This window comes from Papaver somniferum, chromosome 9 (assembly GCF_003573695.1).
Source record: "Papaver somniferum cultivar HN1 chromosome 9, ASM357369v1, whole genome shotgun sequence".
Classification (NCBI taxonomy): Eukaryota; Viridiplantae; Streptophyta; class Magnoliopsida; order Ranunculales; family Papaveraceae; genus Papaver; species Papaver somniferum.
Window position 1 is genome coordinate 147968917 of NC_039366.1, and position 72089 is coordinate 148041005.

The window sequence follows — 72089 nt, forward strand, 5'->3', positions numbered from 1 at the left end:
TGACCTAATTTGCTCAATTGCTCATATTGGGTCCAAACTCTTTTCAACCAACTTGGAGTTTGCTCAAACGACCACCAGCTGGTTCCACGACCACCAAGGGCCGGTCTCATGCCCTCTTGGTCGGTCTCTCACTCTTCCATAATTAGGTTTTATCACCTAATGCTCAATCGAGCACTATTTCAATAAATGATGAAACCGACACTTTATCATCATTCTTTCACCAACTGATCAACTCAGGACCCTAGTGCACGCTCACTTGAGCACTTGGACACCACATGGACGTCCATCATTCTGTGTGGTCGGTCTCTCCTATTTTCATCAATTCATCAATTAACGAACGATTGATCAAACATTATGGTTTCGAACAAACGCTTCACGGATTCATCATTTTGAGCAAGTTCAAACACTAATAAATTTATGTTGATCCAGCAATCAACATCTAGATTAATTATATAATATTCGGTAGTCTACCAATATTTTAATTAATATTTTATTGGGTCACGTCACCAATAAATAATTCGTCGAGTTGAGCAATACTTGCTCAGTTGCTCGAATATTGATCCAACTATCAATATTCAGTAATTTATCAGTAATTCGTCGAATTGATCAATAGTTGCTCAGTTGCTCGAATATTGATCCAACTATCAATATTCAGTAATTTATCAGTAATTCGTCGAATTGAGCAATACTTGCTCATTTGCTCGAATATTGATCCAACTATCAATATTCAGTAATTTATCAGTAATTCGTCGAATTGATCAATACTTGCTCAGTTGCTCGAATATTGATCCAACTATCAATATTCAATAATTTATCAGTAACTCGTCGAATTGAGCAATACTTGCTCAGTTGCTCGAATATTGATCCAACTATCAATATTCAGTAATTTATCAGTAATTCGTCGAATTGAGCAATACTTTCTCAGTTGCTCGAATATTGATCCAACTATCAATATTCAGTAATTTATCAGTAACTCGTCGAATTGAGCAACACTTGCTCAGTTGCTCGAATATTGATCCAACTATCAATATTCAATAATTCGTCGAATCAATGAATCCCTGAGCATTCTTCACTCATGCTCAATTCAACAAAACCTAGACTTATTGTCTAAACAGTCAACAACTGACTAATAAAATACACGTTTGTCTTTCAAACTTCACGATTCGTGAGACACTAATCACATCACATGGGGGGATATCACTTAGGATTTTGGTCTGGCGGCCTACGGCACGTGGATACATCCACAATGAGAAGTGTGAGTAAGTCGTGCAAACGGTTGAAGGAGTTAGCAAAGTAGTGGGTGGATGGTTAACCAAGTCTCCGCACGACCTGGAACTGGTTTTCACCACGATTCCCACTTTCTCACTCTTTCACTCAAGAAACCGTCACATTTACAGGGGATCAAGATGTTTTACTATTCTGATAGTATAAATAAGTCTTTGAATCCATGATTGAAGGACAATGAACATTCGTCTACACAGAATTTCTCGAGCAATTACTCTCAAGAATTCATCAATCTACCAGAACTTATTCGAACTCATCAGTTCACTGAAATTGCAGAAACCTTCAACACATCCACAATCCTTGATCATCATTGATCCCACACAATTCTCAGCTTCCCTCCTACAGATCAACCTATCTCCCTCTTTGTAACCGAATTGACTCTGGAACGGCCATTGACTTGGTTTAGGCTGGAGTCCTATAGATTGATCTCTCGAATCTAAGCACTCCCTTTGCCGTGCATCTGTGTGAGGTTGAACAGTTTGCTCGGTTAAGGAGTTTCGTCCGCACGCTCGACTCTCCACTTTCCTAAAAAACCAGCAAATCGTTTTCCCCCAACTACACACTGTTTTACGTTTCTGAAGTACTGGTCAACACTCGTTTGACTGTGGTCAAAAAGTCTTTACGATAAACTAAAAATTATAGAAAATTTATGACCGGAATTATACTCAGTTAGGATTTATACTTTAGAATCAGGATAATTTTTGGATTTGAAATGTGTTCAGTAAAATTCTTGAAGTGAACTGATGTCTGTTTCTGTTTTACGCTTGTTCCTTAAAATGCGACTCTTTTGGATTGAATCGGTAACTTTTAACGGTGGAATTATTTTTTTCTACTAAACTAGAGTTTTCTAGGTTTCATACGGACTAAAAATCACGTAAAAGTAACGGTTAGATCTTCCTAAAAGAATTCTCATGTATCCGCTGCGACAGAATTTCAAAATTGAACATAAATTATTTGTCTAAATAAATTATTTAATGAGCTTGGGCTTAGTAGCCGGACTTTGACTATGGTATCGAAGTAGCACTTCGAGTTTTCGGGCATGGGATCCGGGAACGAAAAATCGGGGTGTTACAGTTTGGTATCAGAGCAACAATTAGATCCCTTCGGAGCTAGTTGTTGCGCAAACAATAGTAAATGTTAATTGTGTTCCGATAAAATTGGTTGTGTGTTTTTCTTTTTAGATTGAAATTTTCTGGTCATTGTGTTACTTTAAATTTAGGGACTAAATTTCTTGAAGTGTGTGAGGTTGTAATATCCGACCTAATTTCAAGGGCATTTTCGTCTTTTACCAAATAGGTATTTTTGTAATTTGATGAAAAGGGTATTTTTGTAATTCTAGTCATAAGGGTAAATTCATTTTATGAAAAGAAACGCCTAAATATCGTGACAAGTAAAGTTCATGCTCCCTAAGTAACAAATAGATTACATTTTGCTTAGTTACTGTAGAAAAGAAAATATATTTCAATTGTTAGACATTGGCACATGTCGGTTCACCATTGATGCCTAGACTTAGAATATATGATGTCAAGGATAATAGTCCCACACTTTTAATATCCCTTTAATAACTTAAAATATAATATGGAAGGACCACTCCATTTATTATCAATTGGTTTTGAGTTGGATGCCTGCAGATTTTAATTTGGTATCAGAACTAGGCCCGTGTGTGAGTAGACCCAACGGTCACCACACAACGTAGGTCCACGTGTTTAGACCCAACGAGACTATATGTGGGGGGTGTGTGAAGGATAATAATCCCACACTGTTAATATCCCTTTAATAACTTAAAATATAATATGGAAGGACCACTCCACTCATTGCTAATTGGCTTTGAATTGGATGCGGACGTACTTTAATTTATGAAGTCACTGAAGTATCTTAAGAATAGGAAGAAAAGGTGGGAGAAGTTTTGCTCCAGGTGGTTAAGGTGATCGAGTAACACCGTGGGATTTTGTAAAGAGAAACGTGTCTAGAATTTCTTTTTAGTTATGGTCTCGCTACATGTCACGCTAGGATTGGATTTTGGCTAATTAGTTAGGAATTTAGAGAGATTGGGTAGATAACTTTAGCATCCTATTCTAGCTCGGTTGAAAATCTTCTGCCCACCGGTGTACGCTAGGATTGGCTTGTTTTATCGTTTTAGGTTTTGAGTATTTAGGGTTGGTTCTTTCTCAGCTGCACAAAGAAAACAAAAATATACAGGAAACCTCTATAATACTTGCGACCAGTGGGAATAATTATCGAAGTTGGAAATCTAAGATTCCTTATCCAGGGGACTTCATTCTTTGTAGTTATTGTTCTGTGTGGATTATTTGGCTAGCATTTGGCGTAGACGCAACACTAATTAAATCTTATTTTTATTTGAGTTAAAAAAATTTAATTCATATTTATTGGTTTTAATTATTATGGAGATATGCGATTGGTTGTATTTTATTTAATGATTTCATGATGATATTGAAGTTGTGTGATGTATGTATATGTTTGATAAATTTTGGTCCTTGGGAATTGATGATTGCTTCACAAAAGACTTACCTTTTTGACAGGATACGAGATATCCTTAGGAGTTGAAGGTTGCCTCCCGAAAACAACATGGGGCACATTAGGAGTTGATGGTTGCCTCCTATTTGATTGCTAAACCCATGGGCTCCCTGGGGGAGCGGATTGATTGATTTGATTGTTTTTTATGGATGTGGTGTTTCCATGTGCTTGCGACATTGTTAATCATGTTTGTTATTTATTTTAAGGAATTGGAAAGAATATTGCATAAAAATGTTTTGTTGCTTCTTTTCCTACTGGGTGTCACAACTCACGTCGTTTCGCGACAAAAATTCCAGATTTTATGGCAACACAAGGAGCTAATGGCGGAAAGCATAGAGATTGGATTGTGTGCTATAATTAGCATTTTGCATAGGAATTATGATTGAAAATTTGTAATAAAATATCATCAAATTTTTTTAGATGATTTAAGGAATATTTATTGATTATTAATACACTAGAGATTATTGCGTTAATGCATAACCAATGGAACAATGTTTTATTAAGAAAATTCTATTTGATTAGACCATGAAAATTTCTGGGTCATGTTAGTTTGACTGTTGATGATAATTATTCTATAATACTATTTTGTTTCATATTTTTTTGATATATGTAAAAAAAAATCAAGATATACTGATAAAAATTTCGGAATTTTCTGAGTTCCAGAAGTATTTTAAAACAATTGTTTCTTACTGTACGAAACTCATACGTTTTTCTAACAGATTCAACTATATTGAAGTTTTCCTGTTTTAAAACTATTCTACAACATATTTTAGGCTTTGGTGTATTCAGTAAACTTAAATATCTTTCTTTTTACTTTTCAAAATGGTAAACCAGAACTCATTTAAAGTTGTGAGTGAATTGATATGCTTTTTACAAAATGAACTATCACTGTTTTACGTTTCTGAAGTACTGGTCAACAACTCGCTTGATTGTGGTCAAAAAGTCTTTACGATAAACTAAAAATTATAGAAAATTTATGACCGGAATTATACTCAGTTAGGATTTATACTTTAGAATCAGAATAATTTTTGGATTTGAAATGTGTTCAGTAAAATTCTTGAAGTGAACTGATGTATGTTTTTGTTTTACGTTTGTTTCTTAAAAATGCGACTCTTTTGGATTGAATCGGGAACTTTTAACGGTGGAATTAATTTTTTATACTAAATTAGAGTTTTCTAGGTTTCATACGGATTAAAAATCACGTAAAAGTAACGGTTAGATCTTCCTAAAAGAATTCTTATGTATCCGCTGCAACAGAATTTCAAAATTGAACATAAATTAATTAAGTCTAAATAAATTATTTAATGAGCTTGGGCTTAGTAGCCGGACTTTGTCTATGGTATCGAAGTAGCGCTTCGGGTTCTCAGGCATGGGATCCGGGAACGAAAAATCGGGGTGTTACAACATCTTTTGCAAGGAGACTACACAAGGGTCTTGAAATTTTACTGAAGTCTTTGATGAATCGCCGATAAAAACCGGCATGGCCTAAGAATGACCTTATCTCCCTCACAGAGCGAGGTTGAGGCAAGCGTTGAATGAGATCAACTTTGGCTTATCTACTTCTATGCCTTTTTCAGAAATGATATGCCCTAAAATGATGCCTGAGTTAACCATGAAATGACATTTTTCCCAGTTCAAAACCAAATTATTTTCTTTACATCGAATCATAACAAGAGTAAGATGATGCAAACATTCATCGAAAGACGACCCAAAGACATAAAAATCATCCATGAAGATTTCAAGAAACTTATCTACCATGTCAGAAAAAATGTTCATCATGCAACGTTGAAAAGTAGCAGGTGCATTACACAACCCAAAAGGCATGCGGCGATAAGAAAATGTACCATAAGGGAAGGTAAAAGTGGTCTTTGGTTGGTCCTCGGGTGCTATGTGAATCTGGTTGTAACCTGATAGCCATCTAAAAAGCAATAGTGACTGTATCTTGATAACCTTTCTAATACTTGGTCAATGAAAGGAAGAGGAAGAGGAAAGTGATCTTTACTATGTTCAACTTCGTATAGTCAATGCAGACTCGCCACCCCGTGGTTACACGAGTGGGTACTAGCTTATTCAGTTCATTTTGAACTACAATAATGCCATACTTTTTGGGTACAACTTGAATAGGACTGACCCATTTTCTGTCTGATATTCGGTAGATGATACCCTCATCAAGCAGTTTCAGAATCTCGTCTTTCACAACATCTCTCATATTAGGATTAAGTCTCCTTTGCATCTCCCTAGATGGTTTAGTATTCTCTTCAAGATTTATATGATGCATGCAAATTGTGGGACTTATACCTTTAAGGTATGAGATGGTCCAACCTAAGGCCTCTTTATGTTCCTTAAGCACTTCTAAAAGTTTGCTTTCCTGTTCCGTGTCTAAACATGATGCAATAATAACAGGAAAAGTATCAGAAGAACCTAAGAATGCATATTTCAAAGTATCAGGCTATGGCTTCAAATCAAGCTTAGGTGGTTCGACAGATTTGGAATCAGAGAGTGGAAGTGGTTCCACTGCAGTCTGCCATTTAGCAATGTCCATGGGTGGTACATATTCAAGCAAAGAGTGCACTTGACCAATATACTCAGAATTAAAAAGATCCAAGTCAAAGTTATCTAGACATGCTTGCAAAGGGTCTACAGATAAGATGTCAGGCAAAGAGTCTTGGATCAGACTCTCAATCATGTTAATTTCATGCAATTCATTATCATCAAAGTATACGGGTTGTTGATTCACATTAAAAACATTCAATTCCACAGTCATGTTACCAAAAGATAATTTCAGCACACCATTACGACAGTTGATGATAGCATTGGACGTTGCCAAGAATGGACGTCCTAAAATAACAGAGTATGATTGTTTTGGTTTTGCACATTTTGAGTATCCAATACAATTAAATCCACAGGGAAGTAAAATTTATCAACCTGGATTAACACTTCTTCAACAATACCTCGAGGGATGTTTACAGATCTGTTCGCTAATTGCAGCGTGACAGGAGTGGGTTTCAGCTTCCCAAGACCTAATTCCACATACACGGAATATGGAAATAGATTCACACTTTCTCCTAAGTATAACAAAGCTTTTTCGACCTTATGGTCGCCTATGATGCACGAGATTGTTGGACAACCTGGGTCTCTAAACTTAGTTGGAATCTTGTTTTGAATTATGGAGCTTACCTGCTCGGTAAGAAATGCACACTTATGCACATAGAGCTTTCGCTTCTGTGTGCATACATCTTTCAAGAATTTAGCATAAGCAGGTATTTGCTTGATTTCCTCGAGAAATAGAATGTTTATATTAACTCGTTTAAACATTTCCAATATCTCGTTGTATTGGTTTCCCATTTTATTTTCTTGTACCAACCTTTGTGGGAATGGAGCAACAGGCACATGACATGGCAAAGAAATATTCATATAAGCATCACTCTTAGATTTATCAACATGCTCAGATTCATTTTCTACAACAGGTGTTCTCTGTGGAGTAGTGTGCAAAGGTGAGTCTGACTCAGACTCGCTCGACTGTGGTATACCTACATTATTATCGACAACTTTACCACTACGCAGAGTAGTGACAGCATTCACTTGATCATGTGAGGGCTCATTGCAAGCTGACGTACTTGCCTGAAATGCACTTTTCTGAATTTGTGGAGGTTGACTTGGGAGTTTACCATTTTCTCTCTCATTTAGTGCATCACATACTTGGCCCATTTTCAGGTCTAGACTTGTGAGACATTGCTCTGTGGTCTTTTGAAGTTGTAAAAGATTTTGGGTCAACAGACCGACACTGTCTTCAAAGCTAGGCTTTTTCTCTACAAGGTATTGTGTGTGTGATTGCACTTGGGGGTTCCTAGGATATGAATATCCTTGGTTATTTCCTACCAAACCCCCTTGTACAGGTCCTTTGGACCAAGAAAAATTAGGGTGATTTCTCCACCCTGGGTTGTAGGTCTGAGAATAAGGATTGTTATATTTCTTATGATACACAACATTGGCATGTTCAAGTCTAGACTCATGAAAACCTAGTAGGTCTGGAAAACTATCCACCAGGTGGTCTGAACTGTGGCATGCAGCACAAGTGGTTGTCTCAATTTGGTCACGGAGAGTATGTACTATAGTTTTCACATTCTTCTCCATCTCTAACGCTTCTACTCTCCTAGCCAAGGATGCAATCTTTGCATTTCCCTCAAAATCAGACTCAATTCTATGGACATTAGCTACATGGGCAGTCATTTTAGGTTCACAGATGGACTCCCACTGCCGAGTCTTTTCACCGACTTCAATCAAGAAAGTCCAAGACTCATCAACACTTTTGTCAATAAATGCACCATTGCACATTGACTCAACTGTGGTTCGGGTACTGACATCTAGGCCTTTATACAAAATTTGCATAAGTCTTCATTTTTCAAAACCATGGTGAGGGCATTGGAGCAATAATTCATTGAACCTTTCCAAATACTTGTCTAAAGTTTCACCCTCTAATTGCACAAAACTATTCAGATTTTGACGAATTGTCGCAGTCTTATGGTTTGGGAAGAACTTTTTGAAGAACTCTTTCGTAAGAGCATCCCAGGTTGCAATGGACTGTGGTTGTAGGGCATACAACCAAGACTTGGCATTTTCTTTCAAAGAGAAAGGAAATAGTCTCAGTTTGAGGGACTCTTACGGCATTTGGTTGAAACGCAGAGTCCCACAAATTTCCTCAAATTCTCTTACATGGTGGTAAGGGTTTTCAGCATCGACCCTTCTAAGCACAGGCAACATATGAATTGTACTATATTTTAGCTCAAATTGACCAGCATCGGCTGGTAAGACAATGCATGAGGGCTGGCTTGCCCTTGTTGGGTACATGTAAATCCTTGAAACTACGGGGTTGGTTTATTTCTTCACCCATTGTCTCAGATTGGTCTGGTCTCTCTACCATAGAAACGGGTATTTCAATAATACCTTCTTGACGAATTCTAACTAAGCGATTTGTTTGGTCTCTAAAAGACACAATCATAACCTAGAAAACACATCAATCATGTTATAGCAATCAGATAACCAAGCAATTTGTAATAACACGAGACAGTGGTAACAATTCAACAGATGAATGTACACAGATAGAGGTTTTGCCGAGATTAAGAAGTTCTCAGTGAAATAACAAATTCAACACGTAGATATACTGTTCAGATTTCACAGAATCATGCTCATGGATACCAAAAGTTGCGGGTGTGGAATAATACTCAGTAAGGCAGCTACTGTATCAGGCTATCATGGTTTACCATTCATACAGATATAAAGTATAATGAGGTTCGAGAATGACACCAACCGGGTTTAGCCACAATAACAACTGTGGTATGCTCATTCTTCTCATTTTCTTTGATTCGCGCAACAGTATTACATGTACCTGGCTACTCAAGATAGGATGTCAGTACTCAGGGACATGTGCAGTTTAACGCAATATTGATGCTCAAATAAACAACTGAGAGTAATTGACTGCATGACAATGAGTTATCCTACTTGGTTGTTAAGGAAGTTTGAATGCGAGTAACTAATTAAAAGTTATAAAATACAGAAATGTGATATTTTACAGGGGGAATGAATATATATTATGCTTATATAGACTGACAGGGGATGACACAATATGCATCTATGGACAAAGTATAATTACTTACTTTAATGCTTAAACTACGGATGCAATTTTCATAAAAACACTTCAAAAGCTAATTACAACTAAATACTTACAACTACTGGAACAATCTAAGTAGAATGGAAATTCTAAAGACCCAAAATGTGACATAAACCAAATGACAGCTATAGATTTTAATCTATCATAAACTGAGAAATTTAAAAATAATGGAAAACCTACAATTATGCAAACTAAACTACAGAATGCAACTGGATGACTTAACTTGCCTAGATTCACAGAAATGGTGTATGATACAGGACAAATGAGAAAACTGAGAGAAAAATATGTTACAGAGAATGGACTAACTGAAAATGAAAAGTTACAGCTAATACTAACTCTAAAATGCAGATTATAATTACAAATGGATGTTGTATGCTTATCTTACTGATACAGGAAAATGGTGTAAAGTTTCCTAACTTAACAAAAAGACTAAAAAAATGCAGGTATGTGACTGAAAGAAACTTAACTAGATGCAGTTTTGAGAATGGATTGACAAAAAAATTAAGAACTACAGATATGATGTTAGAGACATAAGCTACAGCTACAGACTGCAATGACAAACGACTTTAAGATATATAACACATGGACTACACTAAGTTACACTATAATAGCAGAAAAACTACGAAATTGTAACACATATATACAAAACTAAACAAAAACTAGTAAGGTGAAACTACAGATCAATTACACCGCTACCGAGTCCCTAACAGCGGAGCCAAAAACTTGGTAGGTCTGTAAACAAGCCTACAATTACTAATTGCAAGTGCACAATGTCCTAATGCAACACAGGGCAAGCACAATTCGATCCTCAGGGACAATGTAACGGACCGGGAAATTACGCCTTTGGCGCGTTTCCCCGCAGACCGTAACTTCCCCGATGCTCCATGATGAAGCTACGATTCGGGCCTTAGATCTTGGAAAATGCACGTCCATCTGCCCTTGCAAGCATGCTCAGGGAGCATGATGCAGCTAACTTAGCTTCCACACCGTTCCAAACTTACCCTTGTACGTTAAAGGGTATAAGACCATAAGGCCAAGGACAATGCATATTACATGCATCACTGTATTTGCATCAACGTAGGAAATTCATTACTGAGTTTCCTATCTAGATGAGCAACCGTCATACTGTCGAGTCTTGTCCAGGTATAAGCCATATGCCTTGGACTTAGGCATAGGTCGCCCCAATCCTATTGACATTTCCCTACTGCGTTTACCAACGATGTGTAACTTGATAGGAAGTAAGAGCATCCAGTAAATGGAATGCAACTTTCCTCATCAAGTTTGGCCACAATCATCTCTTGCATCGCCACACCGAGCCAGATGATATGAGAGGCCAGTATGTTGCAATCATCTCGTATTTAGATGATATGAGCGACAAAGTGCTAGACCGGCAATGCTGCAACTCATTGCGGCTGCCTACTGATGAGTGCTAAAAAGTGCATATTTCTATATCTTTTTGTTGGCAATTAACTCATCTTTTGTGCTCTAATTCTCCATTTTATCCCATATTCCGTATTTTCATTGTTTTCAAGAATAAATACTTTTCTTAATTAATTTTGTATTTTTAGGTTCTAAATAAAGTTTGGATGGAATTAAGGATCGAAAAGAGAAAAAAAGTGGTGGAAGCCGATATGAATCACGCAAGGAAGCCGCGAGGAATGTTGTGCACAAGACCAAAAGGCTAGAAATGGGCTTAACAAGGAAGAATTGTTCTTAAAGAAGATATGGGCTTGGCATACCCAAGGCCCAAAACCCTTACCCAAACCCATTTCCAATATCCATACCCGTCTCCTTCGTCAGTCGTCAGATTGGATCACATCTGAATCCAATGGTCGCATCATCGCCAGTACATCAAATTCTGAAGCTCCTGTCTAACACTACAGCACCTAACTCCATCTTGAGCCGTCAGTTTCTTTGTATCAGGCATCCGGCGGTGGATACCAGCCTCTTCACTTGTAGCCTTTAGATCAATCTATCATTTCCGCATCCCACGTCTCAGCTTTGCGAATCATCGAGACTTGATGCAACCGCTCAACACCCAAACACCTAACACCTATACCCGCAGAACCGAACACACCCCTATCCCTAATTCCATCGACTCCACCACCATCTTCTCCACTCCGTCTGCAACAGCCTCACCTTCACCACCAACTCCGCCAACTCCACTGCCTCAACCACCACAATCAACCACCAAAAGCCATCATGGCTATCCCTCACCGAAACCCATCATTCCCCTAAACTTCTAGCCATCTATTCTCTCGATTTCTTCTCTGATTTCTCTCTGAAACCCTAGGTAAGAAATCAATAGAATAGGTCGAGTTAGAAACGCAATTGGAAGGCATGGAGAGGAGCAAGAGATTCAGAGAAGAAACGGGTCGACCTTCTTGAGTGATTTTTCACGTCAAATTAGGTAAAGTCGAACCCTAATTTCAACTGTGTAATTTGTGGATTTTCTCTGTAAACCCTAATTGATTAATTTGGGTATAAATATGGGTTGTGGGTGTTGTGTTGAAGATATGCCTGGGCTAGCCAATGCTTCACCCAAGAGGACTGGAATAGCCAGTGCCTCAAGGGTTAGTTCTTAATTTAAATTATTTTGTAAATTTCAATTGTATTTGTTCACCATGTCTAGTATGTTCTAATTTACTTGCTAGGGCTTAGATGAAACTCTTGATTGCATGCTAGGATAGTTAGTATACATGTTATTGTTCTTGTGATGTTTAAACTGAAGTAGGACTGATAATTAGCCATTTGAGCTAATTCACCTGTGATCAGCTGTGCTGTAAGAAGACAGCTGATGCTAGGGGTGAAGTTGTGACTGTGGTTAAGAAATCAGTCCATTTGAAGGACTGTATTGAATTTCCTTAGGAATGATAGTTAACTAGTTGAGCCAAAATACCTGTGATCAGCTGTGCTGTAAGAAGACAGCTGATGCTAGGGGTAAGTTAGCAAGGTTAGTTAGTAAATCACTCATTGTAGTCTTCCCTGAAAGAACAAGACATAGCTTGCATAAGAACTTCCTTAGTTTAGGATCAAGATGTGGAATCAAATGCCTTAGTATCCTCCTAGTCTACCATCTGTAGCTGTAATCATCTTCACTTCCTTTGGCTCACTGCCACTGTCACTCTTTGCTTCATTAGTTCACTGCTTAGATAATTAGCTTAGGAAACTTCAACTCACACCCTAGTCCCTGTGGATTTGACCCGTATTTGCACAAGCTACAATCGACACCGTGCACTTGCGGTTAACAAGTAGGCTTCTTCTTATTCTCTTATTTTACACACATTCCCAATCCTACCACCTACGTACCCTTCCCTACTCTAAAGGGATCAATCACAGACCGTAGTTCATCCACGAAGGGACAAAAGATTAACCCATCGTTTGCAAGGTTGTGGTCTAGCAATAATTCCGTATAGGCCGTTCCATCACGATGCATAATGATTATGCATTATCGGGTCTGCGACATGGCATAGTGATGCCTAAGCATCAAATGCCCTCTTCGCAAGGCTATGCAGCTATAAATGAGGCTTACACATCATTTATACTCTTTCGGCTAAGATATGAAGATTACTTGGTGCATGGTCCGCATATGCACCTTCAACCAAGTACCCCTCCCTACATATGTCTTATTGACATATCTACAAGTTTGGAAAAGGAAACAGATTGACATGCCTGCTTCACTATTCATGAGCAATGATTGCGCGACACGCGCTCTGGCTATTCCATAATGATTATGCAATATTCTCTCGGCCGTCCCTCTCTGGTCTGATGCAAAATGATTGTGCGATATTGTCCTAAGGTAATAGCCTTCATAATGCGCAATGATTACGCTGCAAACTCGAGGCCATCTACCTAACTGGCCTAATGCATCATGATGATGCAACATCGGCCCTTGGACAATGTGCCTACGCGATGTGCCTTCCTTAGCACCAAATATGAACCCTGGCCAAATGCATCTTACTATGCAAAGGAATCTTTGGATGAAGCTTCTGCTCAGGCCATGGCGCATCCTTTAGCATGCGCCATGCTAAAAACATGGGGTGTTACAAACAAGGTGGGTGTTACTAGTTGCATAACTAGAGTCGATTCTCCTTTAACCTTAGGTTTCTTCTCGAGACCTGTAGGTTAACGACTTGAAGACTTCATTGTGATTGTGAAGCCAGACCCAACTGTTATCTTTGTAGTTGCGTGATCTGATCTTGATGTTTCTATCACGTTGAGTGAAATTGAAATAATTGGCTCGATATTTTATATCTCCGATAGGCAAGATAGAAAAGTAATCACAAACATCTTCGTCTCATCGTTTGTGATTCCACAATAACTTGTTTTGCTAGTCGATTAAGTTTATTGTGAGGTGATTGATAATTCTAGGTTGTTCTTCGAGAATATAAGTCTGGGTTATCAATTGGTTCCTGTTCACCTTGATTTATCAAAATAAAGAACAAAAACTCTTGGGTCTTTCTGTGGGAGACAGATTTATTCAATCATATAGACTTTTCTGTGTAAGACATATTTGTCTATCAAGCCTTCGACTTTGGGTCGTAGCAACTTTGGTTGTGGGTGAGATCAGCTAAGGGAATCAAGTGCGTAGTATCCTGCTGGGATCAGAGACGTAAGGAGCGCAACTGTACCTTGAATCAGTGTGAAATTGATTAGGGTTCAACTACAGTCCAGTCCGAAGTTAATTGGTAGTAGGATAATGTTTATAGCGGCTTAATACAGTGTGGTGTTCAATCTGGACTAGGTCCCAGGGTTTTTCTGCATTTGCGGTTTCCTCGTTAACAAAATTCTGGTGTCTGTGTTATTTCTTTTCCGCATTATATTTTGTTATATAATTGAAATATCACAGGTTGTGCGTTAAGATCAATCAATTAGAATATCCAACCTTGTGTTGTTGATTTACATTGATTGACACTTAAACATTGGTCTTTGGTACCGTTCAAGTTACTCCTCTTATATTCAATCGGGCTCGCAGATTTCTTTGTGTTGATTGCGGATTGAATTAAGAGTTAGAGATACTAAACTCTTTGATATACTTTACTCTAGATTGAGTCTGACTGTCTAGTTGATTCTCTAGAAAGTATATTGGAGTAAGTCCTCTCAGATTGCCAAACGAATTGTTGGGTGTGGTTGTTAGACCCCCGCATTTTCAGTTACATTCAAAATCAGTTATGTCACACATTTTCCATAAATAAACATCACTGTAAAAATTAAGTAATTAACTATAGTTTTTTTTTTTGAATTCAGATGTAATTTACGCGATGATTTGGGCTATATATAAGAATTGTGTATGTGGTTATGTAGAATAACTATGAAGATATGTTTGATTAGTTTAATAACTTATTTTGTATGGGAAATATATAATAAATGCATGGGAGAAATTTAAGAACCCTCCCTAGTTTGAGGCTTACCAATTTCTTACCCGGACCTACAGAAGAGGATATGGGGTGTCTAAAATGTGCTAAAATGCAAAATTACCCTTTACACTAAACTTAATAATTCTAATTATCTAAAACAAATAAAAAAACCTAAATCATTCTATTAACAATCTTTAATCAAAAACCTAATTTTCTTCCAATTTCCATGATACTCAAAAACTAAAACATAATCCTAAACAAGAATTTGATTTTTTTTTTTTTTTGGTTTTTCAAACAATTTTTTTGGCGACAAATTCAAGTGATTGAGTTAAGTCCCTTTTATTCGTTCCTTTTAAATGGGATTCATAATGATTTAACTATGAAACTCCGAAATTTCATCATCAAGTTTTTCTGAAACTCAACCAGAATCGGTTGATAAAAGCATTAACGTATATCGATTGTTGTTGATCTTCATCAAACACAAAGAACAACACCCAAAATTAGTGCATAGGGTGCACACACATCAACTGATTCCGGGTTAATGTTTTTCGTGTTTGATGAAATCAACATCAATCGATATACGTTAATGCTTGCATAACCGATTATGGTTAAGTGTTTGAGTATAAATTTTATAGTCGAACTGAAAACAATTTTATACTTCAAAATGAGTATAAGTATGATTTTATACTCGAATCAAAAATGGGTATGATTTTACACCCGAATTGAAAAGGAGTATGATTTATACTCAAAGTGAAAATGAGTACGAATTTGTACATATTCTTTGAGTATGATTCATAATCGATTTTAACTCAAGTATATATGAAGTATGAATTTAAATGGTGTTTGATATTTTTCAACATCATTACATAATCGGTATATGTGATGTCTCACATTGACCGATCTGGGTAAAAACAAATCTTAATTTTTTTATGTATGTTTATGAAGTTATAATCGGAATATACGAATGTCAATATAAACCGATTCAAATGTGTAATTTTTTAAAATAGGTTGATATATGCATCCAAAATCCACTGATTCTTAGTGTTCTTGGCTGATGAAGAACACCATCCCAGAATCAATATACAGTGCTATCTTGTCCACCGATTCTAGGTTGGTGTTCTTAAAAAAAATTCAAAATTTTTAATTTGTTTTCCATGTTTTGATGATTTATTAACATAAGTTAATTTCACATTTAGCACAATATTTTTACTAACAATCGACTAAATTAACTCTAATTAATCAGGGGCATATCACTAGATATATAAGGGATTTTATTGGAATTACTTCATAATGACCTACTTATGTTCGAAATACCAATTAGTCCTAATAATAATATATCAAAGTGAGTTTGGTCCAGTTGACCTGACCTAGTCAACTGTCTGTTTGGTCCTTTCTAAAAATATATATTATTGATTGGTCCTAGAAATCATGGTTTGGTCCTAGGGTGATGTCATGAATGATGTAATTGTCAGTTTGTAGTGATAGAAATACCCTTTTGGGACCACATATATACAAAAAATCAGTAGAAAATATTTCATTCTCAGATTTACTTTCTCTCTCCTCTCTATTTTCAGATCTAGTTTCTCTCCTCTCCATTTTTTTCTTTTTCTGTTGCTGCAAATAAACGATGAAGATTTGTGTTTTTCTTCTAGGGTTTTGATTTTCAGAGATGACGAAGACGATTTGGAGATGATGAAGACGATGAATCATATAAAAATGATAAAAACGACGAAGATGAAGATGATGTTGAAGACGACGAACTCTGTTTGAAGATGTTGTTGTTGTTTTGATGATGAAGACAATGGTGTTTTGGATATACTGTTGTTGGTTATGAAGATTCTGTTGTTGTTTATGAAGATTCTGTTGTTGTGTATGACGAAGAAAACTAATATAATCTTGAATATTCATCTCAGATCTTTGTTCTTGATTTTTTTTTGTCATCTTCATCGTTTTGATGCTTGTTGCTCGTATTGAAGATGAAGAGGATGATCTTAGTTTGCTGCTCGTATTGAAGATCTTGATTTTTTGATGTTTTTCGTGTTGATGATGATCTTTGTTTGTTGCCCGTGTTTAAAGATGAAGTTCTGCTGCTGTTGACGATGAAGACGATGAAGTTCATCGAACATAATGAACTCAAATTTGCTGCTTAGTTTTTGATAGGTGTTCACTTTGATGAATGAACTCTGATTTCATATAGGTTTTTATCAGGAGTTCATCTGAAAGAATGAACTCGGTTTTCGTATAGGTTTTTGCCAGGAGTTCATCAGAAAGAATGAACTCTGTTTTCATATAGGTTTTTATCAGGAGTTCATCTGAAAGAATGAACTCTGCTTTCATATAGGTTTTTATCAGGAGTTCAATCGAAAGAATGAACTCTGTTATCATATAGGTCTCTATCAGAAGTTCATTCGAAAGAATGAACTCTGTTTTCATATAGGTTTTTATCAGGAGTTCATCTGAAAGAATGAACTATTGTTTTTGGTGTGTGTTCATTTGAAAGAATGAACTCTGTTTTCATATAGGTTTTATTAGGTGTTCATTCGAAAGAATGAACTATGTTTTTATATAGGTTTTTATCATGAGTTCATTTGAAAGAATGAACTCCGACTTTTTGATCTTAATAACAAAAATTTTGTAGAATTTAATGAAGTGTAATGAAGTTCATAGAATATAATGAAGTGTACAGTTTTCATGAAACAGAATGAACTTAAATCTATAAAAAGCCTGATAGTTCATCAGACAAAATGAACTGCTACTAAAAATAAATAGGAATTAACACGGAGGGTATTTTGGTCCATTTAATATTTTTAAATAATTATGGACCAAACAGGAAGCGCGTTTTCCCGCTGAACCGAACTGTTGTGGTACCAGACGATTATTTCGCCTTTTATTTTTTAGTGATAAGCCTCAAACTAGGAAGGTTAAGAAAAGCTTAAATCAGTTAGTAGCAAAAAAAATTAAAAAAAAAATGCTGTTAAACATAACGACATTGATCCAAAGCAATGCAGGTTCTGTTAAATAAATAGAATCGTCAAATGTTTGATCTATACACCGATAGAATATGATTATTATATTAGATAATGCCAAACTAAATCATTAACAAAACTTAATTAGGTGAATCAATGTCTTGTTATTTAATTCATTTTGCCTATAGCTTTTTCTTATAATCTTATCTTGGTTTGGCTGTTCGTCAAACATCCGTTGATTTAACTTTTTGTGGTAATAATATTTAAACAACAAGTGGAACTTCAATTATTGGTGTGAGTCTAAACCAGCTAGGGTGTATACAACAAATCCAGACTTGATATCATCAAAAACACTGCATGGAAAGGAGCCCTAGCATTTCGACGGCAGCGGTGCCTCCATCTTCCGTTATCTCCCACTCAAAATTGAATTTGTCAAGAGTACATTACATTATCATATTGCTTGCATTATCGACAATTTCCGTAATAGTTTATAATGTAGTATTTTCAATATGCTGTCCGCGTCGATCCATGGATCACATCAGGAGGAGAGCCGAACTAATGATGATGAGGATTAGAGGTAGCGGTGCAAGCCCTAGTTGGCATTCAATTCCGGGTATTACATACAAGAAAGATGAGCATGATATTCAAGATCCATGTTCAGTTTGTTTGTTAAATTTTGAAGACGGGGAAGATATTCGTCAATTACCATTATGTAAGCATTATTTTCATAGCCCCTGTATAGATATGTGGTTATACTCACACTCTAATTGTCCACTTTGTCGACAAAAATTGGTCGCCCAAGAAGAAGAAGGAGGAGGTAGTCCTGGTGTTCAAATCTCTGCGAGGGAAGAACGGAATTCACCACAATGAAGTTTGCCGAGCACATGCAGTTTGGTATAATTATCCATCTCATATGTAAATCATTTTTCATTTCTTAGTTCTGTAATTTGACTGTAAGTCAAAGAGATTTGATGGAATATACTTGAGGTTCGATCTCAAATTTGGTAAAGCCGATATATTGTTCATTATGGAAGTATTTGATCTTCACTCCATACTAGTAAGGTAAATTGTTGTTGTTGTGACTGATCATGGAATTTAACATTAAAAATTAACAACTCATTTCATCCCGTTTAGATCATTCTTATATACCAATAGTCCTACTTACCTATTGGCGTTAACAAAAGCCAATAACATTTGTATTAAAGTCTGCGGGCATCCAACTCAAAATTATTTGGCAATGAGTGGAGAAGCCCTAATAGATTATAAATTTGCAGGATTTTAAATAATCCAACCATGTGGGACTAATAATCTCAACACGTCCCCTTCCGTGTAGCCTCGACGGGTTTTACAAACACGTGGACAATTTAATCGGGTGACGCGGAGTAAAGATGCGGTCAACTGACTCGACACAAATAGCCTGCTCTGATACCATATTAAAGTCTGCGAACATCCAACTCTAAACCAATTAGCAATAAATGGTCCTAATAAATTATAAACCTACCTGCAGGATTTTAAATAACTCAACCATGTGTGGACTATTAATCTCAACAATTTGCTTTGATGGAAAATGTTTGGCTTGACAAAGGACTACCTGGTTTCCCCAAACAACCTTATCACCATGAACACATACCCTCCTCACCATGAACACATACCCGGACATGCTCGTCAAGTCTAGAACTAAACTTTTTTGTTGCTTAAAAATTAAAATTAAAAAGCAGTCTTCCAAAGTCAAACTATTTATTTGCTGATTTATTTACAACCCACCGGCACCGGCTAAAGAGAGAGATGAAACATCACGAGTCAGCTCAAGACTAACCCTTTTACACTACCAAAAGAAAAAAAACTAAGCGTCAACAGAGCATACAAAACTCAGAATGAAACGTCTTACCTCCCTGTTCGTCGCTGATTAATTAAGAAGCTTCAGATACCAAAAATGCTATTTGGACACCAAATAAAACACGAAGTACCGAAGTATAAACAAGCCCTGAATTCCTAATTACTTCTTAGGTGTGAGGCAGGCCAATATAGGTTGGAGACACATTCAACAGTTAATTAAGATCCAGTAGTGGTTCTATTTTGGGGTCAAAATATCATCTTAGATTACTTATCAGTAGCTGCAGCGCGGATGATGATGATGGTCAGCGAAGAAATCAAAGAATGGTTGATGTAGACCAAGTGAAGTAGTAGTACCTTCTTCGGTACAACTCTGATCAGACGATGAGTTGATTGAAGAGGATGTATTATTCTCTCCGGTATTGTTAGAAAAGGAATTTCCAGATGATGATGATGATGTTGATGAGTAGTTGAATTTTTCATCTAAAATTCCAGTTGGATGCATTGGAAATAAATCCAATGTTGTATGATCACCAAGAACTTCCTTCCAACTCTTGTTAACAATATCGCCACCTACTGCATGCAACATGGTTGTTCCGTCCAATCGGTACTGAACAGGTTTGTTGTACCCTGCAGTACTGCCGCTACTTAAATCTGCTTGTACGTGCCTCCTCATGGAAACTTCTCCTGGGGGCACCACCACCACCTTAGTGTTTGGGTACTGATAATATGCACCATTAACAGGAGTACTAAATGTCTGTTGTGGTGGTGGAATTGGTAATGGTGGTATAAAAAACGCACTGGCTAGACCTGCGCATATCAACACCATAAAATCATATATCTCTTGATAAACTTGAATAAATGAAATGAAACTATATGTTAGCATGCAAGGAGTATTTACATATATAAAAATATACTAACCGTTGCTATTGCAAGGTGGAGGAGCAAAAAGCGGTGGCGATAGTGGCGGTGGAGATTTATGATGGAGAAGAAATTGATTGTAATAGAAGATGTTGTTGTTGAGATCTTGTTCTTGTTTCTGTTTCTGTCTCTGCCTTGCTTTATGATTTTGAAACCAATAGAAGACATTTTTACCTTCAATATGGCCGTACACTTTCAACTTAGATGTTATCTCTTGTATCTGCTCAGCACTAGGAGTTCTGATTCCTTGACTGTACAAACCCTCTAGTAAACTTAATTGTTCTTTTGTCGGATTCCACCTACAACCACCAGTACCACCACCACCTGTAACCGTCCCATCAAAAACACTACTACTAATAATACTCTTATCATCTTCCATGGAATTCACTTATTTCGAAAACTACATAACACTTACAAAATGGGTTTTGCTAGTTCTTGAAGAGAGCTTAGAAGAGGAAGAGAAGTTTGAAGGTTCACTACTCTTTGTGCATGGTTTTTAACCCTTCTTTATAATTAGCTTTTATTGGGATTAGGGGGATGTCAATATCTAGAGAGAGAGATAGAGAGTCATTTTCAAAAAAGAATAAAAATAGAGATAGAGAGTCAAAACTACATGCATAAAGGAGTTAGAGATCGACATGCGTACTGTTTCTGATGCTAAATTTGTCTCTGAAAACATGGAGAACGGCTGTAAGTGTAGGTTGGTCAGATTCATTTTGTTTTAGTTAATTTAAGGACTTCAAAGTTTAGAACCTAGCTATATAGCTCACTGAACCAGCTATGGTGTAAGTACAAAAATGGCCTCAATTTGTATCTAGTAAGAATGAGTCCAGGGGGTTGTAGAGCATTGGGAATGACATTTCTTAAAAAGGTAATGAGGTTAGGATTGGTCAATTGATAGATATTATAGTGGGAAATTTGTCATTATAGAGAACTGAATGGCACTAAAGATTAGGCGGTTGGGTTTTAGCTAGATAGTAACAGTCTAGGCTTATAGAACCCTACTAGGGGCAATAGGCCTTTCAGAAAGAGGCTAAAGGTGGGCTTTGGAAATTGATGTTTTCTTTTGTGAAAACTACATGGAGATCCATTCTCCCAGACTTTTCTACTATAAAATTCACGTTCAGAAAAACACAGGCGCGCACCCATTTTCTGGAAGAAAATTATTCTCAAACCCATAATTTCTGAAATTATGTTTCGGTCTTTTTTTTCTTCTTCTTCTTCTTCTTCTTCTTCTCAGATTCGTATCTCCCTACAACTTTCTTTCCTATCTATCGACGGAGTCCAAAATCTCGATTGAGATTAGAAATTGCAGCAACCAAGTTGGGTCCGTTTATCAACTGGATTGGGTGTATTCAAGGGTTCGTTTGTGATTCGAATCATCTACAGTTGAGGTAATGTTTGAGAGGAAGAAGTTAGGGTCTGATCTGTTGATGTAATTGATTATGAATGAAGTTTTAGAAGATCAGATAAGGAATTTGGTGAAGTTGCAAAACTGAAATCAACAAAGAAAAGGGGATCTGGGACTGATTGATTAAATGGGTTTTGGTGGTTGTGTTCGAAGAATCGGGATCTCGAGATGATGTAGAAGTTTGTGTTGTATTTTAACTCAAGAGAGCCAGGAAAGAAGAATTTCTTACATCCCCTCTTTTCTCTGTCCAAGAGATGTTGTTGTTGTGGTTGATTGTGACAGTAAATGATGATGAATGAGTCTAGTTTATAATTCCTGGAAGAAGTGGAGTTATTGGGCTGTGTTGAATGTGAAATTGCAGGAATTGGAGAGCTGAAGGAGATGGTTTCTCAACATACAACAACACCATCAGGTAGCGTATATCAACTGTTCGACAGAAAAGCTGAACCACCATCTTATTACCACCTAGTTCGCAGCTGTTATAATGGTTGCTGCTATGGGCATTATTGATTATCTGGGTCGTGTAAGAAGAGGAGAAGAAACAAATGCTGCTGCAGATGTTTGTGTGGGTGCTGTGTGTTGTTGCCGTGGGTTTGAAACCAACAAGATATCGAAGGATACATGTTGTCTATGGTGAGGGTTTGGTACAGTTCTGGCAGCGAGAAAAGAAGGAAGAAAAGGGTGCAGAGTGATTCTCAAATTTGGTTAGTGTTGTGGAAGATTTGGTCAAGGCTAAACAACAAGAACATAACCAGCTGCAGCTGCTTGACCGCACCGTTTCCTTGCTAGTTTGCTGTGCGTTTGTGGGATGAGTACAAGGGTTGTTTGCAGCGGATGTGGCGTTAATTAGAAGCCAGTAGGGTGAGCTAACTTGGGTACCAATTTATTTCAGCATCAGATAGAGTTTGGGTCCTTGAAAATAACTAAGAAAGAGTGTAGCTGCCGTCAGTTTTATGAGATGAATGGCTGCAGATTGGTGGTGTTTAGTGTTTGTATCGAACAAGGATTGTTGGAGGAGGTTTATGGTGCGACATTACAGGGTTTAGCACATCAGGTTTTGACAGAAGAAGCATTATCAACGGCAGTTTGGTTTGCTGCCAGGATTTGACTTGAATCTATGATGTTTTATTCTACGTCTGCAACAATGGATATGAGGGTGTGCTTGTTGTCCGAGATTGAAGAGTCTGATTTTTGTCGAGATATAGATGGGGATCTGTGAAGTTGGTGGCTAGTTATGCATGACACGTTGTTATGACTGCATAACATGTCAAGATCAGATTTGGTTTTTAGTATGTTGGGTGTTGTTTTAAGTTGTTATGAAGCTATGAAAATGGATGCATAACCTGTTATGCATCTACAAAATTTGTTGCATAACTTGTTATGCAGTCCAGAAAACGGTTGCATAGCACGTTATGCATCAACTTTTTCGTCACTATTGAAACCAACAAAAACAAAGACTGCACAACTTGTCATGCACCTACAATAATATCTGCATAACATGTTATGCAGTCGTGAAAATTGATGCATAACCTGTTATGCATCCGAAAATATGGCTGCATAATGCATTATGCATCGAGAAATTTGTTGCACAATCTTTTATGCATCGATAAAATAGATGCATAACCTGTTATGCATCCGAAAATATGTTTGTATAATGCATTATGCATCAATTTTTTATGTACGCACTAAAATCAACCAAAACAATGGCTGCATAACTTGTTATAGATGCATAACTTTGTTATGCAGATGCATAATTTGTTATGCAGTCGAGAAAATGATTGCATAATTCGTTATGCGTCTGCAGAATGTGCTATGCATCTTTTTTGGTGGCTGCATAATGGTTATCTAGTCAGTTTTCGAAATTTTGCCTAAAATGATGATCACCTCCGATTTTTCCGTGAAAAACAAAAATTTAATATTGTTGTTTGTACTCGTTGCGTAGCTCTCTTAAAAAAATTTCCAACGATATAAAATTTGTAAAATTCCAAGGCGCGGATTTTTAGATATGTTATATCCAAGTTACGTTGCCAATTATACCCCTGATGCATAACCCGTCATGCATACATTTTTAATAATTTCATATAATTATGGGTGTCACGATACCTAAAATTAATTGTGGGTCTGAGAATGAGAATTTTTTTTTTGGTCTCCCCCTAATTTCCCCTTTTCTTTTCTATTTATAGTGGGCTAAGGTGTGCGGTGTTTGTTTGACTGTGGCTGGCTAGTGGCTGGTGGTGCAGGTTAGCACATTGGGAAACCATATTTGCTTTTTCAAGAACCCTAATTTGGGGCATAAACATAATTTGGAGGCATACATAATAAGACAAAAAGGGATTGGAAATAGTATTTCTAGGCTATCCCTTATCCAATCTATTTTCATATATGCCAAAATACCCTTATGAGATTAGTGTTAAATTAGTGTTAATCTGATTAATTAGTGTTAATCTGATTAGTTAGTTTAGTGTTAATTTAGGATCATAATTTTTTTTTTAAAGATTAGTGAGTTATTTTTTTAGAAAAAGAAGAAGGAGGAAAGAAGAAGGAGAGGAGGAAATTTTTTTTCTTTCTTTGTGATCTTTGTGATTATTGAGAGATGTGTGATACAAATTCGAGTAAGGAAGATGAATCTTCATCACGTAAAGATATGAAAATACATATCAATTACGATGGAGATCCAGACATGGCTTATTTTTTGGATTTTGAAAATGATTTTACCCAAACTCAACCGTTTTCTCAAGCTCAAGATGATTCGTTTATGGAGCCAAACCCCGAAGATGAGTACATGGATGAGGAACCCAATGCTAATAATACACAGGTATGGTTATAGAAGTTGTTTAATTTCCGTTTTGTAGCTTTATTTCACCAAAATTTATGATTTTTGCAACTAGTTCGGCGCAACAGAGTAAGGTTCGGCAGATAATGTGTATGCCGAACCATAAAAAATAAGAACAGTTCGGTTTCTACGATTGAGAAATATATACGCCGAACTTTCATTCAATTATTTTCGCGCCAAATAATTTTCATGGTTCGGCTCTAATGCGATGTGATAATATAAGCCGAACCGTATACAAAAAATTATACGAGTTACAGTATAATGTTCGGCTTACACGTTATCCAGCCGACCATAATTTTTGATTTTATAAATTTCAAGTGCTATGGTTTGGATTATAATATTAGTGCCCAATAGGCCGAATCCATGTTTGATAATAGGTTCAGCTTTGGAAATCGAACACGAACTAGCCAAATCGGGAGATCGGCTTTCATAGAGTACTGCGTGTTAGCCGAACCTGACCCAAAACCTGTGCGATATTGTTGTAGATTGTTCCTGATATGGAAACTATGGAGGATCAACCACCGCCTGTTGATGTCATTCATGAAGATACTAAAGATCACTTCCAAACTGACTTGGTAGGTAACGTATTTTATGTTTTTATTAATTTTCAAGTTTGTTGTATGCAAAATCATTAATAAAACTTAAGTTTTGTACTTGTGTATATGTAGACGTGGAAAACCAAAGAAGAAGCTGTTAAATGGGTTGAGGAACATGCTTGGAAAATCAATTGTGTCCTAGGTAAAGATAGACAAGGAAAAAAGGAGCGGGTTGAGATGGTTTGTGAGAGGGGTGGGAAGAAAGTAAGCAAGAAGAAAAAAGGTAAGCCATATGTTGGGAAGACCGGGAAAAAATATAAGACTAAAACAAGGAAGATAAATTGTCCTTTCAAGATCGTCTTAAAGTGGAACATAAATGAAAAAGTTTTCAAAATGAATGAAGATATGGATTGTCGTCATAACCACCCACGTCCAAAGATCTTCATGGAAATTATAGAGCCGGAAGACTAAAAGCTCATGAATATGTGGAGGTAGATTAAATGACACGAGCACGTATGGCACCCTCTAAAATTCTTAGCAAGTTGAAGGCGGATGATAAGAATAACAAGACTATGTTGCAACAAATCTATAACGCGAGAAGTACTTTGAGAAGAAAGGATTTACAAGGTAGGTTGGTGATGCAACAATTATTGTGGTTCGCGCAAAAGAAGAACTATGCTTGGAAAAAGAAATTGGATGAATTTGGCCATGTGACACACCTTTTTATTGCCCATCCGGAATGCGTAAAGTTGGCGTTATGCTTCCCACAAGTTCTCATATTGGATTGCACTTACAAGACCAGTAAGTATGAGATGCCCTTGATGAACGTTGTTGGTCATACGTCAACCAAGTTACCTTTCACCGTTGCTTTTTGTTTTTGCATGATGCGTTGAAAGAAAACTATGTATGGGCATTGGAACAAGTGAAGTTAATCTTCCGGGAGGATGCTCTACCAAAAGTCATGGTAACCGACCAAGAGGCGGCATTGATGTTTTTTATAAGGAAGGTATTTCCGAACGCGCAAAACTTTCTTTGTACCTTTCATATATGGAATAATGTTAGGAAGAAATGCCAAGGGATAATCCAACCGCTCAAGTTGAAAGAGCTAGAGAAGATTGCTACATTACCGGATGAAGAACGAGAAGTGAAGAAGAAAGAATTCAGGAAAGCATATGAGGCTAATGAAAGGATGTGGGAATGTTTCCACAATGATTGGGAAGCTTTGACTTGGTCCATCACCGAAGAAGCGTATGAAGAAAATGTTGCAAAGCTCATTGCGAATTGGGGCGTCAAATACCCGGAAATCATTATATATTTACGCAAGCAATTCTTGGATACAAACGCACATAGATTTGTTAGTGCATTTAAAAACCGCCACAAGCACTTCGACAACCAAGCTACAAGTATGGTAGAGTCGGATCACTATCGTTTGAATAGGAATCTATTTGGGTGCGTGGACATGTTCGTCACGGTGTTTGACGCAATGGAAGACTATTTCATGTGTGATGTTATAAGAATTCGAACATTATTCGGTAAAAGTCTAATGATGAAGCATGATGAATTCCCGGATGATAAGTGGCTCCGGGGACTAACCCACAGTGTCTCTCATTTGTGCATTGAACTTATAATGAAGGAAGTGGATTTGATGGAGAAAATGGATGCTAACTCCCAAGAAGAGTGTGTTTGTAAATTGAGGGAAAGCATAGGACTTCCGTGTCGGCATGAACTACTTCGGTACAAGGATTGTCTTATACCTTTTGAGGATATTGATCCTCATTGGAAACTATTGAGTAATGATCCTATGCCCGACGAGGACGATGATGTAGAGATTTGGGACACACCTTATGACAAAAGGTTAGCCGAAATGTATCGTGGGATGTTGCGACCTCAAAAACAAATCTTATGGGACAATATGATGCCAATCCTCTATCCTCACACCCAACAAGGTATATTAGAACCGGAAAAGGGGCCACAAAAAGGTAGGCCACCCACGAAAGAAAACCGAAAAGAGCAGAGAGCAAGATCCTATGCTCTTACTACCAAAAAACCCACACCTACCACAAGGGATCCATGCGGGGTCGAGTACCATGATGCAAAGTGTAACATTTCAGCCGAACACTACCCTGAAACTAACAAAAACCGAGAAGAATCATGGATTACATGTCATAAATCAACGAAATACGCAAAAATAAACAATGGGTTTGTGGGAAATACCTTTCTATGTGCAATCTAAAAGAATCAACCTCTATTTCTCCCTCTTCAACACAAATCGATCCACTATCCACTTCATCTCCATCTTTTCCAAAAACCCTAGATTGACATGCTACAGAAGCAACACCAGGATTCGGCACCGTATTTCTAGGGCATCGCTTAACACGAGGTGTCATGTATGTGTTTAACAGAGAAGTTAATCGAACAAATTTTCAGAAATTTTCAGAAATTTTTGAGAAGAAGATGAGAAGAAGAGGGAGAGAGAAGGGTTTTTGGTTTTTAAAACTTTAAATATATTTTTTTTGTTTAAGTAACCTTTTTAGTATTAATGAGTGAGTTAATTAGTGGGTAACGGTTAATTAGTGGGAGGGTAGTTAATTAGGGGGATGAGTTCATTAGTGGGAAAATTTTAGGATTAGAATTTAATTAAGTGGAAGGGTAGTAATGTAATTTGAACTATATGAGGGTATTACAGTAACTTTAGCATCACTAGGACAGCCCTTAGCAGTTTGAATTGGATGGCATCATAAGTCTGTATGCCCCAAAATTATCCTGTATGCCCCTGATTAGGTTTCTTTTTCAATTGATTCTCTACCTCTAGTAGCATGATAATCAACTCGGTCCGTTAATGAGGATTGGCATTTGGTTTGGCGAGCCCCACTTATGAAAATGTAAAATGTGAGGCATTGGAAGTTTTCCAGTATGGTCCGGATTGCTCTGGTTTCTGCCTCATCGTCATTCACATCTTATCCACATACTATATAATGTATGGCGGATCTTGGGATTTTTAGGACCGATAGGTAAATGCCACTTTGAGAGACAAATATTGCATTCAGTCCTTCCAATTTTATTAATGTATTTAGATCAATGTATTCGTCATATTATAATCTAAGTTACCTAATTTTATTTGAAGTATATCATTAAGAATCTTAATTTATAAATGATATATTATGAAAACAATTTGAGATATCAAGATAAACAAATAATTATGTCCCATAAAATTGTTCGGGACTTCGAGTAGATGAGATATCCTGTTACTTTTACTTGTGTAATGGTGGTGGTGAGAAAAGGGTTAATAGAAAAAGGAATGATCTTTGTTTATATCCAAACCTTTTTATTAATTATTTATTTGTCCATGAAATTTACATAGTAGGCAAGCGAGCAACAAACTGTGTAATTAGCAACCAAATACAACAAGATTAATTCAAGGAACATAAGGATTAAAACACTACATAAAATATAAATTTTAAATTCAACACATTTATGAGTAACGTTAACACTTAATAAAAATTAATTTTGTATTCTATTGCCTTCCCCATAATCAAAATTTACAAAATTAAAAAAAAAATCTTACAATTTGATTATATATTGTAAGTTGACCTAGAGAACTTATCAATGACCGATAACATTTTAAGAGACAAACGGATGATCCAATCCCTCCAGTCTCATTTAACCCATAAACATCCGACAGTCATGTACCCTCGTTTCATTGTGAATTTACCTAAACAATCCTTAAGTGATTTACATGTTTTTACCACTAAAAAAGGTCAATTTTGTACTTCACAGTCTTGTCACAAATCTTCCCTTATAATTTTGAATTTACAAAGCCAATCTTATTTATTATGTGAGTATATGTTTAATGGATTGGGGTTAATAAGTAACCACATCAAAGTTTTATAATTAACCATCATAAGAAAAAACTTGGGGTGTGTCAGTGCGAGTACTCAATTACATGAAACCCGATAATGCAGTCTTGTTTTCTAATAATGGACCCGTTAGTTAGGAGTTTCAATAACCGACGGTTAAAACCGTTTAATAATCCTTTAGCTTTCAGTTCCTAACGGTTTTACTCGAAGGGTATGTATTGGATATGGATACCCCCATAATATCGTATTTTGGGTATATTTAGGCTAAAACTACCTAGCTATTTGTGTATATTTAGGCTAAAACTACCTAATTTTTGTAGTGGATGGGAAAGATAAAGAGACACAGGAGAGAAGAAGATTCCATTACTTAAAGTTAGTATGTGTTACATCCTTTATATACAACAGGAATAAGGCCCTCTCTACTACTGGGACACACATCTATGTGCTAAAGCCCTACAACACTCCCCTTTGTGCGGTCCAATGAACTTCATATGCAGTACTTCAAACACAGTGCTTCAAATGTAGGTCTTCAAATGTAGTTCTCTTCTTGATGACTATTGTATCTAAGACAATTGCTCCATTAAAACTTTAACAAGGAAAAACACAGTGGGACAAAACCTTGATACAACTCTTCACATGTAGTACTTCACATGTGAAAAAGTAAATTACATTCCCGGTGTTTTTTGTTGTCTCATTAAAAACCTTGCAGAGTAACAAACCTTGTGGGAAAAAGTAAACTCGGTGAAGGAAAAATAGTTCAACACACCATTAGATGCTCCCCCTGATGTCAAACAATTTTCATTAGTCTAATGCAGTCAGAAGAAGTTTACCACACTTTACTTTGGTGACTTGAATGTTTATAAGACCTTGTCGTTGATTCTGGAAGTTACGTTGCTTAACAGACTATCGCGTTTCATTTCTTTGATTCTGATATTTTCAGTAATATCAACGCGATCTTCATGTCTTTAATGTTCAATATACTTGATGCTTTTAGTATTGTCTCGCTAAAAACCTTGTCGAGTAACAAAACCCTTTGGGAAAAACTATTCTCGATCGAAGGGAAAAAAAGTACAACACAACTTCAATTTCGAAGTAAAATATGTCGACATCATATCCTTGGATCCTCCCCCTGATGTCGGCATCTCCCCCTGATTACTTTCAGAGTTGTTCCACACAGTTCCTCTAGTCATGTACTTTTCGAAACTGAATATCGGTAATGACTTAGAAAATAGTCTACCATATCTTCCCCTGATTACTTTCGTTGGAGAAGATATTATTGTTTTTTCGTAATCAACAACCTTTGGATTGCACTTTCGTTAGCATTCCTTTTTATGTCTTTTGCAGGGATAAAACAAATTTATGTCAATGGTTACTTTTAAGTACATGATTACATTCAGTATACCATTCCAATGACGTTGCGTTGGCGCTGAGCTATATCTAGCTAACAAGTTCCCTGAGGATGTAAAATTCACTCGAGTACATTATTATACTAAGTACAACAATGCGTCTATTTTACTTAGAAATGAGAATTTCATCTCCCAACACATATTCGTCATTTTCCTTTAGATGAAATGGTCACACGTTTACATTTGAACCTCGACTAAATGTGTGAGTGCTATCAGGATGCATGAATTTGTTAAATTTCCTGAAAACTTTAGGCATATGGAAACTGGTGGAATAATATCCCACAAGCTCAGTACTTGGTCGAGCTTTCCCTAGATTTTTCATCTCAAATTCGGATTTTAAATAGCTTTTAAGGTCTCTTATTACATCAAGAGTACCCATCATGTTTGTACCGTCGACATAAATAGCTATAATTCCAAATTAGAAACTTTCTTGTGAATACGCAATAAAAAAATATCTTATTTTTCCATCCCTTCCAAATCAAATAGCCACTTAGACGGGTATACCACTTCCTCCTGATTGCTTCATTCTTAAAGTGAACGTTCTATCTAATTGTAAACGCACTCTACGGTTTAGAGTTACTTGATTTGGGCAACAAAAGTATATCAAGTACCTTTGTAAATATCTTTTATCTCTTAATTCTTCCAGAGATACGTAACAACCACATACATATGCTGCATTTCAAGTCCTTTTGAAATTACCAAGCTAACTAAGTAGTAGAACTCTATAACGTTCATTACAAGAGAACAATTCCAGGGCTTTGTGAGAAACCTCGCGCCACAAGGCGAGTCTTTGTACTTTAAGACTACTTTCTTCTCATTGTGCTTTATGACAAATTAATTATGTATGTCCAATAGGCTTTACACTTGGTTGGTTAGCACTACCACACCAAATACCCGTATATTTGCCAAAGAACTAAGTTCTACCTGGATTGTGTAGGCCAAATATGCTATTTATTTGAAACTAATCAAAATAAAGCATGGTTCGATCTCATTGAGCTCTACTTCTGGAGTAACTATTTATGGATTATATCATTACTATGCACGCATGATCCTTCAATTAACTCATGTGCATTCTCATAATCCGTCAGGATTTCATTGTTCTCTAGAATCATTTAAAACTTCAGAGCGTCCTCCATTATTGATTCATGGACATAGTCAGAGACAATCAAATAAGATGATTTCATTGATGATACAAATTAGGTTGTGCCTTACTCATCTACTTCCTTTCTAGGTGAGTATTGATCGACCTGGTGGTTTCTCCATCTTCCTTTATGGAGCCACGACCTCAACTACACTTCCACCAAGTGTAGTTGCAACACCTTAGTGTATGATGTACCCTATACTGAGGATTTATAACCTTGCAGGAATATTTGCAACTGGTATGTGTGATCTTATCACTTTAGCGACATCAGTGTACATTCTGAAAATTGATTATTCTTTGTCACTTCACATTTACATTTGTGAAGTTCAAGAATCAATATGAGACACAATGGGAACACACCACGGCAATTCATGTCGTTCCTTTAGAAAATAATTTTTCTTATCTCCCCCTAACGACGGGAAGACTGTCTCATTAAAGTGATAATCCGTAAATCTAGCGGGAAGAGTTCTCCTGTCAAACGTTTTAAAATGCGGAAAATTGCTGGGAACTCATTTCAAACATAACTACTTAATAGTTTTGAAGACCCATCATAATACTATGTGGAGTCGCAATGGCACATAAATAGTGCAACCAAAAATGCATAGAAACACGAATGTCATGCTTAAATCCAATTACCAACTGGTACACAAAAAAGGTTGACTAATATTGGGTTCAAAAAACGAATTAAGTAAAATGCGTGTAATATTGCATATCCCCAAAGCAGTAAAGGATAGTTTGGTACGCATAAACTATTTATTAGGCACCATCTGTAACCTTTGATGGTAGCCTCTGCGAGACCATTGGGTATAAGATGCTCTATATTGATCCTATAAAACATGCAATATTCATCAAGTCCTTTTGATGTAAATTCTCTAGCATTAATAAGGGTGTTGAGCCTTTGCACTTTGTATTGTGTAACATGTGCTAGGACTTTTTAAACGCAAATTTCTTGTCCAAAATGTCAAAACATTCACTAGAGCCATAAGTCACTTTAATGGTCCGCATTCTGCATGAATATTTTTCTAAATTTCACCTTATTATCTTTGTAATATGGATTGATTACCATTTGCATCTTAGGATGGTCTCGATCCTTTTTTTTTTACTGAAGACTTTGTAAAAATGAGTGATATGCTTTCTTACCTAAAAGCGTAATGGGAGGGGGTTGTGCATCTGGTAATTGAGAAAACACTTATTGAGAGACATGCCGTCACTTTGCATTCCGTCAATCTTTTTCCCATTTTCGTTCACTCAAATAAAATGATATTTGTATGAGTTCTTTCAAAACAATCATCATGTGACAACCAAAGTTTCTTTATGGTTATGCCCAAAGGCTGTATGAGTCAGTTTCCAACATTTCATCGTTCGAGTCAATATGGATTAAGTAATCCAAATATTATAGTGAATTACATTGCACTAGATTGACTCATTAGTTTCTCTAAAATATATTTCCTTCCAAATATATTAGAGACTATAAAAGATGCAATCAATTACATTCTCATCATTTTGATGTTCCACATGATACCCATATGCACGGGTTACTTGGAAATTTAACAAGGTGTGATTATCTCTTGGTACATCTAGAGATTTTGCGACGTGTTTGTTCCATCTTGAAAAATAAAAAGAGAAGTGTTGCGCTCGATAAGATATTCAATTGGCTAGGCGTTCTTGTTGCCATTAAAGTTGATGTGAAAATTGGTTGTTACTATGATACACGTACACATTACATTGTATAAACACCTATGACCAGGTGCATTTCCAACTCTTTTATTTATGATGGGAGCTAGAATTACATTTTAGCTGATCCCATGTTCAATTGATATCTATACTTTGGTGTCATTACTGCTGGGGAAAAAAACATTTTTGTCTCATGATATATAAGTCCCTTTTCAAATGATTTATATGAGTCGGTACGTCTAACCCTCATCACTTTGGGGTTCTTTTCATTTTCAATTTTGCTACATTTAGCTTAATTTGAGAAATTTCGTTATCTCAATAGGCCAAGAGAACCTCACTACACATCTCAACCACTTACTTTAGGTTGAATATATTACTAAAGATAATTCTCTTGTTGTCATACTTCAACATATACTGGTTCGTTAGTATTATGGATGAAGTAGAGAAATGAAAAGTTTATGACTTATTTCATCTATTGTGAGTTCTTCCACAAAAAATTGGAATACATGTGATTTTATTTGAACGTATATTTTGAAAACTGCTGACAGATTAATAGTCGAGCAAGTGGATTACATCCCACGAGGCATTCAAATTTTTTTTGGGAAAATATCAAGTATCTAATAATAATGCTGCTCAAGTACTTCTAAGCCCCAAATGAACACATTGGAATTGAGTTGGTACAACCAATTTTACAAAAGACATTCAACTATAGCCAATATCATATTTAAGAAATAAATTAATATTAAGACCAAAATTCTTAATAATCTATACCAACAATCATATTTTGAATTAACCATTTATGATGTGGATTTTTTTTTCAAGACAAAAAAGAACAAAACTAGGCATATTCTAAAAAACAAAGGAATACACCTAACAAGTCAATGTAAAAACTCGCAATATAATTACATACCTCAAACTTTGGTCCCCATTTAATTCCATTCATATACAAAAAAACCAGAACAACGTACGTCGCGCACACCCTAATACCAGTCCGGAACGGAACAGGACGTCTGGAGAACAAGGATAGGAACAGGGACTGCTGAACCGGGTCTACAGTAGGACCGAACCGGGTTGAGATGGAATGGACTGAACCGGGTTCCTTCTCCTCAGATTCATAACGCGCACAGGCAAGATCTCACGAGGAGATTTTCCATCAGGCACCGGCGGGATCTCACGAGGAGATTTTCCTTCACAGGTTAAGGGAGATATGGACGGATTAGTTTTTGTATAGTACAATAGAATCAATAATCATAGATTTAATAGCTATGATCAATACAATCAACCTCAGTTTATTTAAGTTCGCAAAAGTACGAGGTAAGAAAATGAAATTCAAGCCACATGTAATCCTAGTAGAACAAATTTGGTCATCGCAGGGCCACACTCCAAAAGAGGTGCATATTTAAAGTATTGGTGATCCAGGTCTGGTTTTGATTCCACAGAGAATATGTGGTTGGTAGGTACTAACATGCTTTTGAAAAAAAAATACGAATGCATATTCTACTCAGACCACGTAATCATGATTGAGTCAAAACATTTACACCTAACTATCATGCGCATGTGGGAATAACATTGGAGAAAACAAACTTAGCTTGACATATGACTATGCTTAACCATTATTCCCTAGATTTTTTTCTTTAAGGAACAAACATTATACGTTATGGTCAGAGACAAGGGGGATAGGATTTTCCCTGTTTATTTTGCGGCTTCCAGGCGGGCTACTGCTGTAAGCTTGGCGAGTATGGATGCGTCTTCTCCGGTGCAATTTCTGACATCGTTAGCAGTATAGCTGCAACAAATTTAAGTGATTAATCAACATAAATCCATATGTTCATTCGATTTCATTCACAAAGGAAAAAACCCAAATCAGGCTAAAAATCCCTTTTTTTTTCGATTTTTAAGAAAATATCCCATGTGTGTTTTGAAGAATAGGAGTTATTGATTTCAAATGTGCAGAGATTTCAAAAGAGAAATCGAAAAAAAAAATCCTTATAAGGAGAAACCCTAATTTTCATGGAACATTCATTTGAAACAATTTCGATTTGAACTTTCAGATCTGAAAGATGAAACATAAAGATAATAAATTATGAAGAGGATTTATCCTTTTGATGAAGAACAAGCGTAGTTTCTTTTGGTTTTTGTTTTTCCCTGCTACTTTCTTCCGGCTACGATGCATCTCCCCGAGGTAATATCCACTATCCACTAATTGATGATCAAGACAAAAAGAAAATAAAAATTATTTTTCGAGCGATTGAGCTTCGTGACTGATAACGTTTTGTAGTGGATGGGAAAGATAAAGAGACACAAGAGAGAAGAAGATTCCATTACTTAAAGTTAGTATGTGTTACATTCTTTATATACAATAGGAATAAGGCCTCTCTATTACTGGGACGTACATCTATGGGCTAAAGCCCTACAACACTATTTTGATTTCGATTTTATTTAGTTTGGTATTTTTTTTACTTAATCATCAATTATAACATTAAAAAAAGAATGACATCTTAAAATAAATGAGGTTTAAAACCAAAACTGATAAGAATATGTCATTCTTTTGAGAAAATAGATTGCTCTAGCTCTCAAGAACTGGACAGGTGCGCCGATATTTTGTCGGTTCTGGTTCTTATCACACCGGACCCGAAACCGACCAATTGACGACCTAATAAAAATCTATTATGACCTAATAAATTACATATTAGTTTTTATGATTTTAAAAAGAAAATGGTGATAAATAGCATTTGACTTTTCATCTGGTGTCTCCTCTAACTTCGTTTCGCTTCATAAAATCACATTTTTATGGATCTAGGATCAACATGACAAGAAGGATCTTTTAATGTCTTCACTACTTTAAAGAATTCACGTATCCTTAATAATCTAGTGAAGAGTATCAAAAAATAATTGGATCCAACTAGAGATACCTGATAAAAACATATAGAGGATTGATCACACCAAACCAAAAAATAAGCACAAAGATAAGAACTATTTTCTGATAAAAATCTAATAAAAATCTATTATGACCTAACAAATTACATATTAGTTTTTATGATGCGAAAAATAAAGTGGTGATAAATAGCATTCACCTTTTTAGCCGGTGTCTCCTCTACCTTCTTTTCTCTTAATAGTATAACTTAAAAAATAAAACGCTCATTCAGTAAATTGCATCAATGAAACTCCATACTACACATTTTATGAGTAGAGAAATATATATATGAACCCACCTGTGTCCTAGTCGCAAAATCTGGTAGGTGATGTCTGTAAGACTATGTATACGGGATATTTTATTTAATGAATGCAAATGATAAAGACATAAGTGAGAAGTTGTAGATGGGCAAAACGATTTGATGGTTTTTAAGGAAATAAGGAGACGACCGTGCGGAGGAGACCTCGAACCGAGCAAACTGCATAACCTCACATAGATGCACTGCAAAAAGGGAGTGCTTGAATTCGAGAGATCAATCTGTAAGACTCCGTCCTAAACCAAGACAATGGTCGTTCCAGAGTCAATTCGGTCACAAGAGAGGATGGGTCGATCTGTAGGAGGGAAGCTGAGAAATGTGTGAGATCAATGGTGATCAAGGATTGTGAATATGTTTAAGGTTTCTGCAAGTTTTCTGCGAACTGTTGAGTTCGAATAAGTTCTGGTTGATTGATCGAATTCTTGAGAGTGATTGCTCGGATCAGAATTCTTCTTTTGTTTCAACCATGGGTTCAGAGACTTATTTATATTGCAAGAAGTAGTAGACACATTGATCCCAGTAAGTGTGACGGTTGCTGAAGTCAAAGAGTGGGAAAGTGTGAAATCGTGTTAAAACCAGTTACTCATCGTGCGGAGACTTGGTTGATCGTCCACCCACTACTTCATTAACTCCTTCAACCGCTTGCACGACTTAGTCACATTCTCATCGTGGATGAACAAGCGTGCCGTAGACCGCCAGACCAAAATCCTAGTTAATATCCCCTATGTGACACGATTGATGTCTCGTGATGGTGGAGTCTGCAAGGCAGATGTGTATTTTTTTAGTCAGTTGTTGACTTGATGAGACGATGAGTCTTTGTATTGCTGAGTCCAACAAGATTTAAGAATGTTCTAGAATTCATGAGTTGAACATGTCTGTTGAGATAGGTGTATAATTGTTAAATGAATGTTGATAGCTAAAGTGAGCTAATACCAAGTCCATTGAAGACTAGTTGGTGAAAGGATGATTAAATGCTGGTTTAATCATTTATTAAAAGAGCGCTCGTCTAAGCGTTAGGTAATAAAACCTAATTATGGAGAAGTGAGGGACCGACCAAGGGGTCATGGAACCGGCCCTGGTGATCATGGGACCGACTGACGATCGTTGATGAAAGTCCAAGTTGTTTGAAAGATTTTGAACCTAATATGAGCGAGTTAGGTCAAATTATGAAAATATGTGGGATAGGATTTCTATAAGCCAAAGGGTGACCCTGGTCGCTCAAGATGGTATGCCCAGGTTACGATAGTGCTCGCGTCTCAGTCCTGAGAATTCTGGCGTTTTCGGTGTGCGTTTAAGCAGCATTTAAGAAAATATGAATAATATGAATATCGGGGGTTTTGTTCAACCCGAGGAACTTCATAAGATGAAGGAAAATATAATAGTATAAGGAAGAAAATATGAAGAAATCAGGGTTTTGTTCAAACCGAGGAACTTTATAAGATGAAGGAAATAATATTAATAAATAAGAAATTACAAGGTGTGGGACCAACCACGGCTAGATATGACCGGCCGGCTAGTAAGTCCGGTCCCGCGACACCTTTCCTAATTTTATGTTATTTTCATGATGCAGAGGAAATTTTCATGAAAATGAGGAGTTTGTTAAAACCAAGGAGATTTCATGAAATGAAGGAAACAATAATAATAAATAAGGAATATAAGGTGTGGCCTGTAGATGGTGGATTTTCGACAAGGGATAAAATCGTAAACTCATAATTATACGAAGCTCTGATCCAGCAATCAGACGTGAGTATCGAGACACGGGTCTCTCATCGAATTCTCAACGGAGAGTACTTTCTCTCAGAGTACATGTAGATATGTAGTCTCACGACTGGACAACGGCATATCTCATCAATACTGAATACTTTCAGTGATTATTTCTATATAGTATCACGAGATGGACGGCTCCTAGACTGCTTGCTCTGCTAGTATAGAGCGATAACGTCTTCAGGAACAAACAACGACTATATAAAGGATATGACTTACCGACAAGCTCATATCGGGATAATTAATGCTCCTAGAAAGCTTGCTCTGCTAGTATATAGCTACAAAGTTAATTATTCCTAATTACAATTGTTCCTATTCCATGGTCGAATCCACGACTGGTCCCATGGAATGGCAATAACAATTGCTCATATTCCATGGTCGAATCCACGACTGGTCCCATGGAATGGCAATAACAATTGATCCTATTCCATGGTCGAATCCACGACTGGTCCCATGGAATGGCAATAACAATTGCTCATATTCCATGGTCGAATCTGCGTCTGGTCCCACAGAATGACAATAAACAATTGTTTTGATTCTATGATCGAATCCACGACTTGATCTCATAGAATATCAATAACTATATTATCTCATTACTCCGATTTCATGATCGAATCCACAACTGGTCTCATAAATGGTAATAGATAAATCTTAATTACTCTGATTCTATGGTCGAATCTACGATCCCATGGAATGGTAATGCTCACTTTATTATTCTGAATTCGTAGTCGAATCCTCAGCTGATCCTATGAATTAATAATAAACATCTTATTACTCAGTTTTGTGAATTATTCTCCACTGAATTCCACAATTAGTAATAAATAATCAACAACCGGGCGTCTGAGCTACCTCTAAGTAAGCCCCGATTCAAATGGTGAAAGTATTCAACGATGATACACTAACAGTCACCGCACGAACGAGTATTTCAAAATACAACGAAACGATGAACCTATGCAAAATAGGGAAGAAAATAATAAATAATTAAAAATATTGACCAAGGTGCTGGGAACACGGACACACGACCTACCGACCGTGCGGTGGTCAGTTCCACGCATGTTTTATATTTCTAATACATTTTTATTATTTTCCATGATTTGATGAAAATTCTCTCATCTGATCAAATCTCCTTCGTCTCGAGGAAGCTCCTCGGTTTCATGGTACTTCCATAAATCCATAAAAATAATATAAAATTAAGGAAAGGAGTGTGTGCCGTGACCATTGGCCAACTGGCCATGCCTTGGTCCCAGTCGGCCCCACACCCCACAGTTCCTTATTATTTTATTATTATTATTATTATTATTATTATTATTATTATTTCTCTAATTTCATGAAAAAACTCCTTGATTTCATGGTATTTTTTGCACAAATCATCATATAATAATAAAATAAAATAAAATTATGAAAACTTGTGGGACCGGGCCACTAGCCGGCCGGCCATGCCCTAGCCGGTCCCGCACGCCCTTTGCTTTATTATTTTATTGTTATTTATCCTATTTTTCCTTGAATTCATCAAATTCCTTGATTTTATGGTATTTCTCTCAAATTAGGAAAAATTCCCTCAAATCATCAAAAATACCTACAAATATTAAAAAATTATGAAAAGCTCGTGGGACCGGTCCATAGCTGGCCGGCAATGGCTCCATGGTCCCACAAGCCCGTATTTTTATTATTTTAATATTTTGCTTCCATGAACTCATGAAAACTCCTTCAATTCATGGAAACTCCGTAAATTCATCAAATTACTCAAAATTCATGAATTTTTCATAAAATCATCAAAATATTATAAAATTAAGGAAAAGGCACCACGGGACCGTGGTCACGACCGGACGACCATGCCTTGACCACGGTGTTCCCACGCCTCCTCATTCCTTATTTTATAATTATTTTTCATCATCTCATGGTGTTTTCCTCAGTTTCGTCGAAACCCTAATTTTGGCATATTTTCTCGAATGGATGCTCAATTGCACGCCAGAAAATATCAAAATTCTCAAGATTGAGATGCGGACGGCTTGGGGACATGAGTATGCTATCTTGACCGACCAAGATTGGCTCTTTGGCTCAGGAAGCCGGTCCCATCAATTTTCACAGTTTTGACCTAATTTGCACAATTGCTCGTATTAGGTCCAAAACTCTTCCAAACACTTTGGATTTTCATGAAGTGATCGTCAGGCGGTCATGTGACAACCCAGGTACGGTTTCATGATTCCATGGTCGGTCCCTCGCCTTGTCATAATTAATTAGGTTTTCTCACCTAAGGCTCAGACGAGCATTTTTGAATAAATGATTAAGCCAGCATTTAATCATTCTTCCACCAACAAATCGTCAACTCTTCAGGAGTTCTTCGTAGTTGCTCACGTGAGCATATGGATACTACATGGTTGATCCACGGTCCCATATAGTCGCTCCCTCTTTCGTCCTATGGTTAAACTTCTGACGAACCATGAATTGATCATCAATTGATCAAATTAGGTTTCTGAATCCAAGGATCATCATTCCAGATTCCAACCTTAATAATTTTACAACGGCCTCGTGGTCATTAATTTTATTAATTATGCTCGGTTCAACGACCAGTATTCTAATTAATATTTTTGGTGCGCTGCCAATAGTCCATCAGATGAGCAACACATGCTCAGACGATCAAATATTCAACAATTCCTCACATGAGCAACACTTGCTCAGATGATAAATATTTGCTCAAACCAAGTAATATTCGTCCAACAATCAATATTCAATGATCCATCGAATGAGCAATACTTGCTCACTTCATCGTAAGAATTATACCTCTGTTTCATGACATGTTCAATTCCTGAGTTTCAGAACATCATGTTCGACACTCATCAACTACATGGACTCATCGTCCCATCAAACCACGAAGTCATCAATTGACTAAAAAACCACGAGACGTCAATCGTGTCACTTGGGGGGATATCACTTAGGGTTTTGGTCTGGCGGTCTACGACACGTGTGTTCAAACACACGATGAAATGTGAGCAAGTCGTGCAGTCAGTTGAAGGAATTCACGAGGTAGTGGGTGGAAAATCGACCAAGTCTCCACATGTTGAGCAACTGGTTTCAAACACGATCTCCACTTTCCCACTCTTTGATTCCATCAGCTGTCACACTTCATGGGATCATGGTGTCTAAAATTCCAGCAATATAAATAAGTCTCTGAATCATGATTGAAGCATCATCAGTATCATCAATCTCACGTCAAAATGACAACACGAGATCATTAACTCATCAATTGAGCAACTACTCTCAATTGAGCAATTTCAATCATTCAGAGCTTATCATATTCATAATTCACACACCAACAATCTTTGATTACCATTGATTCCACACATTTCTCAGCTTCCCTCCTATATATCAACCCATCCTCTCTTGTGACCGAATTTACTCTGGAACGGTCATTGTCTTGATTTAGGCCGGAGTACTACAGATTGATCTCTCGAATCTAAAGCACCCCCTTTGCAGCGGTGCATCTGTGTGAGGTTTAACATTTCGCTCGGTTCGAGGAGTCTCCTCCGTACGGTCGTCTCCTCAATTCCTTAAAAACCAGCAAATCGTTTTCCCCCATCCACAGATTGGTGACCACAGTGGGAGATCATTCTCTCGGTTGCAATCTCACAATTTCACAAGATGGTTGATCTCAGGTCAGGTTCAGTTACAAATCCTAACACAAACCGTGCTAGCACTAGCAACAACAATCAGAATATCCCGGAGACAATTCCGACCTCCAATACTGATGGTGGTGACATTACTCCTCCTCACGCCGAAGGTCATCCACTATCTGGACGACACCTTGAAGAAGTTAGAGGAGATCCACCACCTACCATTGCTTATGTTATCAAAGCGCAGGAGACTCTTGCAAAGAATCAGACTGACATGGCTGCTACACAGAAAGAGCTGTGTAATTATCTCAAAAATCTTACTGGAAAGATGTCAGAGAAGACTTAAGAGAAGGGAAAGGAGAAGGAGAAATCATCAGACGACGATCCTGAAGTAATTCCAATCCATACAGTAGAAGATGACAAAGTCCAAAAAACTACTGCAGACAACTCATCAGCGAAGGGATCATTGAATTTCATCACTCGCGAGGATCTGGAGCACCTTGGAGAACCGTGGAAAAGACAAAACATCGCATGTCCATCGTAATCAACCTCCTTATCCTGCAGCTACGTAGAGGATTCCACTCCCCAAAGGTTACGTTTATCCAACCTTCACCTTATATGATGGAACTGGCAATGCTCGGGAACATGCCTCTCGGTTTCTCGAAGCCCTGAGAGAACATGAACATAATCATGTCGTTCGTCTCAAGGAATTCTCAAAATCTCTGAAAGGCAGAGCATACACCTGGTATAACAACATCGAGCCAGGGACTATCAATAATTGGGGAGAAATGGTTAACGCATTCTACAGGAAATACTTCTTCGTGTCAGAAAAAGTCACCCTCTCCGACCTTGGAAGAATGTTTCAGAGGGTCAGTGAAAATCCCAATGATTATGTGAAAAGGTTCAGAGTCCAAGCCCTGGATTGTCATGACCCAAGCGTCACGGAGCAACAACTGGTGGACTTGTGCATCAATGGCATGCTCCCGGTCTACAAGGCCTTACTGGAGAACCTTCGATTCCAGACTTTCTCAGAGATTCACGAAGCTGCGAAGAGGTAGGTAACCACTGCACCCGCTCTTTTGGAAAGAGCAAAGTCTACAAAGACTGAGGATTCAAAAGACACTCGAGGAAGCAGGAAATTGATCAACAAGCAGTACAACTTGCAACCTTCAACAAATGCTGTCGCAGAAGGGAGTAAACGAAAAGCAGAACCACAACACAAGCAGACTTCCTCCACCCCTTCAAAGGCACACAAGAAGGAGAATTCGAAAATCCCTCCTCAGCATACGGAAGATCCAGAAGCACCTGATTTTACCTGTTCAATGGAAGAAGTTAATGAATTACTCGATGCCTGGATCCAAGATGGTGCAATCAAATTACCTTATGTCAAGAAGGAACCAACTGAAGAGGTCATGGAGAATCCTCGGTATTGCCGCTTCCATAGATACGTCAGCCATCCCACATGTGATTGCAAAATTTTGAAGCGTATATTCAAAGAAAAGGTCGAATCAGGAGAGCTCAACCTGGGGACTGAGGGAGTGCAAAAAAACCCCCTCCCAGTCAGAAATTTTACCATCTCTGAACCTCCTATTAAGGAAGCGGTCCAATCTCTGATCGAACATGCCTGCGAGTTGTTGTATCTTTCGAAAGCTCAAAGGAAATACATGTTTGCTGCACTGAACCACATCGTGTCCGGAAAACGTCTGCTGATCTAAGAGACCACCACCGAACCTTCAGCCACCGACAAAGAAATGTATGACTGGGGACTGCTCACCACAGTGCACATTAAAGGAAATAAGTTCAAAAGGGCGTTCGTCGATGTTGGTACCGCTGTCAACATCCCTTTGAAAACTCTCAGAGCTGCCGGTATTACTCGACAGGAAGCCACCCACGCTTCCATAGCAATCAGGGACCACGAAGGAATCTCCAGAGGCGCATAAGGCTTCATCACTCTCAAATTTACGGAAATATTGATCTGCACTGAGGCCAAGTTTTTCATAATCCGGGAAGACCCTGGATACGACATGGTCCTTGGAAGAACTTGGATTCATGTCGGAAGGATAACGATGCCTTCAACACATCCTATCATCGACAAGGATTCCGAGTCGGAGGACGAAGCAGAGAACGCACCACCGTTTGAGCATATGGAAGAAGTAAAAACTCTGATGGGATTTACGCAGGAACTTGGAGAAAATACGCACACCTTTGTCAGAAGGTTTCCAACTCAGGCAAGTCTTATTCCTCCTCATGCTCCAAAAGAGGTGCATATTTAAAGTATTGGTGATCCAGGTCTGGTTTTGATTCCACAGAGAATATGTGGTTGGTAGGTACTAACATGCTTTTGAAAAAAAAATACGAATGCATATTCTACTCAGACCACGTAATCATGATTGAGTCAAAACATTTACACCTAACTATCATGCGCATGTGGGAATAACATTGGAGAAAACAAACTTAGCTTGACATATGACTATGCTTAACCATTATTCCCTAGATTTTTTTCTTTAAGGAACAAACATTATACGTTATGGTCAGAGACAAGGGGGATAGGATTTTCCCTGTTTATTTTGCGGCTTCCAGGCGGGCTACTGCTGTAAGCTTGGCGAGTATGGATGCGTCTTCTCCGGTGCAATTTCTGACATCGTTAGCAGTATAGCTGCAACAAATTTAAGTGATTAATAAACATAAATCCATATGTTCATTCGATTTCATTCACAAAGGAAAAAACCCAAATCAGGCTAAAAATCCTTTTTTTTTTCGATTTTTAAGAAAATATCCCATGTGTGTTTTGAAGAATAGGAGTTATTGATTTCAAATGTGCAGAGATTTCAAAAGAGAAATCGAAAAAAAAATCCTTATAAGGAGAAACCCTAATTTTCATGGAACATTCATTTGAAACAATTTCGATTTGAACTTTCAGATCTGAAAGATGAAACATAAAGATAATAAATTATGAAGAGGATTTATCCTTTTGATGAAGAACAAGCGTAGTTTCTTTTGGTTTTTGTTTTTCCCTGCTACTTTCTTCCGGCTACGATGCATCTCCCCGAGGTAATATCCACTATCCACTAATTGATGATCAAGACAAAAAGAAAAAAAAAATTATTTTTCGAGCGATTGAGCTTCGTGACTGATAACGTTTTGTAGTGGATGGGAAAGATAAAGAGACACAAGAGAGAAGAAGATTCCATTACTTAAAGTTAGTATGTGTTACATTCTTTATATACAATAGGAATAAGGCCTCTCTATTACTGGGACGTACATCTATGGGCTAAAGCCCTACAACACTATTTTGATTTCGATTTTATTTAGTTTGGTATTTTTTTTACTTAATCATCAATCATAACATTAAAAAAAGAATGACATCTTAAAATAAATGAGGTTTAAAACCAAAACTGATAAGAATATGTCATTCTTTTGAGAAAATAGATTGCTCTAGCTCTCAAGAACTGGACAGGTGCGCCGATATTTTGTCGGTTCTGGTTCTTATCACACCGGACCCGAAACCGACCAATTGACGACCTAATAAAAATCTATTATGACCTAATAAATTACATATTAGTTTTTATGATTTTAAAAAGAAAATGGTGATAAATAGCATTTGACTTTTCATCTGGTGTCTCCTCTAACTTCGTTTCGCTTCATAAAATCACATTTTTATGGATCTAGGATCAACATGACAAGAAGGATCTTTTAATGTCTTCACTACTTTAAAGAATTCACGTATCCTTAATAATCTAGTGAAGAGTATCAAAAAATAATTGGATCCAACTAGAGATGACCTGATAAAAACATATAGAGGATTGATCACACCAAACCAAAAAATAAGCACAAAGATAAGAACTTTCTGATAAAATCTAATAAAAATATTATGACCTAAATAAAATACTATAGTTTTTATGATGCGAAAAATAAAAGTGGTGATAAATAGCATCACCTTTTTAGCCGGTGTCTCCTTACCTTCTTTTCTCTTAATAGTATAACTAAAAAATAAAACGCTCATTCAGTAAATTGCATCAATGAAACTCCATACTACATTTTATGAGTAGAGAAATATATATCTGAACCCACCTGTGGTCCTAGTCGCAAAATCTGGTAGGTGATGTCTGTAAGACTATGTATACGGATATTTATTTAATGAATGCAAATGATAAAGACAAGTGAGAAGTTGTAGATGGGCAAAACTTTGATGGTTTTTAAGAAATAAGGAGACGACCGTGCGGAGGAGACCTCGAACCGAGCAAACTGCATAACCTCACATAGATGCACTGCAAAAAGGGAGTGCTTGAATTCGAGAGATCAATCTGTAAGACTCCGTCCTAAACCAAGACAATGGTCGTTCCAGAGTCAATTCGGTCACAAGAGAGGATGGGTCGATCTGTAGGAGGGAAGCTGAGAAATGTGTGAGATCAATGGTGATCAAGGATTGTGAATATGTTTAAGGTTTCTGCAAGTTTTCTGCGAACTGTTGAGTTCGAATAAGTTCTGGTTGATTGATCGAATTCTTGAGAGTGATTGCTCGGATCAGAATTCTTCTTTTGTTTCAACCATGGGTTCAGAGACTTATTTATATTGCAAGAAGTAGTAGACACATTGATCCCAGTAAGTGTGACGGTTGCTGAAGTCAAAGAGTGGGAAAGTGTGAAATCGTGTTATAACCAGTTACTCATCGTGCGGAGACTTGGTTGATCGTCCACCCACTACTTCATTAACTCCTTCAACCGCTTGCACGACTTAGTCACATTCTCATCGTGGATGAACACGCGTGCCGTAGACCGCCAGACCAAAATCCTAGTTAATATCCCCTATGTGACACGATTGATGTCTCGTGATGGTGGAGTCTGCAAGGCAGATGTGTATTTTTTTAGTCAGTTGTTGACTTGATGAGACGATGAGTCTTTGTATTGCTGAGTCGAACAAGATTTACGAATGTTCTAGAATTCATGAGTTGAACATGTCTGTTGAGATAGGTGTATAATTGTTAAATGAATGTTGATAGCTAAAGTGAGCTAATACCAAAGTCCATTGAAGACTAGTTGGTGAAAGGATGATTAAATGCTGGTTTAATCATTTATTAAAAGAGCGCTCGTCTAAGCGTTAGGTAATAAAACCTAATTATGGAGAAGTGAGGGACCGACCAAGGGGTCATGGAACCGGCCCTGGTGATCATGGGACCGACTGACGATCGTTTGATGAAAGTCCAAGTTGTTTGAAAGATTTTGAACCTAATATGAGCGAGTTAGGTCAAATTATGAAAATATGTGGGATAGGATTTCTATAAGCCAAAGGGTTGACCCTGGTCGCTCAAGATGGTATGCCCAGGTTACGATAGTGCTCGCGTCTCAGTCCTGAGAATTCTGGCGTTTTCTGGTGTGCGTTTAAGCAGCATTTAAGAAAATATGAATAAATCAGGGTTTTGTTCAACCCGAGGAACTTCATAAGATGAAGGAAATAATATTAATAGTATAAGGAAGAAAATATGAAGAAATCAGGGTTTTGTTCAAACCGAGGAACTTTATAAGATGAAGGAAATAATATTAATAAAATAAGGAATTACAAGGTGTGGGACCAACCACGGCTAGAGTATGACCGGCCGGCTAGTAAGTCCGGTCCCGCGACACCTTTCCTAATTTTATGTTATTTTCATGATGCAGAGGAAATTTCATGAAAATGAGGAGTTTGTTAAAACCAAGGAGATTTCATGAAATGAAGGAAACAATAATAATAAAATAAGGAATTATAAGGTGTGGGACCTGTAGATGGTGGATTTTCGACAAGGGATAAAATCGTAAACTCATAATTATACGAAGCTCTGATCCAGCAATCAGACGTGAGTATCGAGACACGGGTCTCTCATCGAATTCTCAACGGAGAGTACTTTCTCTCAGAGTACATGTAGATATGTAGTCTCACGACTGGACAACGGCATATCTCATCAATACTGAATACTTTCAGTGATTATTTCTATATAGTATCACGAGATGGACGGCTCCTAGACTGCTTGCTCTGCTAGTATAGAGCGATAACGTCTTCAGGAACAAACAACGACTATATAAAGGATATGACTTACCGACAAGCTCATATCGGGATAATTAATGCTCCTAGAAAGCTTGCTCTGCTAGTATATAGCTACAAAGTTAATTATTCCTAATTACAATTGTTCCTATTCCATGGTCGAATCCACGACTGGTCCCATGGAATGGCAATAACAATTGCTATTCCATGGTCGAATCCACGACTGGTCCCATGGAATGGCAATAACAATTGATCCTATTCCATGGTCGAATCCACGACTGGTCCCATGGAATGGCAATAACAATTGCTCCTATTCCATGGTCGAATCTGCGACTGGTCCCACAGAATGGCAATAAACAATTTTCTGATTCTATGATCGAATCCACGCTTGATCTCATAGAATAGCAATAACTATATTATCTCATTACTCCGATTTCATGATCGAATCCACAACTGGTCTCATAAATGGTAATAGATAAATCTTAATTACTGATTCTATGGTCGAATCTACGATCCCATGGAATGGTAATGCTCACTTTATTATTCTGAATTCGTAGTCGAATCCTCAGCTGATCCTATGAATTAATAATAAACATCTTATTACTCAGTTTTGTGAATTATTCTCCACTGAATTCCACAATTAGTAATAAATAATCAACAACCGGGCGTCTGAGCTACCTCTAAGTAAGCCCCGATTCAAATGGTGAAAGTGTATTCAACGACGATACACTAACAGTCACCGCACGAACGAGTATTTCAAAATACAACGAAACGATGAACCTATGCAAAATAGGGAAGAAAATAATAAATAATTAAAAATATTGACCAAGGTGCTGGGAACACGGACACACGACCTACCGACCGTGTCGTGGTCAGTTCCACGCCAGTTTTATATTTTAATACATTTTTATTATTTTCCATGATTTGATGAAAATTCTCTCATCTGATCAAATCTCCTTCGTCTCGAGGAACTCCTCGGTTTCATGGTACTTCCATAAATCCATAAAAATAATATAAAATTAAGGAAAGGAGTGTGGGGCGTGACCATTGGCCAACCGGCCATGCCTTGGTCCCAGCCGGCCCCACACCCCAGTTCCCTTATTATTATTATTATTATTATTATTATTTCTCTAATTTCATGAAAAAACTCCTTGATTTCATGGTTTTTTGCACAAATCATCATAAATAATAAAATAAAATAATGAAAACTTGTGGGACCGGGCCACTAGCCGGCCGGCCATGCCCTAGCCGGTCCCACACGCCCTTTGCTTTATTATTTTATTTATTTATCCTATTTTTCCTTGAATTCATCAAATTCCTTGATTTTATGGTATTTCTCTCAAATTAGGAAAAATTCCCTCAAATCATCAAAAATACCTAAAATATTAAAAAATTATGAAAACTCGTGGGACCGGTCCATAGCCGGCCGGCCATGCCTCCATGGTCCCACAGCCCGTTTTTTATTATTTTAATATTTTGCTTCCATGAACTCATGAAAACTCCTTCAATTCATGGAAACTCCCTAAATTCATCAAATTTCTCAAAATTCATGAATTTTTCATAAAATCATCAAAATATTATAAAATTAAGGAAAAGGCACCACGGGACCGTGGTCACGACCGGCCGACCATGCCTTGACCACGGGTCCCACGCCTCCTCATTCCTTATTTTATAATTATTTTTCATCATCTCATGGTGTTTTCCTCAGTTTCGTCGAAACCCTAATTTTGGCATATTTTCTCGAATGGATGCTCAATTGCACGCCAGAAAATATCAAAATTCTCAGGACTGAGACGGACGCCTTGGGGACAGCACGCTATCTTGACCGACCAAGATTGGCTCTTTGGCTCACGGAAGCCGGTCCCATCAATTTTCACAGTTTTGACCTAATTTGCACAATTGCTCGTATTAGGTCCAAAACTCTTCCAAACACTTTGGATTTTCATGAAGTGATCGTCAGGCGGTCACGTGACAACCCAGGGCCGGTTTCATGACTCCATGGTCGGTCCCTCGCCTCGTCATAATTAATTAGGTTTTCTCACCTAAGGCTCAGACGAGCATTTTTGAATAAATGATTAAGCCAGCATTTAATCATTCTTCCACCAACAAATCGTCAACTCTTCAGGAGTTCTTCGTATTTGCTCACGTGAGCATATGGACACTACATGGTTGATCCACGGTCCCATGTAGTCGCTCCCTCCTTCGTCCCATGGTTAAACTTCTGACGAACCATGAATTGATCATCAATTGATCAAATTAGGGTTTCTGAATCCAAGGATCATCATTCCAGATTCCAACCTTAATAATTTTACGACGGCCTCATGGTCATTAATTTTATTAATTATGCTCGGTTCAACGACCAGTATTCTAATTAATATTTTTGGTACGCTGCCAATAATCCATCAGATGAGCAACACATGCTCAGACGATCAAATATTCAACAATTCATCACATGAGCAACACTTGCTCAGATGATAAATATTTGCTCAAACCAAGGAATATTGGTTCAACAATCAATATTCAACGATCCATCGAATGAGCAATACTTGCTCACTTCATCGTAAGAACTATACCTCTGTCTCATGACATGTTCAATTCATGAGTTTCAGAACATCATGTTCAACTCACTACATGGACTCATCGTCCCATCAAACCACGAAGTCATCAATTGACTAAAAACCACGAGACGTCAATCGTGTCACTTGGGGGGATATCACTTAGGGTTTTGGTCTGGCGGTCTACGACACGTGTGTTCAAACACACGATGGAATGTGAGCAAGTCGTGCATCAGTTGAAGGAATTCACGAGGTAGTGGGTGGAAAATCGACCAAGTCTCCACATGTTGAGCAACTGGTTTCAAACACGATCTCCACTTCCCACTCTTTGATTCCATCAACTGTCACACTTCATGGGATCATGGTGTCTAAAATTCCAGCAATATAAATAAGTCTCTGAATCATGATTGAAGCATCATCAGTATCATCAATCTCACGTCAAAATGACAACACGAGATCATTAACTCATCAATTGAGCAACTACTCTCAATTGAGCAATTTCAATCATTCAGAGCTTATCATATTCATAATTCACACACCAACAATCTTTGATTACCATTGATTCCACACATTTCTCAGCTTCCCTCCTATATATCAACCCATCCTCTCTTGTGACCGAATTTACTCTGGAACGGTCATTGTCTTGATTTAGGCCGGAGTACTACAGATTGATCTCTCGAATCTAAAGCACCCCCTTTGCAGCGGTGCATCTGTGTGAGGTTTAACATTTCGCTCGGTTCGAGGAGTCTCCTCCGTACGGTCGTCTCCTCAATTCCTTAAAAACCAGCAAATCGTTTTCCCCCATCCACAGATTGGCGACCACAGTGGGAGATCATTCTCTCGGTTGCAATCTCACAATTTCACAAGATGGTTGATCTCAGGTCAGGTTCAGTTAAATCCTAACACAAACCGTGCTAGCACTAGCAACAACAATCAGAATATCCCGGAGACAATTCCGACCTCCAACACTGATGGTGGTGACATTACTCCTCCTCACGCCGAAGGTCATCCACTATCGGACGACACCCTGAAGAAGTTAGAGGAGATCCACCACCTACCATTGCTTATTATCAAAGCGCAGGAGACTCTTGCAAAGAATCAGACTGACATGGCTGCTACACAGAAGAGCGTGTGTAATTATCTCAAAATCTTACTGACAAGATGTCAGAGAAGACTAAGAGAAGGGAAAGGAGAAGGAGAAATCCTCAGACGACGATCCTGAAGTAATTCCAATCCATACAGTAGTAGAAGAGACAAAGTCCAAAAAACTACTGCAGACAACTCATCAGCGAAGGGATCATGAATTTCATCACTCGCGAGGATCTGGAGCACCTTGGAGAACCGTGGAAAAGACAAAACATCGCATGTCCATCGTCATCAACCTCCTTATCCTGCCAGCTACGTAGAGGATTCCACTCCCCAAAGGTTACGTTTCTCCAACCTTCACCTTATATGATGGAACTGGCAATGCTCGGGAACATGTCTCTCGTTTCTCGAAGCCCTGGAGAACATGAACATAATCATGTCGTTCGTCTCAAGGAATTCTCAAAATCTCTGAAAGGCAGAGCATACACCTGGTATAACAACATCGACCAGGGACTATCAATAATTGGGGAGAAATGGTTAACGCATTCTACAGGAAATACTTCTTCGTGTCAGAACAAGTCACCCTCTCCGACCTTGGAAGAATGTTTCAGAGGGTCAGTGAAAATCCCAATGATTATGTGAAAAGGTTCAGAGTCCAAGCCCTGGATTGTCATGACCCAACGTCACGGGAGCAACAACTGGTGGACTTGTGCATCAATGGCATGCTCCCGGTCTACAGGGCCTTACTGAAAACCTTCGATTCCAGACTTTCTCAGAGATTCACGAAGCTGCGAAGAGGTCGGCAACCACTGCACCCGCTCTTTTGGAAAGAGCAAAGTCTACAAAGACTGAGGATTCAAAAGACACTCGAGGAAGCAGGAGGCTTTGATCAACAAGCAGTACAACTGCAACCTTCAACAAATGCTGTCGCAGAAGGGAGTAACGAAAAGCAGAACCACAACACAAGCAGACTTCCTCCACCCCTTCAAAGGCACACAAGAAGGAGAATTCGAAAATCCCTCCTCAGCATACGGAAGATCCAGAAGCACCTGATTTTCCCTGTTCAATGGAAGAAGTTAATGAACTACTCGATGCCTGGATCAAGATGGTGCAATCAAATTACCTTATGTCAAGAAGGAACCAACTGAAGAGGCCATGGAAATCCTCGGTATTGCCGCTTCCATAGATACGTCAGCCATCCCACAGTGATTGCAAAATTTTGAAGCGCATATTCAAAGAAAAGGTCGAATCAGGAGAGCTCAACCTGGGGACTGAGGGAGTGCAAAAAAACCCTCCCAGTCAGAAATTTTACCATCTCTGAACCTCCTGTAAGGAAGCGGTCCAATCTCTGATCGAACATGTCTGCGAGTTGTTGTATCTTTCGAAAGCTCAAAGGAAAGACATGTTTGCTGCACTGAACCACATCGTGTCCGGAAACGTCTGCTGATCCAAGAACCACCACCGAACCTTCAGCCACCGACAAAGAAATGTATGACTGGGGACTGCTCACCACAGTGCACATTAAAGGAAATAAGTTCAAAAGGGCGTTCGTCGATGTTGGTACCGCTGTCAACATCCCTTTGAAAACTCTCAGAGCTGCCGGTATTACTCGACAGGAAGCCACCCACGCTTCCATAGCAATCAGGGACCACGAAGGAATCTCCAGAGGCGCATACGGCTTCATCACTCTCAAATTTACGGAAAGATTGATCTGCACTGAGGCCAAGTTTTTCATAATCCGGGAAGACCCTGGATACGACATGGTCCTTGGAAGAACTTGGATTCATGTCGGAAGGATAACGATGCCTTCAACACATCCTATCATCGACAAGGATTCCGAGTCGGAGGACGAAGCAGAGAACGCACCACCGTTTGAGCATCTGGAAGAAGTAAAAACTCTGATGGGATTTACGCAGGAACTTGGAGAAAATACGCACACCTTTGTCAGAAGGTTTCAAACTCAGGCAAGTCTTATTCCTCCTCATGCTCCAATATTACCAATGTTCAAATACGCTATTATTGTCCAGGAACTTCTCCCCATGAAAAATTTAGCAGTCATCAAAAGCTATGAGTGGGAAACTTCACCTCAGAAATATTACACTCAATGGTTGGGTTCAGAACTTCTTCAAATCGGTCACTCCACCGAGAGGTTTATTGTTGAAGACCTGGATAAGCATGATCAACACTATGATGGATACTATCTTCCGCGCGAGTGTCCATATGTGCCACAATCGTGGAATTTTGTCAAACAGAGCATTCCGAATCAGCGGAAGATATTCAAGGCACGATCAACCAAGCCTGACAAGTTTCACGAAGGGGACCTGGTTCTCAAAACAGTTCAGCGCGGTCTTCATTCTACAAGGAACTCTAATTTGGAAGGATCATTCATGGTCGCTAAGTCCGTGGCCGGAGGATACTACAAATTGAGCAACACAGATGGCAGAACCCTACCAGTAATTCACGAAAATTCGCTCAAGGCGTTTATCTGAAATTATTGGACATTTAAGGTATTGGGCGTTCGAAGCATTCATGGCGTTTGGATTTAACATTTAGGATTTTTCTTTCATTTGTATTTCAATTCCTCCAAAACATTTGCAATACTTGCAATCAGTATTTGAATTCAGCAATTTATCAAAACTCAGTTCATATTTCGTAAAAGAAAATCTCTATCAAATCTACAAGAAAATCCTTAACCATCAGTCAATCCAATACCATCTAAATATCAAAACCCAAGAATAAATCTCACATCTCTCAGAAGTTCAAGAGATAAGCAAGAAAAGGCTTTCGCTCATCAGCATCCTTCAAGATTTGCAAAGCCGCCCTCTCCTTGTTCAACTCCTCGGTCAGCTTGGCAATCTTGTCCTCCTTCTCCTTCACAGCATCATTGGGAAAGGAGTATATCTGGAGTCACGGTATTCCTGGGTCTCGTATGCATATCACTCACGACACGCAAGATAACGCCTACTTGCATGGTTAAAGCATAAACACGCCCAGGGTTCCTGTCGACGATCATGTGTCCAAACTTCTTCCATATCGTCTCGTACAAGCGTGCATACCCAATGGGAACGCTGAATCCACCGACCAGTTCATGATACGGGAGTGAAGTGTTAAAGGGGGGATCGAAAGCAACCCCTGCAGTTGGATATTCATACACTATTATATGGTTCTCAGTCACTGGAGCGGCTTCCACGACCAAAGCGACAGTTCCTTCGGTATTCTCCGCTGCTGTCTCGGTTTCTTATATCACTGAGGCAACAACCATATGGTTTTCCATAACATCGGCAACGACCTTCTCATGTCCTCGAAGTGCAGGGATGGTTGTCTCTTCATCAATAACTTTGTAAGGGTTGGAGTTATCATCATTGGCTCCAGTATCCTCAACTTCGGTATTTAGCACCTAATACGAAGATTACATGAGGTTAGAGTCACGAAGCCAAAGGAGATTATGAAACACAGTATACCAGCAAGGCAATATCATCAAAGTTCATCATACTACATTCAAGGCACGAGAAAATAACATGAAAGTCATGAAAACACGTTTTACGATGAGTCCGTCTGAAGAAACTGAACTCTGCCCTGTACGAAGAGACGAACTGGGAGCAATCTACAAGGAATCTGAGGATGGGTCATATGCCATTCTCTTGGTATGGATGTCCTCTATGACGTCAATATTTCATGACAATCCGATGAATGAATGAGTAGATATGGACAAAATATCAAGTAATGCGTAATCTGAAAAAGTTCTGGAAGTCTCCTGGAAGTTTACTATTTCGCCTTTTTCAGGCTCTGAACGTGCTCAAAACTTAAACAGCTTCTTTGCTAAAGCTTGGAAATTTTCCGGGATTGAATTTGCACATGCAAATCATCAAAATCCGACTCCGGACGAAGATTCTACAGCGTTTCTACTAAAAAGCTGGGTTCTGAATTTTCTGACGATGAAATTCGACTAAGTTTTCATATATTCACATGGGTTCTCATTCATTCATTCACAAGTCAGCACTTTTATACTTCTATGAAGAATATACATGATATTAACTTACTTGAGGAGTCTCCAAAGTGTCCAAGGGGTTGGAATTGTCCACATCAACGACAAGAGGAACATCACTTCTATCCGGCTCCGAATCTTGGGAATTACCTCCATTCCCATTCCCAGAGGATGATTGAGTTCCAGAATTCTCCATCTCCATGACGACATCCTCCTGTACACATCCTTTACAATCAATATTTTCATCTATGAAGCACCACATTTGAACATGTGAAGAAATACTTACAGTTTCTTCGTCACTCAAATCAGCGATTGCTTGTTCAGTAGCAGAAAATTGAAGATCTTCAAGACTTGATGGAATAAAATTCTGCAACAAAATTAACAACATTGGCTTCATGATTCTAAAGTTAATAACAATGAAAGTCACGGTGAGAAATATTGGGAACTCACCAAAGAACGAACTGGGGACTTCACTGTATTAGGTAACAGCTTATAACTTTTGTTCCTTTCTTCTCCGCCGTGAACAACTTCTCCAATATCTGAAAAATCTGCATGGATTCGAGGTCTTACGCTACGACCGTCCTGTAAAGAATTCAATAACATGATCGGCATACAGTTACCATGGTTTCATAAAAGATATGTGGAGAATCTTACTTGAGAACATCCTGGAGATAATTTTCGTTTATCACCAGAAAGGTACTCCAGTCTTGGTCGACCAGAGATCATCTTAGCAGACGGAGGAATCTTCACTGGAGGCTGACTAACTGTCACGAATTCATGCAACCTCTCAAATTGTTGATGCCAGAATTTTATATAACATGGGGTTACATATGCAAATCTATCAGAACCAGGAAACCAGTAACTACTCCCTTCCACGTGAGTGTTATCTAAACGAGACGCAAGCTGATCAACTGATGGTTTCCTTCTCCGGGTAGTTGGAACACATTGATCCATACCCATTTGTCGAGCCGCCCTATGAATGTTGTATTCTTATACGGCCTACTCTCCATGCATAACGGATAACAAGTGACCAGGAGTACAGCTCAACATGAAGGATCTCTCGCCATCATTCGGGTTCGCACCAGATTTTAGAGACGTGCTCTCTCCAGTATTGAAAGTCGTTGGTTGAGAAACATAATCAGGAACCGACACCCACGGACGAAAGTCTAACTCTGATTCTTCATCCAACACATCAATGAGGCGTGCTTTAGACCGAGGATGCTTTGTAGGCCAACGCATGATTCAGGCATTATCTTTCTCGGCGAAGATGTGACGGGCATCAGTATTTGGTCCTTGCAGGATATTACGTGGGATAGGCGCATAATTCTTGAAGTGTTCCCACATCAAAGCTTGAAGAAACATCGTGTTAACATAACACTCAATCTTCATGAAGCCATTCGACACGTTGGAATCTAACATCAAGGAGTCTAAGTTAGAATACAAGGAACCCAGGAATAAGCTACCTATTGGGAGTTTCTCACCTTAATCCATCTTAATAGCAAAAGGGATTACGAAAGGCTTCAAAAAATTTCCACTGTCTTCGAATATGTCTCTGGATAACCATAAGCATAAGAAAGACGCAATAGGTAACATACCAGTGAGGGGACTATCAGAAACTTCATCTTTTGGCCACCAACGTGTCAACCAATGGGCATAACAACCTTTACTACCAGACGCCTTGTTCACTTTTTCCATCGCAGCTGTCAGAGTGTCAAAAACCACTTTTTCCTCATTTGAAAGACCTCTAGAGAAATTACCTGTAATCGGGAGATGCATCAAAGCAGCCACATCTTCTAAGGTAACAGTGAATTCTCCCCATCTACATATGAAGGTATGAGTGGGAACACACCAACGAGCCAGCAAAGCCACGACACTTTCACATCATGATTAATAGACAAGTCTCCAGAAGCTTGAATAGCTCTCGTCACTTGCGCCTGGTTGAGCATAGCCCTGACATGAGGGAAACCCAACATATGCCTCGCCCATCCAGAATTTTTTTTCCAAAGGGCGTCGAGAAAGCTTAAACTCTATGGTCGATGCAAGGAAAAGCCCTCGTTCGAGACAAAGCCGTATTACCATCTTCAGGGTCACCAATTTCTTCTGAGTCACAGTCCTAGGGTTGATCAGAAGACGATATACTGGGGACTTGAGATATGCTTCAGCTCTTTTTGGATCCTCCTCAAAGAATGCGCCGTCTATATTCGGAATGTTCTTCACGCCAGTGGCATCCTCCTCTTATTCACCAATGGAGGTCTCGTCCATGCGTGCATCATCCCTGGAGATGTCATCATCAGAATACGATTCGTCCCTTGAAGTATCGTTGGCTGAGGAATTGGTCATTTTGCTAAAACAACTGCAAAGTCCACATTATATTCTACTTCAGGATGCTGTCCAGACATGAATCAAGGAAATACGGCAAAAATGGTAACTCTTAACTCTTACCTTTTGTACTCCCACTAACAATAGTGATAGTAACGGTAGAGTTAACACCTCAAAATCGCTCGTCTCCTCGAAAAACTGCAAAAACGAACGAAACTTTATTAATTTCGAAACTGATTTTCATAAAATCACGGACACAATTTTCATAATATGAACATTCACACAACTGACCTATGAAGTTCATAATAATACAATATTCTATCATAAATATATTGTTTATCTTTGAAGGTTCCTCAAAACCCACGTTTCTGATTTTTCAAAAAAAAAAATAACAGCAATTAATGCAACATTGCTTAAATAAATTATCAAGAATTTTATCTAATGAAAACAAATTCATGCAAATAAAATATACCATCATAATTTACACAATATATGTCACGGCTGCATATATATATAAAAAAATTATTTTTCCTTCGTATCGTCGTTATTTTCTTTAAAACGAAGGTTTATTTCAAAAATATTGTGAAAGCTCACATCTCATACATATGATAAAGTTTTGTATTTACATGAAAGCTCATAAGAAAATTTTTATCACTGGACACAAGTTCATCATACATATTTTCCTTCGTGTCGTCGTTATTTGTCTTTAAAACGAAGGATTATTCCGATTTCATGAAAATTCACTTCTTTTATGATGAAACCTTGGTATACATGAAAGCTCATACACTAAATTTTATCACTGGCCTAGGTTCATATTTAAAAAAATAATCTCTCTCGAAAATCAGGGATTATAGTTAGTTTTCAAAACTAACGATCGAACGAACATACATTTTCAAAAACGAGGGTTTTTTCATAAAACTCACACTAATATACACACGTGTATATAACTTCATCATGGTCAAAGCATGAACAACTCATGAGGATCATAAACATCAACATCAAAAAAACTAAAATACAGGTATCTGGTCGGCCGGAATTTGGCCGGCGGCAACGGACGACGACTGGCGGCGACGATGGCGCTGGATCCCGGCGGTCATTTCCTGTTGCTGGCACGTGAAGATGAAGAGGTGATGGAATCTGGACGTGAAAGAAAAAGGATTAATCCCTTTTATACAATTTTTATTTCCAAAACCTAATTTTCTAAGGATTTCCTTATTCGGTCCGGCCCGCGAATCCTAACCGATCATGGACTCGTCGTCCAAACCAGTGGATCAACACCAATTTATGCTCATCAAGCGATGCTCCAATCATGACATTGAAGCCTTCATAAAGTCGTGGTTTTCTCATGCTCTCTAAATCCGGTAACGTCTCAACTTACGACTAAGTTCAATTACTAGTATTATTATTTATGGCCGGAAAATCACCATTTAATGCTGACTGAGGAACACAACTTTCCTCAATAAGCAGGGGACTTAATGTAGATGGTGGATTTCGGCAAGGGCTAAAATCGTAAACTCATAATTATACGAAGCTCTGATCCAGCAATCAGACGTGAGTATCGAGACACGGGTCTCTCGTCGAATCTCAACGGAGAGTACTTTCTCTCAGAGTACATGTAAATATGTAGTCTCACGACTGGACAACGGCATATCTCATGAATACTGAATACTTTTAGTGATTATTTCTATATATTATCACGATATGGACGGCTCCTAGACAGCTTGCTCTGCTAGTATAGAGCGATAACGTCTTCAGGAACAAACAACAAGTTTACCCTGACTATATAAAGTATATGACTTACCGACAAGCTCATATCGGGATAAATAATGCTCCTAGACAGCTTTCTCTGCTAGTATAGAGACACAAAGTTAATTTTTCCTAATTACAATTGCTCCTATTCCATGGTCGAATCCATGACTGGTCCCATGGAATGGCAATAACAATTGCTCCTATTCCATGGTCGAATCCATGACTGGTCCCATGGAATAACAATAACAATTGATCCTATTCCATGGTCGAATCCACGACTGGTCCCATGGAATGGCAATAACAATTGCTCCTATTCCATGGTCGAATCTGCGACTGGTCCCACGGAATGGCAATAAACAATTGTTCTGATTCTATGATCGAATCCACGACTTGATCTCATAGAATAGAAATAACTATATTATCTCATTATTCCGATTTCATGATCGAATCCACAACTGGTCTCATAAATGGTAATAAATAAATCTTAATTACTCCGATTCTATGGTCGAATATACGATCCCATGGAATGGTAATTCTCACTTTATTATTATGAATTCGTAGTCGAATCCTCAGCTGATCTTATGAATTAATAATAAACATCTTATTACTCAGTTTTGTGAATTATTCTCCACTGAATTCCAAAATTAGTAATAAATAATCAACAACCGGGCGTCTGAGCTACCTCTAAGTAAGCCCCGATTCAAATGGTGAAAGTGTATTCAACGACGATAAACTAACAGTCACCGCACGAACGAGTATTTCGAAATACAACGAAACGACGAACCTATGCAAAATAGGGAAGAAAATAATAAATAATTAAAAATATTTACCAAGGTGCTGGGAACACGGAAACGCGACCTACCGAGCGTGTCGTGGTCAGTTCCACGCCAGTTTTATATTTTTAATACATTTTTATTATTTTCCATGATTTGATGAAAATTCTCTCATCTGATCAAATCTCCTTCGTCTCGAGGAAGCTCCTCGGTTTCATGGTACTTCCAAAAATCCATAACAAATAATATAAAATTAAGGAAAGGAGTGTGGGGCGTGACCATTTGCCAACCGGCCATGCCTTGGTCCCAGCCGTCCCCACACCCCACGGTTTCTTATTGTTTTATTATTATTATTATTATTATTATTATTATTATTATTATTATTTCTCTAATTTCATGAAAAAACTCCTTGATTTCATGGTATTTTTTGCACAAATCATCATATAATAATAAAATAAAATAAAATTATGAAAACTTGTGGGACCGGGCCACTAGCCGGCCGGCCATGCCCTAGCCGGTCCCACACGCCCTTTGCTTTATTATTTTATTATTATTTATCCTATTTTTCCTTGAATTCATCAAATTCCTTGATTTTATGGTATATCTCTCAAATTAGGAAAAATTCCCTCAAATCATCAAAAATACCTAAAAATATTAAAAAATTATGAAGGCCGGCCATGCCTCCATGGTCCCACACGCCTGTGTTTTTATTATTTTAATATTTTGCTTCCATTAACTCATGAAAACTTTTTCAATTCATGGAAACTCCCTAAATTCATCAAATTTCTCAAAATTCATGAATTTTTCATAAAATCATCAAAATATTATAAAATTAAGGAAAAGGCACCACGGGACCGTGGTCACGACCGTCCGACCATGCCTTGACCACTGCGGTCCCACGCCTCCTCATTCCTTATTTTATAATTATTTTTCATCATCTCATGGTGTTTTCCTCAGTTTCGTCGAAACCCTAATTTGGGCATATTTTCTCGAATGGATGCTCAATTCCGCGCCAGAAAATATCAAAATTCTCAGGAATGATACGCGGACGCCTTTGGGACACGAGCACGCTATATTGACCGACAAAGATTGGCTCTTTGGCTCACGGAAGCCGGTCCCATCAATTTTCACAGTTTTGACCTAATTTGCACAATTGCTCGTATTAGGTCCAAAACTCTTCCAAACACTTTGGATTTTCATGAAGTGATCGTCAGGCGGTCACGTGACAACCCAGGGCCGGTTTCATGACTCCATGGTCGGTCCCTCGCCTCGTCATAATTAATTAAGTTTTCTCACCTAAGGCTCAGACGAGCATTTTTGAATAATTGATTAAGCCATCATTTAATCATTCTTCCACCAACAAATCGTCAACTCTTCAGGAGTTCTTCGTATTTGCTCACGTGAGCATATGGAAACTACATGGTTGATCCACGGTCCCATATAGTCGCTCCCTCCTTCGTCCTATTGTTAAACTTTGTCTCATGACATGTTCAATTCATGAGTTTCAGAACTTCATGTTCGACACTCAGCAACTACATGGACTCATCGTCCCATCAAAACACGAAGTCATCAATTGACTAACAAACCACGAGACGTCAATCGTGTCACTTGGGGGGATATCACTTAGGGTTTTGGTATGGCGGTCTACGGCACGTGTGTTCAAACACACGATGGAATGTGAGCAAGTCGTGCAGTCAGTTGAAGGAATTCACGAGGTAGTGGGTGGAAAATGACCAAGTCTCCACATGTTGAGCAACTGGTTTCAAACACGATCTCCACTTTCCCACTCCTTGATTCCATCAACTGTCACACTTCATGGGATCATGGTGTCTAAAATTCCAGCAATATAAATAAGTCTCTGAATCATGATTGAAGCATCATCAGTATCATCAATCTCACGTCAAACTGACAACACGAGATCATCAACTCATCAATTGAGCAATTTCAATCATTCAGATCTTATCATATTTAGAATTCACACACCCACAATCTTTGATTACCATTGATTTCATGCATTTCTCATCTTCCATCCTACAGATCAACCCATCCTCTCTTGTGACCGAATTTACTCTGGAACGGTCATTGTCTTGATTAAGGCCGGAATAATATAGATTGATCTCTCGAATCTAAAGCACCCCCTTTGCAGCGGTGCATCTGTGTGAGGTTTAACATTTCGCTCGGTTCGAGGAGTCTCCTCCGTACGTTCGTCTCCTCAATTCCTTAAAAACCAGCAAATCGTTTTTCCCCATCCACAGGACCGGCCACGGCTAGGGCATGGTCAGCCAGCTAGTATGCCCGGTCCCGCGACACCTTTCCTAATTTTATATTATTTCCATGATGCGGAGGAAATTTCATGAAACTGGGGAGTTTGTTAAAACCATGGAGTTTTCATGAAATGAAGGAAACAATAATAATAAAATAAGGAATTACAAGGTGTGGAACCGGCCACAGCTAGGGCACGATCGACCGGCTAGTAGGCCTGGTCCCGAGACACCTTTCCTAGTTTTATATTATTTCCATGATGCGGAGGAAATCTCATGAAACTGAGGAGTTTGTCGAAACTAAGGAGTTTTCATGAGATGAAGGAAATAATAATAATAAAATAAGGAATTACAAGGTGTGAGACCGGCCATGGATAGGGCATGGTCGGCCGGCTAGTAGGCCCGGTCCCGCAACACCTTTCCTAAATTTATATTATTTTCATCATGCGAAGGAAATATGATGAAACTGAAGAGTTTTGCTAAAATGAAGGAATTTGCTCAAATGAAGGAATCTTCATGAGATCATGGAAAAATAATAAAATTCGACAAAATAAAGGAAGAGGCGTGGGACCGACCCCGACGGCATGACCGGACGGCCGGTGGGCCCGGTCCCCTAGGCGCCTCAATTAATATTTTATTATTATTATTTCCCCTATTTTGCATAGGTTTCCTCATTCCTTCGTATTTTTGAAAGCTCGTTCGTGCATTCAGGTGCTCGTTAGTGCATTATTGTTGAGTATACTTGCACCATTTTCTTGGGTCTTACTCGGCGGTAGCTCATATTCCCATACGTCGAATATTTATTACTAACCCATGTAATTCTACTGGGAAAAGCCATGAATTGTAGTAATCAAAATATTATACAGAACGTAGAATGTTTCTGAAGGAATTCAATTGATGAATCTAGCAACTAGAAATAATTAATTGATGGCTCTATAATAGCACGTTGTCTAAGAGTATTAATTATTCGAGAATTGAGCGATATGAGTTAGTTGAAGCGTCATATTTATTACGTATAGTCAGGGAAAACGTTGTTACATCCTGAAGACGTTATCGTCCTATACTAGCAGGCAAGCTGTTTATGAGCCGTCCAATCATTAAGATTCTATACACATGTCTTTTATATAGTCAGGGAAAACATTGTTACATCCTGAAAACGTTATCGCTCTATACTAGCAGGCAAGCTATCTAGGTTCCGTCCAATCGTTCGATTCTATATAAAAGTGATTACTGAAATTGTTTAGTATTCCTGAAATGTGTCGTTGTCTCAATTGAGAGACTGCATATTCATGTATGCTTTGAGAGACAATATACTCAGTTAGAGGTTCTTGTGGCATGAGTTTTCATGCTTTAATAAGAGACATAAGTCTCAATATTCAACTGACTACGAATATGTAAGATTACGATTTTAGCCTTTGCCAAAAATACACCATCAACATTAAGTCCCTTGCTTAGTGAGGGACAGTCATGTTCCTTAGTCAGCACTAGATGGTGATTTTTTAGTTACAAACGAAATAAGTAATTGAATTAGTCGTAAGATAGAAAGTTGTCGTATTTTCGATTGTATGAGGGAGCCATGGCTTGAAGGAAGATCCCAGTAGCATGATAGAGTATCGTCTGATGAGCGTAAATTGGTATAACACCGCTGATTCGGTGATGGAACCTTGGTCGATTTAGGATTCACGGGTCCGGGCCAAGAAAGGAAATCCTTGTGGAATTAGGTTTTGGAAATAAAATTTGATATAAAAGGGATAAATACTTTTTTTTTTAATTTTTATTTATCTCCTCAACGACCGACCATGACCCTCATATCTTCCTCCCTTTCACGTCCGAGCAGCAGGAAATGGAGTAAAAAATTTTGACGGAGCCGTTGTCTCCGACCAGCCGTCGCCGCCATCGTCTGGCCAAATTCCGGTTGGCACCGACCAGGTAAAAAAAAATTGTTTGTAACTTTTTCATGATTTGTTCATGTTAAAAATTGTATATAGGTATATATGTGTGAGTTTTTCATAAAAACTCTTGTTTTAGGAACAGACGTTCGTTCGTTTAAAAAACGAGCAATAATCCCTAACTTAGGATAGATTTTTTTTTTTTGAAATAGATCTGCGTCTAATGATAAAAAATTTGTCTATGAACTTTCATGAAAACCAAAATTTTATTTTTATGTATTAATTTTCAAAAAAATTGAAATAAACCCTCGTTTCGAAGACGAGTGCTCGTATGAGGAAAAAAAAATTAATTTACGTGAATAATTTTTGTTGAAAATCGGAATTTTGATTTTGAATAATCAGTAAAACATAGACAACTATTTATGATGAAATAATGCCTGATCTTTCACAATTCAGTGGTGGATATTTACACAATGAAAACCTTGTTTACAGTTTTGTGAAAAATCAAGTTTTGATTTTTTGAATAATGAGTTTTGCTCGTCTTTGCAGGTTCGAAGGAACGAGCAAGTTTTGAAATATTAACTCTTGTATCACAATCACTACTGTTAGGAAATCGTAAACAAGTAAGAGTTGGAAAGTTACCATTTTAGCGCGTATTGTTACCATGTGTTTGACTCCAGACTTTTCGTAACAGATAATGGTAGTCCCTGATTATAGCCATGTCTCTGCTTCTTCTGGGAAAGAATCTGGAAACACCATACCAAAGATGGCGCTTTTGCAGATGTACATGCCGAGGTGAATCGTCCTGATACGAGGGAGTTGATTCGTGGTACGCCTCTCGATCAGCTGAGGAAGAAGAGAGTCGGAGATGAAAAGTTGGATGCTTATCGACAGAAACAACGTCGGATTCAGGGATCAAGACTAGCGGCTGAGGACGAGCCATGATCATTCGTCGATGGTGTAGCTCTTATTCAGATGAGGTCGAACCTGCCTAGGAACCCATAATCGTAGAGTTGAGCCATATCCACCCGGTATGGAGGTTGAACGTTTAGTCAAGATCGATTTCCAGAATGTAAGGAAAATGACTATTTGGATGCAGTCTATGATGATCCTGAATTTCATCTCGAATAGATTTGTGAGGAAAACTCTGAATATGATGAGCTTGAAGAAGATTCTGATCGCGAGGATGATGACGAATCCAACGATCAATTACTGTAGCAGTTGAACATCCTTTTGATTTTTGTAGGTGTAGATGTTCCCTTGATTGTTTCAGAATTTTTGCTTCATGAATATCAGAAACCTTCCTTGTCTCTTTGACTCTGATTGAATGAAGTGGACAAACGTCCATATGTGTGGAAGATCACGATTCTTTTTCAAAATATTTTAGCTGGTTCATCCAATTACTGTGAATTTTGGATATGTTGTAATGGACATCCGTATGGAGAGAATGACCTGCCTTTAGATTTTTCATCAATTGCTCTAAGCTACAGCTTTGCACAAGACAATGTAAAATTTCAATAGACGAGCTTGCTGCAAAAACATCCACTTGCTTGCGTCTTTGAAACTTATAGAGCCATCATGGAGGGACGTGCAGTATTACAGTTGCAGACTGCCAGTCCCCAGTATTGGTGGGATCTTCTCTTAGTTCCTTCTCTTTATTCTTTCTTATTTATAGAAAGGTGGAGATATAGAGGTTTTAAGACTTTGTGAAAATACCTAGGGGGACGTCACATGACTGTGAATGTTTTGCATCCCGTCTAGAAATATCTGCTTGCATGTCATCCGCTATGGAAGTTGTTGAAACTTCATACGATGTCAGAATTTGATGATTGACCCAACTTTCGAAGCTAAGAGACTGAGTGTGGAAGCCATATCTTTCTGCTCGTATGTCTGATTGATGCGCCTTTTGGTATGTTGTAGTAGAGACATAGACGAACAACTTTTGTCAAGGATGTATTGTTCCATTACTCACTCATCGGTACATTTTTGTAAACCCATGTCCAGAAGTGTGTTGTATCTCATTTGTAGAGGTGATGAGAACATCTTGTAGAAGACTTTGGCTTGTGACCGTCGGTTGTGCAAGCTTTGCGATGACTTTGATGTTAACATGTTTTCATGTCTACACGTCTTGATATGAGTCATTAGTGCTTGGAGAAGTATGATCCATCAAGTAACACTTCCAAACTTAGGTTGTAGAGAACAGATAGTTGATGGAGCGGGATGTTGCTCGTAAGACCGTTGTAAATGTTGAGATCAGAATGATTACGCTCCAGAGATCCTTGTTGATGCTGAGACAATGGATGGAGTTCCTCTAGAGATCAATTTTTATGTTGATACCATGGTTGAAGTTGCTCAAGAGACTGAAAAGTTAGAACCATGATTATCCTTCATCCGGTGAGCCTTTAAATTCACGAGCTAATTGGTGAGGTGAGCATTCCTAGGATGAAGGTGTACTGAGAGTTCAACCCAAAACTTTACTGTGAATTGGATTTGTCAGGGAATTGATGTTGTTGCGGCAGATAGCAGTGGCATTCTCCATTGTGGATGTGATCGGCAGAAGAAGTTCCTTAGTCGTGCAAGGTTTGCGATGTAGAGATCCGTTGACGACGTTTCATGGCATCGCATCAGGTTGCAATGACTTGTTATATGGAACACATTTATTGAATGATCTGAATTGACCTTTTCAACAAGATCAAGTCCCCAAGTGCGTCCCAGAGGTATTCACACTTTGACCGTTTTGGCATTGAATCAGTGTGTCATCGTCGAGATATTTGTGCTGAAGCTAGAAGCGCTTATTATCGAAGGTGTACTCTTTGATTGGGAGTACAATTTGAAGGCTTCTTAGATGCTTGTGCGTTGAAGCATCACATCCCTTAAGCGTCGAATGTCTTTCGCCTAATCATCTTGGCCCCGAGTATCTTCTGTTGATTCAGCATTCCTTTTGCGGTGGGATTCCATACTTGTGCATACATCACAGCTTTCTGAGTGCGAAATCTCTCGACGAATGTTAATGCATCATCTCCAGTTTCTTGCTTCTTCGCCATCAGAGTTTGAAGTTCCTCCAAGTGCCATGATGATGGAATGCCCACCAACTCTGGGTCAGGATTTTCTTCCATGGAGGGATGTGTAAATGAAGGTTTGGTGATCTTCCTGTCAGCATGTGGATACATTCATCTGAGGATCGTGTCATGTTCTGGATCTTCTCTGTAAAACTTGGTTTAGGTTGAACCTATTTTCATCTTGAGATGAAGTAGCTGTAAGCATCTCTGAGCGTCTTCAATGGAATAATATTGACGGCGGTACCAGCATCAATCAACACTCTTCCAAATTCATTTCCTTTGAGATGAAATGCGGTGATAAGTCCCCAGTCGTACATCTCCTTATATATGGTTGGAGATTCAGGGAATGTTTCCTGAATTGATAGACGTTTCCCTGACACGACGTGATTTAATGCGGCAAACATATATTTCCTCTGAGTCTTTGATAAGTAAAACAATTGACAGACATTCCTGATCAAGGATGAATAGCTTCCTTGACAGGTGGTTCAGAGAGAGTGAAAGTCGTGACCGGGTGAGGGTCTCTGCGTACTCCTTCAGTCCCCAAGTTAAGCTCTTTTGATTCAAACTTTTCTTTGAATATGCGCTTCAAAATTCTGTAGTTACTTGTGGGATGATTGACGAATCCATGAAAACGACAATAACGAGGATTCTTCATGTCCTCTTCAGTTGGTTCTTTCCTGACATATGGCAACTTGATTGCACCATCCTGGATCCAGACTTTTAACAGTTTGATCACCTCTTCGAGAGGAAAAGGGAAGTCAGGTTCTGCTTGATCAGCTTCCGTGCTAGGTTGGATCTTGTGCATTCCAAGTTTGATCATCTTTTCTTTATGCGTTAGGATGAGCGTAGAACATTGGAGAAGCATGCTTGTGTTGTGGCTCAGCTTTCCGTTTGCTCCCATCTGCAATAAAATTTGTGGAAGGTTGGAGTTTGTATTGCTTGTTGATCAAACGCCTGCTACCTCGAGTTTCTCGTGGTTATTCAGCCTTTGTAGCCTTTGCTCTTTCCAGTAAAGCAGGTGTAGTAGTTGTTGATCGCTTAGCCGCTTCATGAAGTTCTGAAAAGGTATGGAACCGAAGATTTTCCAGTAAAGCTTTGTATACCTAGATCATTCCGTTGATGCACAAGTCTACAAGTTGTTGCTCGTTGACATTTGGATCGTGGCAATCCAAGGCTTCAACTCTGAGCCTTTTCACATCCTCCCTAGATCAGAGAGGGTGATTTTCTCTGAAACGAAGAAATATTTTCTGTAGAAAGCATTAATCATTTCTCCCCAACTAGTGATACTTCCTGGTGCGATGTTGTTGTACCAGGTACATGCTCTGCCTTTCAGAGACTTTGAAAATTCCTTCAGACGGACGACATGGATGTGCTCATGTTCACCCAATGCCTCCAGAAACTGAGAAACATGTTCTCGATAATTGCTTTTTCCATCATAAAGGGTGAACCTTGGAGAGGTATAACCTTCTGGCAGAGGAATCCTTTGTATAGCAGCAGGGTATGGAGGTTGGTGACGGTGGACATAGGACGTCTTATCTTTTCCACGGTCCTCCAAGAGGCGTTCCAAATCTTCAAGAGTGTTGAAACTGGACGGTTCTTTCACCGATGGGTTGTCCGCAACCTTGTGAACTTCATCACTAGTACATGGATTGGAGTGACTTCAGGATCAGCGGTTGAAGATGTTTCTTTAGCTTTTCCCTTCTCCTGAGTTTTCTCTGACATCTTGTTGTGGATGGGGAAAACGATTTGCTGGTTTTTAAGGAATTGAGGAGACGACCGTACGGAGGAGACTCCTCGAACCGAGCAAAATGTTAAACCTCACACAGATGCACCGCAGCAAAGCGGGTGCTTTAGATTCGAGAGATCAATCTGTAGTACTCCGGCCTAAATCAAGACAATGACCGTTCTAGAGTAAATTCGGTCACAAGAGAGGATCGGTTGATCTGTAGGAGGGAAGCTGAGAAATGCGTGGAATCAGTGGTAATCAAAGTTTGTGGGTGTGTGCAATTCTGAATATGATAAGCTCTGAATGATTGAAATTGCTCAATTGAGATTAGTTGCTCAATTGATGAGTTGATGATCTCGTGTTGTCAGTTTGACGTGAGATTGATGATACTGATGATTCAATCATGATTCAGAAATTTATTTATATTGCTGGAATTTTTAGACACCATGACCCCATGAAGTGTGACAGTTGATGGAATCAAGGAGTGGGAAAGTGGAGATCGTGTTTGAAACCAGTTGCTCAACGTGTGGAGACTTGGTCGATTTTCCACCCACTACCTCGTGAATTCCTTCAACTGATTGCAAGACTTGCTCACATTCCATCGTGTGTTTGAACACACGTGCCGTAGACCGCCAGACCAAAACCCTAAGTGATATCCCCCAAAGTGACACGATTGACGTCTCGTGGTATGTTAGTCAATTGATGACTTCGTTGTTTGATGGGACGATGAGTCCATGTAGTTTCTGAGTTGAACATGATGTTCTGAAACTCATGAGTTGAACATGTCATGAGACAGAGGTATAATTCTTATGATGAAGTGAGCAATTATTGCTCATTCGATGAATCGTTGAATATTGATTGTTGAACCAATATTCCTTGGTTTGAGAAAATATTTATCATCTGAGAAAGTGTTGCTCATGTGATGAATTGTTGAATATTTGATCGTCTGAGTATGTGTTGCTCATCTGATGGATTATTGGCAGCGTACCAAAAATATTAATTAGAATACTGGTCGTTGAACCGAGCATAAATAATAAAATTAATGACCATGAGGTCGTCGTAAAATTATTAAGGTTGAAATCTGGAATGATGATCCTTGGAATCATAAACCCTAATTTGATCAATTGATGATCAATTCATGGTTCGTCAGAATTTTAACCATGGGATGAAGGAGGGAGCGACTACATGGGACCGTGGATCAACCATGTAGTGTCCATATGCTCACGTGAGAAAATACAAAGAACTCCTGAAGAGTTGACGATTTGTTGGTGAAAGAATGATTAAATGCTGGATTAATCATTTATTCGAAAATGCTCGTCTGAGCCTTAGGTGAGAAATCCTAATTAATTATGACGGAGTGAAGGACCGACCATGGGGTCATGAAACCGGACCTGGGTAGTCATGTGACCGCCTAACGATCACTTCATGAAAATCCAAAGTGTTTGGAAGAGTTTTGGACCTAATACGAGCCATTGTGCAAATTAGGTCAAAACTGTGAAAATTGATAGCACCGGCTTCCGTGAGACAAAGATCCAATCTTGGTCGGTCAAGATATCTTGCTCGTGTCCCCAAGGCGTCCGCATCTCAGTCCTGAGAATTTTGATATTTTTTGGCGTGCAATTGAGCATCAATTCGAGAAAATATGCCAAAATTAGGGTTTCGACGAAACTGAGGAAAACACCATGAGATGATGAAAACTAATTATAAAATAAGGAATGAGGAGGCGTGGGACCGCCGTGGTCAAGGCAGGTCGGTCGGTCGTGACCACGGTCCCGTGGTGCGCTTTCCTTAGTTTTATAATATTTTGATGATTTTATGAAAAATTCATGAATTTTGAGAAATTTGATGAATTTAGGGAGTTTTCATGAGTTCATGGAAGCAAAATATTAAAATAATAAAAACACGGGCGTATGGGGCCATGGAGGCATGGCCGGCCGGCTATGGCCCGATCCCAAGAGTTTTTCATAATTTTTTTAATATTTTTTAGGTATTTTTGATGATTTGAGGGAATTTTTCCTAATTTGAGAGACATACCATAAAATCAAGGAATTTGATGAATTCAAGGAAAAATAGGATAAATAATAATAAAATAATAAAGCAAAGGGCGTGTGGGACCGGCTAGGGCATGGCCGGACGGCTTGTGGCCCGGTCCCACAAGTTTTCATAATTTTATTTTATTTTATTATTATATGATGATTTGTGCAAAAAATACCATGAAATCAAGGAGTTTTTCATGAAATTAGAGAAATAATAATAATAATAAGGAACCGTGAGGTGTGGGGCCGGCTGGGACCAAGGAATGGACGGTTGGCCAATGGTGGCGCCCCACACTCCTTTCCTTAATTTTATATTATTTTTTATGGATTTATGGAAGTACCATGAAACCGAGGAGTTTCCTCGAGACGAAGGAAATTTGGTCAGATGAGAGAATTTTCATCAAATCACGGAAAATAATAAAAATGTATTAAAAATATAAAACTGGCGTGGAACTGACCACGGCACGGTCGGTAGGTCGTGTGTCCGTCTTCCGAGCACCTTGGTCAATATTTTTAATTATTTATTATTGTCTTCCCTATTTTGCATAGGTTCATCGTTACGTTGTATTTTGAAATACTCGTTCGTACGGTGACTATTAGTGCATCGTT

General features: G+C 38.3%; 2 protein-coding genes across 2 annotated transcripts; both read right to left on the reverse strand.

Moving 5' to 3' along the window:
* Positions 1-6268: 6268 nt before the first annotated feature.
* Positions 6269-7527, reverse strand: LOC113312693. The gene is made up of 3 exons (XM_026561431.1): positions 6948-7527; positions 6771-6839; positions 6269-6657 (listed from the first exon to the last, which is right to left on the reverse strand). The coding sequence occupies exons 1-3, from the start codon at positions 7525-7527 to the stop codon at positions 6269-6271; spliced, it is 1038 nt and encodes a 345-aa protein (XP_026417216.1).
* A 12035-nt stretch (positions 7528-19562) lies between these two features.
* On the reverse strand, positions 19563-21024 carry LOC113308363 (WUSCHEL-related homeobox 2-like). Its single transcript, XM_026556828.1, has 2 exons — positions 20565-21024; positions 19563-20453 (listed from the first exon to the last, which is right to left on the reverse strand). Exons 1-2 carry the CDS (start codon positions 20941-20943, stop codon positions 19918-19920), a joined length of 915 nt encoding a protein of 304 aa, XP_026412613.1. The 5' UTR covers positions 20944-21024; the 3' UTR covers positions 19563-19917.
* Between the last annotated feature and the right edge of the window lie 51065 nt (positions 21025-72089).

What these genes read in the sequence shown, in the direction of transcription:
- LOC113308363 (XM_026556828.1), bottom strand. Translation starts at nt 20,943, where the DNA reads ATGGAAGATGATAAGAGTATTATTAGTAGTAGTGTTTTTGATGGGACG. An exon ending in TCCACCTTGCAATAGCAACG is followed by an intron (nt 20,454 to 20,564) that starts GTTAGTATATTT and finishes TGATATGCGCAG; the next exon opens with GTCTAGCCAGTGCGTTTTTT.
- LOC113312693 (XM_026561431.1), bottom strand. Translation starts at nt 7,527, where the DNA reads ATGGGCCAAGTATGTGATGCACTAAATGAGAGAGAAAATGGTAAACTC. An exon ending in AACTAAGTTTAGAGACCCAG is followed by an intron (nt 6,840 to 6,947) that starts GTTGTCCAACAA and finishes ATGTGGAATTAG; the next exon opens with GTCTTGGGAAGCTGAAACCC. An exon ending in ATCTGTAAACATCCCTCGAG is followed by an intron (nt 6,658 to 6,770) that starts GTATTGTTGAAG and finishes CTGTTATTTTAG; the next exon opens with GACGTCCATTCTTGGCAACG.